This window comes from Amblyomma americanum, chromosome 1, assembly GCF_052857255.1.
Source record: "Amblyomma americanum isolate KBUSLIRL-KWMA chromosome 1, ASM5285725v1, whole genome shotgun sequence".
Classification (NCBI taxonomy): domain Eukaryota; kingdom Metazoa; phylum Arthropoda; class Arachnida; order Ixodida; family Ixodidae; genus Amblyomma; species Amblyomma americanum.
The window spans coordinates 325,204,410-325,270,859 of NC_135497.1; the positions used below are offsets into that span (position 1 = coordinate 325,204,410).

Consider the following 66,450-nt stretch of genomic DNA (forward strand, 5'->3'; position numbering starts at 1 on the left):
AGCCAGCTCATACCGAACCGACCAAGTAGCGAAGTATAAAAGAATGCTCAAAGTTCCTGCACCAAAAATGATAACAGTGGTAACTTTGAAAGGAAGAACATTTTGGACAGAACAGCTTGACTGCATATAAAAAGTCGCAAAATTTTACTACGCATCTTATTACGCGCTAATGGACTACGAGCAAAGGACTGAGCATATTTTACAAAAGGGTCATATTTTACAAAGTTTGGTTGGGTTATGGGGGTTTAACGTCCCAAAGCGACTCAGGCTATGAGAGACACCGTAGTGAAGGGCTCCGGAAATTTCGACCACCTGGGGTTCCTTAACGTGCACAGACATCGCACAGTACACGGGCCTCTAGAATTTCGCCTCCATCGAAATTCGACCGCCGCGGGCGCGATCGAACCCGCGTCTTTCGGGCCGGCAGCCGAGCGCCATAACCACTCAGCCACCGCGGCGGCTATATTTTGCAAAGTCATTCGTACATAGATTTCTTCTGCACTTTCTCAGCGACCGGGTGTTGGCCAACTGCGGTAAGATAAAACACAATAGGTGCGGTAAGGAACACTCATGAGTCGAATGTTAAGGAAAAGAAATTGTCGACATTCCGTTTCTTATATTAAAAGTCCTAACGCGGGGAAGCCACCGTTTCACATGGTACGTGGCAATGAATTATCGATCCGAGACCTAGAGTATCTATAAGTTATCTCGAAGACTATCAGCAATTAGAGAGAGGTTTTTATTTAATGTCCGTGCCTAAATGAGCTGTTTGTCTGAGGCTGTCGTTGAACGAAGTGTTAGTAAGCAACACCAGAAAAAGTAGAGCAACGAACAAGTAAAACGTGTTTGCTTTATTCCTATGTTACTTACTCGAATATGATTGTAGTGGGTATGAAATTGTCAACAATAATTCCTGCCTATTGGTGCAAAAAACGTCATTAAGGAGCTCTAAATTCCTAAACGTTCGTAGATATTGGCGAGCATTGTGTTCAGTTTTCATTGAAAACGTGTGCTCGCATGTGCCCATTACATTATTTCTTTTATAAATTTCTTAACTACATTTCTTCACCCTGTTCAGGAAAGCACCGAAACACGGTGGAGGTGAGATCTTAGGGACCTCACTTATTGTTAATGTAAAATACAGGCGGCATAGTGTCGCTTATGTAGATATCTGGTCAGTACAGTCGTCACTCGGCATTTAAAGAGTAGCGACTATGGTCGGTAAGAACGATACCTTGCACGGAGCGATAAAGAAAACAGATCTGTAGAAATACAGTTATCAGAATACTTTTGCATGCGGGCCCAACGCAGAAGGAGTCATGTCCTTGGCCCGTGCTGTGGGCAGCCACAACAATGATTTGAACAGGAATGAACGAGCTATCGAGACACGAAACCTTTTTCTTTACTTTCGAAAGAAATCGCTGTAATAAATATTTTAACCATACACAGCTAATTTTAGTTGCATATTTTCTTCTTTCAGGTGATGCGTTAGGCATTAGAATACATGGTTCACCACGTGGTATTCGCCTGCGACCACTAAATAATTTGTAATTGAATTTCTCCTCTCATGCTGTTTCAATTTCGATTTCATCAACCAAGTGACGGCTGTGACGTGTAGTTGGTGTTTAGGTCACACAAGACACTAAAGAAACTCGAATTTAATCCTGATACGTAGCCTTAATTAACTAAAGAACTTAATCCAGCCTGGTTCAAGATTTCCAATGACAAAAAACGGCGTATCAGCAATTATAAATAACTGTTTTTTCATAGCTCACGTGCCCTAAACACCAATTACACATCATAACCATGGTTTGGCTGGTGAAACCGGAACCAAAATAGCATCAATAAGACATTTCATTATAAATTATTTGGGAACTGTAGGCGGCTGCCACAGGGTTAGCTGTGTATTCCAACGTTTAACGTATCATTTGAGAGAAGAAGAAAATACGAAAGCAAAAATTTGGTGTCTATACTCCTTTGAGCTTTGCTTGGTGCTCCATACGAAGTGTGCGCTTACACGTCCATGCGGGACGCAGCGTATGGCTTGCGCCTTAGTTGTAATTGCATTTCCGTCTTGGAAGTCAATGAGAAAGTATTTTAGGAGTCACAGTCATAAATGCCACTGAATTTGCCACTGTCTATCGTTAACTAAACAATATGCCGAATTTATACCACAAGCAACCTAACAAATAAGCCATCGTTTTACACAAAAGAAAACTTTTCGCACCACATGGATAAATTTTCTCCATTGATATTTATAAATACTCTTTTAGCAAGATTCCTACTTAAAGAACATATTTATTTATTTATTTTATCCACGATTTGAAAACATTCCCAATCTTACCGGGCTTTCTGAGGCGACAACTCTCATTTCTTATATGAGCTTATTCATCTTCTACCTTATCCACTGTAAACAGCGACGAACCTCAGAGAGTGGCCCCAGCTGACGATCATGCCGCTCAGGCCTAACAGATATGAGTTTGCCACGTGAAGCTCTGTAAGGAAATACGCTTATCCGCACGACATTAATCGTGACTAGATATTTTAAACACGGGCTACAGAAATCTCTGCATTGCGAAGGTCACATCAAGGGTTTGCGATTCTTAAGTCCAGATGACCACGCGACCGAAAAAAAAAGTAAGCACTTCGTCCTTTATATTTAGCCGCCACGTAAGCGTTAGCTCTGTCTCGGTTTATTCTTCTCCAACTTGCATTTTGCGTGGCGTTGAACCTGTAACTCGTGTGCTCGAGCAGGAAGAGGTGGAAAGGCTTCCAGTCTGTGAATCAGAAAAAAGGAAACACCATGCAGGCAAAGAAGACAAAAGAAGAATAAAATGAATGTTATTATGCGTGGTATAGCATCGGTTTTTACTTTTCAGTCGGCAGTTTTTGTGTGTGTGTGTGGGGGGGGGGGGGGGGGAGTTATCACTATTTGCTTGCTGCGTGACAAATAGCCATTGTGATAAATCAACATCTGTAGTTAAATGAAAATGATGCATCAAGCGCACACACTATATAGTCTGTGTTTTATCGAAGTGTTTTGCATTTTCTTCAAAATTACAATATTAAGCACAGAAATTCGTTTTATAGATTTTAGTCTTCCGCTCATTTTATTAGAGCGGAGAGCTTGGCGAGTCGGTACATAATTAACAATAACAATAAGTGAGTTTTTTTTTGCATCAGACTCATTTTAATGGAGGAGGTGAGAAAAAATGCGGCAATCAGCTTGACGAGGTCCTCACCTCCGGTTCAGATGGCTGTTCGGACGCTTTTGGCAGAATAAAACCAGCGGAAAGGACGCAAACAGCCCAGCATCGTCTTGTTCACCACTCCTGTTCCTGCGGCCTTTCCGCTGGCTTTATTCTTCGGAAAATAATTTCAACATTTTCGTAATCGTTTCTCAGGCTCAAGATTAGGTATTGAAAGTTTTTCACTTTCCATGGCCACTGCTATATTCCGCTAAAATTTTTCGCTAAGCGCTAGTGGAAAGGCATGAAGCCGAGTCGCCATATTCCTCCGACCTTCAGTAAAAAAGGTAGAAGGCACATTCCGCTTGGAACAACATGCTAGACCATGAAAGTTATAGATATATCCGCGCAATCGTTGCAGTAAAACGGTCGTGAAACAGAACTGGGCCAGACGTCTAGCGCAAAAGCTTCGCCCCTCGTCGCGTGCATCTCACCGCCACCCACGACTCCCTGTAAAGAGCCTGCAGCATTTGTGCGGTGCGACCATTATGGAAGTGAACAAAATGACGTTCATGTGTGCATGCGAGCTTGAGCTTATACTTAACGCTGCGTCGTAGCCTTCCTCGTGGCTCTGAGGGCTGCGATGGAGTGCAACGCCACGGCTTCTTACGGCAAAGTGGAACAACGTATATGCTTTTTTGTTTTTCATTAAGCCCGCCTCCAAGTGTTTTGTCTCTTTTCTTCCTTTAATTCAGGGCCTGCGGTATCTTGTTCTCGATCTAGTCAGAGTAATTTTGAAAAGCCAGTTACGTATACCCAGGACGTGCAAAAACGACAATCGCCGCCGACTACGAAAGTGCGAGGGTGAGGGAGCGCGAGGGAATCTTGACGCCATTGAACCCCACAGAATGCCGTGAAAGCATGTGTCCCTCAACAGCTGTCGTTGTAAAAACTCTGCAGGCTTTCAAACTTTTAGCCCTTGTCGGCTGAAGGCCCCATCAAATGGTGAAAAAAGAAATGGCGCTCATTACAGTTCTAGTAATCCTTCAAAGGGAGAGAGAGGGTCCCGCTCATAATATGTTTCACAATCTCTCACGGCTGTCTGCTGCCGTTCAGGCACATCTGCTCAATATGCATTGAAAATCCTTATCGACTAATAATATGATCTCTCATTGTTCATCGGAAATTTAAAATATATGTGAATTACTCGGTGGTGAAAAGAAGTGTAAATATTCAGATTCTTTCGGTATACCGTTGCCAAGACATAGATTTTATGCGCGGAAAGGCGAGATCTGAGAAACTGATTGCAGTTAGGACTGCTTGGCTGCGAGCGCAATTTGAGGAAGTTTGGAGAGCTGCCCAAGTTGGACTTGTAGATTATCTGGCTGATTAGCAACAAACACAAGTTTTCATGCTCATCAGCACAACAGTCCTATAATGCGTGCTGTGCGAATGAGCACAATACAAACAGTTTTTGACACCATCACGCACAAAACCTGTCAGAAACGTTGATCTACTCTTTTTATGTGCTTTTTTCTCATAAAGTTGAGTCTGTTTTCTCTTTAAATATTTGTGCTAATTTGCTTGCCTTCCAAGATGTAATGAATCCTTTCTATTTTCATGTATGTCTGCCATACGGAAGAATAAGTCACTTTTTTCTCGTAGCATTTTCTTCATTTTGCTCATTCTACTGGCAATCTTGCTGTGTGTAATTATTTAAGACAAAAAAGCCCTAGAAAATTTTTATTCAAATACGATGTCACAAGCTGAGAGCACACGACAGAACTCTGCCTGCCTATAGTCTCACTGGTAACCTCGTAATTTCCAAACAGATTCTGTCTAAATCTCAGTAAGCCTTCTGCCTACTCCGTTCGCGTTTCGCTTTGGCTGAACACCGTCTGTCGCTTGCATGGATGACGCAAGTGACTTTGACTTCTAGCCTTGATCCGTTAATTTAGTCGACGGGCAGGAAAATGTCATGCTCAATACATGCCCCTTTTAATGTGGTCGCTTTGAGTATGGGTGCACTAGTATGCTTTGAGTATGGTGCGTAAAAAATGCCATTTATGACAAAAGCGAAGAGTTAATTATCACCTGATTAAATAAACTTGCTGTTACTTTCCCTTCGAAGCCGCTCACTGAAGCCGCTCACTTGGTTACTACAATGCACTCATCAGAAGTAAATGTATTGAACACAATATAAAAATGGTTGAGCATATCTTTATTGTGGTGGAAATGTGCTCAGAGTATCGCTCTCTTCAAGCGGACGAATATGTCGTGAAATCAAAAATGTTAAAATTCTTAGAAATAATACGGCCGCTTTATCAGGGGCAATCCAGATCAATTTTCTGCAGGCGGAAGACTTCCAACTGCAAGCAGCTTCGAAGTATATGGCACAGGCTAGATGACAGTGATTTGTCAGGTAACCGAAAAGCTGCGTTGGCGACCAGCACACAAACCTGAAAACAAAAAAAAAAACGTATTCATCAAACATCTTTCCACTGCAGAGCTTAAATCGTAGACGGTTGAGCTTCGTTTGTACTTGTGATTTTTATGTGCTAATTGTTGTTTGCAGATATATTCATCATATAACAGCCGTATGTAATTATTAGTGTCACTATTTTGGGATCTTCGGAAATTCTAGCGCTGAAAGCTCGAAGTACTCTTATCACTGGGTCCTGTTTATTTGGTATTGCAAGGGGCTAGTTTTTAATTTTTTTTCATAACCTACTTCAAAATTTTGAAATAAAATTCGTTTCAAGCTGCAGTTCCCCGACAAAGCCGTAAAGTGACAGTAATTGCAAATTTCGGGCAAAAATATAGTTTTATAACTTGAATATATATTTTGACTTTTCTTCCACAATAATCGCATCTTAAACCTTTCAAACTTGTTCATGCTTGCCATAGGCCGATTTGAATAACTTTCGCGGTATTTAATAATAAATATAGGCATTCCGCTCTGCGTGACTGAACCGACAAAGTTCATTCTCCGTTACGAAGTACTTACAGCCATCCACGGAAACTATCAGCCGACGACGACCTCTTTCCCAGAGCTGTGGGTTTCGGCACCTGACCCAGCGGCTTCCTTGTTGAAGCTGCTGCCATGGCTTCCCTGACCCTGGGCTCGGTTGAAGCCTTCACTTTCGCTCTGGCCGAAGCTCTTGGAGTCTCCGTACGAGGTGCTGTGCCCGTAAACTTTTTTGTCGGAGCCTCCGACGTTGTAGTCGAAGCTGCCCTGGCCTGCTTGCTGTCCAGCGGCCTTGTTAGCAAAACCACCAGCGCTCTCATAGCCAGAACTGGCAGCTGCTCCACCAAAGCCTCCTCCGTAGCCTCCTCCATATCCAGGTCCTACTCCAACACCTGGTACAACGCCACCAACTCCTGGTCCGACACCGACGGCGCCTCCAACGGGCACGACGGGTCCACCGACGACACCCTTGCCAATACCAGGACCAACACCAACGCCTCCGCCTCCGATAGGTCCTACAGGTCCTCCGACAACGTCCTTGCCGACGCCGGGGCCAACGCCACCAATTCCAGGTCCAACGCCACCGATTCCAGGGCCAACACCGCCACCGATTCCAGGGCCAACACCACCTCCGAGGCCGGGACCAACTCCACCTCCAAGACCGGGACCAACTCCACCACCGGCGACATAGCTGGCTCCTCCGAGACCCACTCCTGGACGGACTCCTCCGCCGTAGCCACCACCGTAGCCACCACCGTAGCCACCGCGGTAACCTCCGCCGTAGCCGCCACCGTAGGCACCGCCAGCGCCGTAGCTACCGCCGAACCCAGAGCCGTAGCCTGCTCCACCGATTCCGCCCCCGACACCCGGTCCGTAAGCGCAAGGGCAAGGAGGGCAGCCACCGAGGCCTCCGCCGCTCAGAAAGAGTCCACGCCCTTCTATCTTCTCGTCGCCTTCTTTCTTGTCATCGCCTCCAGCCGCTGCAGCTGTTGGCACTGTCGTTGCCTCAGCTGCTTTGTCATCAGCTGGCTTGTCTTCTGCCAGCACAACGAGGCACAGGGCAAGGATACTCGATAGAATAAGCTGCAAAAACGAAAGCAGCGCTAATTAAGGCACATATAAATCAACGGCGATCCCCAGTTGAGCGTGTGGTATGGACGGCCATTATGCCCTCCTGTCTAGTTTTAGTCACGCATAGCATGAATCCGCAATTTAAGTACAGTTTCCCCCAAAAGTTTTCGGAACACGAAAATTTCAACAACGCCTAATTACTGGGCAGCCTAAGCCGTGATCAGAAGGGTGGGCTTTGTAATTCCGAGCGCCACCTGCACAATGCACCCCTCAGTGCCTCGATGCGCTTCTAGTGAGCGAGGAAATTGACGATTTTCGCAATTTTGGTGTTTCAAAAACTTTTGTGGGCACGTGTATCTTTGAAACACCGATGTTTCGAAGTGAAACAGTTGTGGTTATCTCTCCTGTGCATGCTGCAGCGATTCCTCCCAGAAAATATACTTGAGTTGATGCTGAAGGCGTGTACCTTTCTCTTCTAATATGTAATAACAATTAGACGAAAGCTTAGTCAAGCTACTGGTCGATTCACTGGCTAAAACATGGTAACTAGCGCTAAAACACAACGGACAAGGAAAAAATCAGGCTGCTTGTAGAGGAACCACCTGATGCCAAAAAGCCGGCTCTCCTAAGAGCAGGCTTCTTTGCAATCATTGTAGTTCACTGCACTTGAAACGCATGACAGGATACTAAATTTGCACCTCTGTGGATGTTAAAAATTTTCGAAACAAAAGTCATGCACGCCAAGGAGGGAAAGTTCTCATGGAAAATGGGAAGCGCTTAATACATGGGTTCCCGCAGTCAAAAGCATGCGAAAAACTTTGAGTGGAGTCGGTATGCTTACAAGGGTCCTCATGGCGCCGATGCCTTTTGCGGACTGGACACAGGAGCTGCCATGGTGCGCGCTGTTTTATATTCACGCGTCTCCCCTCTGGTCTCAAGGACCCGTAGGTGTTGGCCAGGCCAACGCGCGCTTCCTTCTCGGAAGGCATTTCTGCAGCTACGCGTCTAGTTCCTCGTGCTTGACAATGAAGCGGCGCCGGCAATCGCCTTCGACGAGACACCGGTTTACTCTCTCCGGTCAGAGGTTTCCTAGCCATCTTTCTCAATCAACAGGGCCGCCTGGACCCCCCCCCCCCCCCCCCCCCCAACGAAGGCCCAGCGCACACACCTGTAGATCCTATTGCGCAACAAACGTGTGCCAAGCGCGTTGCCGTCGACGCTGGCCACAGACTTGCTCCCATGCCAGCGCTTGTAGCGTTCGTGCGTAGGCGATTATGGTCACAGATTTTGTGCCCAGTTTGTGTATAGGTGCGTTCACGCAAGCTGGTGACGCCACACTAGCCTTGTAGACATGCGTGTCACGTTGCCATCGCCAGAAATTAACGACTTGTCCCGAGCAATTATTAATGGGGCATTTCGCCTTTTCCTACATTGTCTCATATGCTTTAGGCCCGACAAAGTAGAATAAGCGTATATCCGAGTGTTGAATATATTTCTTTTTTTTTCTTTCAGCAAAGAGAGTAGCATGCGCAGAAAATGGGAAGCCCGGTTTGAAAGCAAGTCATTTCCGAAGTGTTGCTGCTACCGTGCCTTGAATTAAGATCTCGCGGGCAACATGTTAAAATTCGGCTTTAAGAAGAATTATTACGTCATACATTCCGTTACTCATTTGCTAACCTCTTACTCTTGATAGCGTAATACTTTAGTCCTTTGGAAATTCGCTTTCATAAATTAGATTCAGTTACGCCGCGCATTTGGTGAAACTCAGAGTTCCCAGTGGGCTGCATTATTCTTGGTTTACGAACATCTGGTCCAAGCGATCGCATTGTGTCTACGAGCGGCTAAGCTAGTCAGGGGCGTTTATGAAGATGTAGTTAAAAATATTTAGCAAGGTACATTGGTAAAGAATAGTTCATGAGCAGTAACGTTGTGCCAGGTGCTTCGTGTTTATGAGGGCTACCATTTTCTAACGCAATGATTAATTCTCTGCTTTCTACTGACAAATTTTTGTACAAACCTGTTGTTTAGAAAAGGTGTAAAATATATTTATAACATATTCTGAGTGCAGTACACAAGCATGGGTAACGTAGGCTATACTTTATTAGCCGGTTTAGTTAATATCTCACATATAAGCATAACTTCGGGTTCATCAAGTTGCTCTCGAACTAACTAGAAACAGGGAAATAGTTCCCAAGCGAAGCCTTGACTTCTCAACACACCATCTTGGAAACACTATCGCAGATGCAGTCTTCGTTCTCCCAGGTTTTTAAAGCCGTCATCATAGTGATGACTTACACTGTCTGTAATGGTACACTCTCAAGGTTCGTAATCTTCTACGGTTCAGACAACTATGCTTGCCAAAAACCATGGTACTACCGCAAAAGCCAAAAGAGTGGGGCACTGATGCATGCACGACATTGTCACTTCGGCGCGCATAGTTTTTCGAGTTCTGCGTCGCAATGAGAACTCCAACACATTCCTTGGCCTGTGAGCGTTTTCACAGTTTGCTATGTTAATTCTATTCTGCGGTGTTTCTAGTTTCATGTTTCACAATGATGACTGACTCGCTAACTTTCATCCCAGTGAATGCGGGGAACTCTCAGATCACCTCAACACTAGACTATATTCAACATTTACTATGTACGAAGTCTTTTTTTTGTAAGGATTTAACTGTTGCTTATGATATATTAATAAGCGGGCCTCGTGCGCATCAAATGCATGACTGCCATTGCTGCCTCTGAGACGTGTAGTAGAAAAGCTGATGCCTAGAAAAACAACTTTGACTTGTAGGTTTGTCGCTTGTGACCTTGAACAATCGCTAAACGTCCGAGCCCGATACCAGAGATGAGCCCTCACACCTGATTGCAAGAGTTCTGGTAAAGCGATCAAAGAAAACACACGACAAACGTCATGGACGACGCGTGACAAGAAATGAGCTGGACTGCCGGCTTACACGTCGTTGAACGACGCGTATTTTCACCCCGTGATTTCCTGAAAAGAAGCAACGGCTTTTTCACGTATATACAAGAGCCGTGCCATCTATCTACTGAGTGTTTAGTTTTTGATTAGAATAATTTTAATCGTTAGCGAATATATTTTAAAGACCCAAGCTTTCACATATACAACGAGGATGCATGAAAAGGACGCCACGTGCGTGCATTTTGCGAGCTCAATCCTTGTGATCTTTGCCATGCATATCTGGTGACACCGTTTCAATAATGACCTAAAATAATAATAATAATAATAATAATAATAATAATAATAATAATAATAATAATAATAATAATAATAATAATAATAATAATAATAATAATAATAATAATAATAATAATAATAATTGGTTTTTGGGAAAAGGAAATGGCACAGTATCTGTCTCTTGTTAAACATTCGGTGCCCTAAGCGTAAAGATATTTAGTGTAGCAGCCACTAAGTAATGCACTATTTTGTGACTTGGCTAGTAATGTACAAATATTTAATGAGCTATGGTATTAGCACCGGTCAGATCGCATTTTGAAACATAATTAATAATAACACAAGCTGTAGCTGTTCCAGCCGCGTGCAAACCAGGAGTAATATAAATGATATTTTTGTTGATGCCGCCGCTTATTCGAACATTCTTTCCCTACGAAATGTACTGTGGCCAAGCCGAAAACAAACCTTTGGTACGATGCAGAATGACAGATAGAACGGCGTGACTAAGCCGTTACTGCAACTAAAGAAATCATATCATGAATGAGTATCAACAAACTGAGCTCAGATCAGTTTCGCATATAAAAGCTGATGAGGGCGCCTACATGACCATGATGATTCGTTAAAAATTGCTGCCTTATTAGTGATATATTGCGTTCAGTATCATAGTTGCGATATTCCCAATGATTTTTATGTAATGCGACCAAATTTCGGTCACTGACAGATAACTAGGTGTCAGACGATTATATGTGAAAAAAACATGAATGTATAATCATACAAAAATGGCAAAAAAGCCATGATGCTCCAAAATGCTCCAAATGCTTAATAGATTCGAGCAAAAGGCGGGTCAGTGGCTCAGTACAGCAATTCTTACCTTAAAGAACACTGACACTGCTGTTTTCGCAAAGCTAATATCGAGATGAAAAGAATTTAGGAAGCCATTCGCTCATAAATTTTCGCCCTGCACTTATGTCAAGGACATTCTTTCATGAGGCTGCAGAGAGGACAAACCGGGGCGAAGTTTTGTCTGAAGCTGAAGGACATTAAGTCTGCCTGCCATGTGGTCACATGAATGAAAATTCTGCCTCCCTTACGATCAATCGATTTCTGACGAATTATAGCCGCTGAGTACACAACCACTCGGCCGTGCTCGCTCACACGAGGAAGTAATTTGCTCTGTACGGAAAACCTCGGGTATGAGACCCTAACAGGACTGTCCATCTACAGATATCAGTTTTTTTCTTAAGCTCTGGGCTCAATGTAGAAGAAAGAAAAGAGCAGCGTTTCTATTTGATTCAAGCCTAGGCGCCCTGTGCATCTAGATGCAACATGTGGTGCTCCCTGATATCTTTTTGGCAGCTTTTATTTTATTTAGTACTCTGATTAATGCAGCCATCCAACAGGAAGATCCTTTTCGCAGGAGCGGCTCACATACGAGTGTGAGCAGCTTCCGTGTCTCCATTTAGCAATCTTTTTCAAGAATAATGCCTGCTGGTGGTGCTCTCTCAGCGATAATTACACCTTGCACACAGCATTGGCGGGGAGCTCGCCATGGTGCACAACGAATTTCTCGGTAGACGCCTAAGGCATACGTTCATGGAAATAGTATAAAGTGAGAGGTAGTCCCATTCTCTCATAGCAGACAACTGAAGTCAATTTTTCGCGGTTATAAAGCTGTGGCTTTATAACAAGGCCTCTCCTCAGTCCGTATATAGCGCCGCTTTGCATTGTTAAAGATGGAAACCGAACTAGATCTTATTCTTCTTGTCAGCAAACTATAAGCGCTATGCACTTTGTCATTCAGCCTATCGAAATTCTTTCCCAATAGCCGTCTAGTATGCGCGGCATTACAAGTTTTTTACTCATCAGAGCTAACTAAATTATAGCCTTTTTTCATCCCTGCGGGCATGAAAGCTAAAAATTTGGACATTAATAATTCTGGTTTTTTGTTCTCAAGCGCCAAGAAGCCCACATTTAATGTCTCATGATATGACCCCCCCCCCCCCCCAAAAAAAAAAGAACTTTTTGTTGTTTCCATAATTTTTTAATAATTCACTCAGATTTTGCATTCTCAGTGTGTCTTGGTTTATCGTTGTTCTTATATGTATTAACTATGGCTGAACAAAGAAAGACGCCTTCCAAAAGAAAGGTTTTTCCGCTGTGCAGTCTCTCGTTTATGCTTCGGTTGGGAGCGCTACTTTATTTGTTTACTGTGCAGTGAAATGACTGACTTTTAGTTCCAATGCCCCGAAAGGGGCAGCGGACACGGGCACAAATACGTGAAACGGAGAGAGCTATGCTAATTCAGCTAGCTGCATAATAAAGAGGCCTTAATGGGTGCATATGGTCACACATTACGGAGAGAGGTGATTTCAGAGTAAAGGAGAAGGCGTCAACAGAATGCGAGAATCTTATGAATAGAAAATGATAAAGACAACTGGGTTATTTTTTGTAACGTATGTGAGTTTATTATAGCAACAAATGTTTCATTGCATAAAAGAGAGTCTCTATGAAAAAAAACTACGTTAGGTATGACAATGGAGTGCACCCTGTCGCTTCTCCTATATGGAAACTTGATTTCGTCTAGCCGTTGTTGTCCAGCAGTTCAGCAACCATCTGAGTGTTGAGGGGTAGGCCTGTAAGAAAGAAAACATATTATGATCAGAGGACCAAAAAAATCAAGGTTGTAACATTTCACGTGAAAAGGTGGGTAGGCATTGCAATGGTAAAAAGCAAAAAGATGCTTTGCAGTTGGAGATATAAACAGCCGAAAGCTGTCAATATATATTCTTCAACAAATTCTACAAATGTTCACGCATTATATATGTTCTCAAATATCAACAAAGCCCCAATGGATTCACCAACCATCCTTGTAATTCTAGCTTCCCCAGATTCGAACATACCCCTCCCCCATTCTTTCTAATCGGGCACAGATGACACAACCTGCAAAGAAACTTGTGTTATAGAGTGACTTACACCGTAATCACAGACGTCGTGAAAAGTGCTTAACCGGAGACGACCTTGGAGCCAGAGCTGGAGCTCTGGGCTCCGGATCCTGCGGCGGCCTTGTTGAACGAGCTACCTTGGCTTCCTTGGCCTGAGGCACGGTTGAAGCCCTCGCTTGCGCTCGAGCCGAAGCTCTTGGAGTCTCCGTACGAGGAGCTGTGGCCGTACTTGTTGCTGTCTGATCCACCTACGTTGTAGGCGAAGCTTCCCTGGCCAGCCTTGTTTGCTCCCGCTTGCCTGTTGAATCCTGAGCCCTGCTTGAAGCCAGAGACGCCCGAGGCAGATCCGAAGCCACCGCCAAGGCCAGTGCCATAACCAACTCCGCCCACGCCAAGACCGGCACCGCCAACTCCCAAACCAGCTCCGGAAACGCCGACTCCGGGGCTAGCCAGAGGGACGCCTGCACCGACTCCGACACCTGAGGCGAGGCCGGCACCAGAGGCAAGACCGGCTCCAGAAGCGAGACCGGCTCCAGAAGCGAGACCGGCGCCAGAGGCAAGACCGGCTCCAGAGGCAAGACCAGCTCCGGAAGCAAGACCAGCTCCAGACGCAAGACCAGCGCCAGAGGCGAGACCAGCACCGGCAAGGCCGGCACCAGCACCAGAGCCGTAGCCGGAGCCAGAGCTGTAGCTACCGCTGCTGTAGCTGCTGCCTCCACCCAGCCCGGCGCCAAGACCGGCGCCTCCGAGTCCAACGCCGACTCCACCGGTGCAGGGGCAGCATCCGCCCACACCACCTCCAAGAAGTGCCCCACGGGCCTCTACCTTCTCCTTCTTGCCGGCAGAGGCGAGGGCGCAGAGCGCGAGGAGGGCAACAGCACACTGAAATGCGAAAACAAGGATTCATGTTTTTGAACTCGGTTCGTAAGAGTGGTTTACCGGAAGCCATGGCTTGCTGCTTCAACGCAAAGGAAGTCTGCCTCAAAACCAGAAACCGCTCTTTACTTTTTGCCACTCCTCAAAATAAAAAAAAAAACGTAATGAGGGCTGCCAGCTGCTTTTCGCGCATCGCTCCGCGAAGCGTGCTTTGTATGACCATAATTTTCTGCCGTATCTATACTTCGACTAGAAGAGCATGTATTGCGAAAAATTTCAACGTATTCTGAAGTTCTTCGCTGACTGAAGTTTCTTGCATAGAGGCAAACAGACCAATTTTCAGAAGAAGCGGTAACTAACCTCTTATTTTGACGCCCAGTAGTTTACTACAGAAATCATTCAAATTTCAACCGCGCAATGCTCGAGACATGCGCTTAGTCGGGCTGGTGATTCACTGTATTGATAAAAAGAAAATGACGCGTAAACTGGAGAGAGAATAATTTGTTCTCTTGCCAATGTTGTTTCTTTATACATGATTTCATCTTTTTCTCCACACCACGTAAAATTCACGTTCTTCATACGCATCTACGTCAAAGCGGTGGTAAATCTTTAACTATAGGACAGGACGCTGATGGGAAACATCGGCTTCAGAGTCGTCATGCTACGTGCTGCATCTTGTAACTTAAAAACACTAATATTTAGAACAAATTTTGAGTACGTGGGGTGTTGTTGTTCTACTAATGCGCAATTTAGCAGTCAGAATCATGCAGTCCAGGAAAGCCAAAATGTTCACGCTTGCATAAGATTCCTGTACCGCCAAAGCAGCCTCGTTAAGAAAGCCTAAATTTCCGTTCGAAAACATATTTTAAAATGATATTAAGCTGGCAGAGCACTGCATCAGTGAGCAGACAGTACTGAGCAGTACCTGTATGTATTAAATATCACACTACGAATAATGTCCCTTTCACACAGTAGCTTTTTAGGTAACTAATCTAATACAAGGATGAAAGCTTGCATGAGCAATGAAGGGTGTTTTCTTGCCCACTAGAAAACTTCGCTGCAACAGGGCTTAACCACGTGCGGTGAAGGAACTCCTACTCCACAGATGAATGTAAAATGGGATTAAAGCCCAGAAGAAACTTTATCGCTGCAAGTAGCGAAAAAAGAAGCGTTCAGAATTTGGCTCAATCTACTCTATGTTCTTTTCTTGTTAAAAAAAAGATTCTTTTATTTTATGAAACCTGCACCTTGAGTAACCATTAATATATTCTTTTCTTCTTGTTGCACCTTAGCATTCCATCGCTGTTGCGATAATCAGGTTCTGGAAGCGACAACTTACTTTTTTTCACATTCACTGAAACGTGAAGTCTGCACAAAGTAAACCACGCAAAATTTTGCCGTTTGCCGAGTTCGTTTCTTTTTTCTCTATACTGGGTCTTTCTTTTCTACTGGCTCGTACCAAGCCTGGTCTCTAACACCAGCGCTAGAAACCAAGCTTAGTGAGAGTTTACTAAGAGCTGGTTTGAAGCCTGAATGCAATCAATGCTTCTTCGATGTGGTCCACAAAGGCTGCACTTCTTAGTTCGCTAAATGAAGGCTAGCTGTTCAACACAACCGCGAAAAAGAATGAGACCATGTGCTTACCAGGGGCTTCATGGCGCTGACGGGTCTAGGACGACTGGTGACTGGAGAGCATGCCCCCGCCGATTTTATATGCATCGCCTCCCTAGTCGCCTCCCACGGTAGGAGCTGCGCACGACCGCACTGAAACCACATGTACCCTTTCCCTTCCTAGGAAGCAGGCATTTTTTATTTTGCCCTGGGCTGCAAGTCCTCTTTCCACCATCTTCGCTATCACTGCAGCATTGTGCAAACGAAAAGTAGACGCAAAGGTGGGCATCGAAGATTTCGACAGGAGAAACAGACGTCCTGACGGACGGCTTCGTCTGGAGTGAGAGCAAAATTTGTGAAAAAAAAAAACAAAGAAAAAGGAGGGAAACGGACGCCGCAATCCTGCTGCTCAGCGGCGCCGGTAAGAGAGCCCGTGGTGTGGCATCTGCAGACAAGGGCGCCTGGCCGTGGTCGACGGTGATAACTGCGCTCGTGGCTTCCTCCACCGGTAGCCGGGAAGCGCGGGAAGAGGAAGGCAGCCGCTATCGACCCACCGAAGTCCGTCCGGCGTGCACCCGCGCCGCGCTGGCTTACGCTAACTCTTGTGAAAAGTACTAGAAACTCAGTTAACATGCGTACTTTATGAAGTAAGGTAACAGTAATGATTGATTTTCTGAGAACGCTTGAAAGCACAAAATTTTGCACTGGCTCAAAATTGTAAGAGACGTTGTGCTACAAAATTGCCGATGTTCTGATGCCAGCCTTGACAGTGATACCATTGGTACTTCGTCTGGACGGTAGAATACACGGAAGCCATCGAGAGTTTTATTTTTAATTCAAGCAGCAAAAATGAGTTTGCTTCCTCGAGCAAAAATGCTCTCTTGTAATGAGACATAATGCATGTCTAGTTTATGACAGATAATTGCTCGCGCACACATTTCAATACTTTGCGCTTTCTAAATGGGAAACTTCGTGAATTATTTAAATGCATCATTTATCTTCATACATTTCAAAATGTATTCTAGAGATTTTTACGCTTGTATTAACCATGATTGTGGTTAATTTTATGTGTCTATAAAATATCACCTTTCTCTCGGCATATCGACGTAATCTGACGAAGTTGCAACTAGCACTGAATGTGTGCAAGTTGCGGAGGCCCTTTGTTGATTGTCACTTCGGGATAAAATAATTTTCTATAGACACAACCGCGAAGAAACTAATGTAATATTTCATGCTGTATTTGCTGTAATGTACTTTTTCTTCTTTCCTATTGCCTTTTCAAGTGCACGCGAGTCAAACCTTTGCGAGTACAAGGAGGTAATTGTCAGCTTGGGAACAAGTTAGCCCTCAGATGGTAAACGAAAAATTAACGTATTAACATTTTCTGCGATGACTTGCTTATGCTCGTCAACATTTGGCCGCTGTGACAAAAAAATGCTTCATCCAATCATATTGTGACAGTGATGCTCTGCACAGTCAACTCTCGCGTTGGACAATGCAGCTGTCATGTAGTACAAACTCCGGCTGAGTATTCATATTTCAGACTTTCTTGTATCTGCTCTGCTTCGAAGTGAAAAACCTGCGTTCGGCGCTGCCGTTGTCTAATATATTGCACTGAATTTTTCTGTCACTATGCTAGCCCCTCATCCTTTCCTTTGTTGTGTTCCTTCAAATCCGTTTTAACATGATGTTCACTACAATCTTGCTAGCTAACCGTTTCGTCAACCTCATTTATTTATTTTCCATTAGAATCATTGTACTATGTTGTATCATGAGTTATGTAGCCGCAATCAGACCCAAAGGTTCTTCTTGGGCGCCTGAAATAAAAATTATTTCAATTACTAACGTTATTAGTGCTTTCATTATTTAGTGCATGCAATGCATTTCCTTCAAATACTCAAGCCGAAAAAAATGCATAAAGTATGTTCCTCTTATGCAGTTTCTTGCAAGCAGTGCAGATTGCAGCTATTTACCAGTGCTCCGATCCCTTGAGGACTGACGTATCATGCACAGGTTCTTTCAAGCAGTGAGTCAGACAATAGTTTACTCTTGTTTCGCGTTACGCGTCAGACGTCACTAGGGTGCAATCTGGCAAGACCAGGACACAAAACGCATTTAGGCAGCCAGGGCAAGGTAGTCAAGAACTCGCACTAACAAATCAAAGCCGCGTTCTCGCTGCGTCCTTGATGAGATCAATTTCCATTGCCATCGGCAAGCTCGTAACTGGGCGCAGCGCCAAGTCATGTAGTCGAGCGAGCTTGAATGGGCTTCACCTGTCCATTACGCACTGTCCAAAGCGGCATTTGGCATGGGCGCCCCAAGAAGATGCTGATCCGTTTTTGTAAGTGCATTTGTGAATTTTGAAAAAGACTTTTCATAGAGGTTATGCCACTGTGTAGTTTTGTTCTGTCCGCGTGAAAAATAAACTCTTTGTTTCAAGACAATTAGCTCAGGAATTTTACCCTTTTCTTTTAAATGCCCATAGCCTGTTCTGAAATGAAACGATTCGGATTGGCACAAGTGCTTAATCTGCAGTTATTGCACATTAAATTTTGAAATTTGCTTTTTAGCCCGCACAGAAGCACATTAGTGCAATGTTTTTTGTTTTTTTTTTTTGCTACCGTATCAACCACGAAGGATGGCCTGAAGGTTCACGTCAATTGAATTAAATTCGATTTTTTTAACTTCGTTGTTTTACTGTCAACTTTGATGCTGCCTGTCTTTGAAGCCTTTGCTTGTGCGTAGCGTCTCCATTTCGAGATTACTTGTGCTTATCCGAGCAATGTACTAAGAGTTGCTGCGGTACGAAAAATATCATAGACATTCTGTGAACTCTGCCACGCCTTTAATTTTGCCTTTCCACTGGCTTCTACTTCATTCCTTATACTTGAAATAGAAAAAATTGCTGTTTGATATCCCAGAGTGAATCCTTGTAAATGCAGTTGTGTGGCCTACGAGATTTCAACTTTAGTGCCGCTGCAAAAAGAGCTAGTGAGCTGTCATTCGAACCATAGAACCCGAATATTTTGCCCACTTTCTATATTATTGGTGACGCTTTTTTTCTACAAAGGGAGTCTTAGGCTTCCTCAATCATTTTTCGTCCCAGATGGCAGCAAGACAACTAATGGTTTTCGGTCGCCGCTGTTGAAAAAAATGTTTTTATTGAAAGTGACGTCACTTGGAACCAACTTTTGCATCCCACTGAACGTCTAATATTACTGTGGTTTCCTCGAGCGCATTAATGTCAGTAAAGGTTATGTTTCACTACCATATTAGTTCACGGCTGGGATGGAATTGCATAAACGAATGAAGGAAATTAATGGAATAAGCAACTATATATAGAATCAAAAGACACGATTCATGCGTGTGTGAGCAAAGATGGCGTCGGGCTGTGTAGTTTTCAGTTGTAGCCTTTTATCGCTCCAAAGCTTTCTGCACGCAAGAAGAAAGGTCCACTAACTCTTCCCACCTTCGGAATGCCAGAGTGCAGTAACAGACGCATAACTCGGCTTCACAGGACACAGTGGATATTTTAGTTTTCACCATAGTACTTTTCGTTCCTCAGTTTTTTGCAGTGCCTTGGGCAAAGGGAATGTGTAGAGCTGTGCAACTCATGCTCCGTTTCAGAGTGCCTTAGAAAGCCTTCGACCAGGTTGAAAAATGGTTCTCGCGCGCTGGAAGTGCAGGCAGAAAATGCGTGGGAAGTTGTGTGCTAAATAACGCACATACCATTCTCCTCAACCTTAAAGTTGATTGCAATCGCAAGCTCAGGTCTTCTCACCACATTTGCAGTCGATTCAAATTAGAAGGAAGCATATTATCTACGTGCTTGCGAGCATCAATTAAAGCAGATCAGCACGTTGTTGAATAAATTTATCGGTCGAAACATTTGCTTTGATTTCATACACGTGGTAGATTTTAAATGTACTCGTTCCATCTTGCTGTCGTGGTATCCCCCCATTTTTGCAGTTTTTAAGGCAAGTTGATAATTACTCGACACGAATTCGTAGATTTTCATTTTTGCGTGAAGCATGTTTATCTCTCTAGCCGTGCTACTCAGCCCGATATGCACCAGCGCGTATCCTCACACCCAAACATAGCACTAATATGTTGCCAATGCTTAGAGTTCTTCATTTATTATATTATTTTTAGTCTCAGTATCCGCAAAGACCCTCACTGCAAATGTATTACAAAGCAGATTCTCGAACCGATCTCTGCGTAAAAAAGTGTATCATATCCAGAAACTGTTTGACCACCCCTCCTTCATCGTATTTGCCTGAGGCCAGATCCAACAGTTCAAGCATATTTAGTTTTCTATAGGCGCCAGTCCCAATGCCAAAAATCTATTTCTTTAGCTTGTTGAAATCAACCTACATGTTGTATTTTGTCTGTGTGTTGTAGTGACCAATAATCAAACTGAAAGATTTGATTAATTTTAACGCGACATTTTTGCCTAGTTCAGAATATCCTTATCAATTCAAAGAAACACAGCTCTTGCGAAACGCAAAGCCGCCCGTGTGATGCGCGATGTCATTGCACGATAAAGATCCCCAGGTGGTCTAAATTATTCCGGAACCCTTCACTACGGCGTCTCTCATAGCCTGAGTCGCTTTGGGACGTTAAACCCCCTTAAACAGTGTTGTAGACATGTAAAATGCATGAGGTCGAATCGTTGACTGCGTACGCAGTCCAAACAGCGCAAGACTTTTAAACCTCATTTTGACGCGACAACACAGTGCGAATGAGGAAGGACGACGAAGAGTACTCGCTACAAGCGCTGTCTTTCTTCCACTCTCCCCGCTCAAGCTGTGTTGTCCCTTCGAAACGAACGTCACCCCACAAGACCAACTTGCCATCCTACATATCAAATCGTCTTGGCACACATTTGCTGGTAAATGAAAAAAAGCTAGGCGTCGCGTTGGCTCAGAGTCAGGGATCATATCGTGCTCGGCTACTGACCCGAAAGACGCGGGTCGATGCCGGCCGCGGAGGCCGCATTTTGATGGAAGCGAAATGCTAAGGGCCTGTGTATACTGTCTGATGTTAGTGGACGTTAAAGAACCCCAGGTGGTCGAAATTATCCGGAGCCTTCCACTACCGCGTCCCTCATAGCCTGAGTAGCTTTGGGACGTTAAGCCGTACAGACAAACCAAATGGGAGGAAGCTGCAGTAGCGACAGCTTCGTCTGATAAAATACGGGGGTAACAAAACGCGATGTCGTTCTCGCCACGCGATCGTAACTAAACTTCTGCAACACATCCTGCAGGTAAAAGGCAGCGAATACATGTGAGCAATGATTACAACAGGCATCGTGTGCATGCCCACCGTTATTTACTAGTGGACTTGTTACAGACGAAAGAACACAAACAACTGCAACAGCCCCACCATAAAGTGAGATAAAACCGTCGGGAACACTTGATTCTCATAACTGCGGTGACCCACGCTTGTCGCTGTTCTTTTACGCACAACCTGGCCGGGAATCGGTAGAGTTGCACAAGTGAATATCGTTCTTTAGTGTCTCGTGCACTGTTGTGGCAGCCCACGACGCAGCACGTCGTACTTACGCTTTGTCCCGCCGGGACAGCTTCTGTCATCGCGAAAATACCGCCTCGCATTTCTTCTTTTTCGCACGGCACACGAAGCTAGCAGAGCGTCGGCTCCGGCGGCGCCCCAGCACATGGTTCGTCGCCAAGGAAGAAATGTGCGCTGCCGTTTCGAGACCAGACTTGAGCTGCTGTTCTTCCATGTTGGGTTTCCTATGTCGTACACTTACAGGAAGGAGGTAACGAGAATTTGTGAAGCGGGTTTAATTAAGTAGCACTTTGTAGATGTCCTTCAAGGTGAAGTTCGAATTCGATAGGCCGTGTGACATTCCTGTACCTTTACTAAAGATTTTAGCCAGTAGCGTTAGTGAGCTCGGGCCGCAGAAAATCTGGTGTCGCCGTTGGCAGCGTCGGCTTCATTGACCATGTGTGAAAAATCCACGAAAGATCCCCAAAAAACAACCTACGAGTCAGGTGGGACATATAGGTCGCGTAACCTTGTGGCGTCACACAACCTGTCCACCGGATTGTGAGCGATCGAATTGTGTGCCGTGGCAGATGGCAGTTAAATTAATGATTTGGTGCTAGAGGCTGCACGGCAAAAGCAACCTGGGTCACACAAGACCCGCCGTTGGCAGCGTCTGCCATAGTATGGAAGTGGCACATCGCTTATACCCCTGCACCACTGCACCAGGAGGGGTATGAGGACTCCCACGGATGTTTGAATGTTAAGTAGAGATTGACCAATTCGACATATATGGAAATAACCCATTACGCTATTGCGGCATACTCTTAAGGCGGAGCTTAAGTGCCCCGCTAATTTTTCAGTGAGTTAACCTGAGCGCTCAATATCGCCAATAATTCGATATATCCGGGCTAGACATATCCCGTTTCGAGTGTAGAAGACTGCTTCTATTTAAATCCTCTGTATGACGTTTATTAGATGACCGAAGTTTCCGCAGTAAAAGCATAAATTTATTTATTTTATTTATTTATTCAGAATACCTACATCGCCAGAAGCAGAGGTGGGCAAATGCCTTCAATTTTACTTTTCCTCCCTCACCCTCATTTTTGAATCCATGGCCCTCCCGCATCCTCGCTCTCGTTTTAAAAAGTTATCCCGCCCTGCATCACCCTCACCCTCACTTCGAAAGATTTTCTGGCCCTCCCTCGCCCTCACTAGCACACGTTTTAAAACTCGAGTTATTTTTTGCAGTCGGCAACTTCTGGCGATATTGCTGGGTAATAAACGTATAAGACAAGCCCTCATGATACTGTTAGACGAGAGGCTAGATGCTTATACTGTTGTGTTTGTGTGTTGTTTGAGCTAATACGTTAGACAAAACCAAGACGGTCGCGAGTTGAGCCCCTAATATCTCTGCATGCGTACATGTGCCCTGGACTTATAGCATTTCATTGTTATCTATACGCACTGCTAAAATGAGTGAGCGCGTTATTGTGTCTGTGTACAAAAACTTATGTAGGACAAGAATTTTTAAATCAATGCCGCAGAGTTTACCACGACAATTACAATAAGTGCTAAACACAGAATAGACTCAGAACAAGGAAAGTTTGTAGGTCGCTTAATTAGCATCACCCGATGACACTGCGATAGCACTGGGTTTTCTGAATTTCACTGCTTCTAATCTCCCACCATTTCGTGCGGTTGGCTGCAGGCTCGTCTGATAGCCCTTCTACGCGCACGGATAAAAGATGATGAAGACAATGGTTTCAAACTACAGCATGAGTTCATGAGTTCACGCAGTTTAACACGCGTGAACGCGGGTACATGACGAATATGACAACATTGCAAGCACAGCTCGAGAGTTTGGCAGTTCGGACAGGCAGGATGTTAAGATATATCCCAACTGACTGTTCATCTGAGGGAAGTGTATGAACCGACCGAATTTCAACCGGAGTGACACTCAGCCTCACCTCCCGTCTAGGGCTCCGTTGCTCAGTCTTTTTGCGATGTGTTAATATTTAGTTAATATCTATTTTGAATGTAATAAACACCATGCTTAAAAAAATCTGTAGTGATGGCATAGTGGTTTGAAGCAGTGGCCAGCAGAACTGATTTTTTAGCGCCGCCGTGGGTTCGGATCCCGCTCCCCCAGCTATGAAGTTTTTGCTTTCTTTAGTGTTTCCCCCAGTCCGATGCCGGCTTTCCACAGCAGTGAGGCTCTTGTGATGTTGCTTAAAGTAAAGCATTATTCAGGCCACTTGAAAATAAAACGGGTTGCTAAAATGCAGCATTTGGGCTGAATAATGGCAATCACAAGCCCACGAGTCTGGAGGCAAAGATTCCTGTGGTTGCCATTTTAGTGCTCTAGCGCTTCCACTCCGCCGAAAACCGGTTGCCTGTCTGCCCGAAGCCTGCTTCTAGCATGTGTCACGTGTAGCATGTAGCACCTCTGTCACATGACGTTGTGACGTCGTCACAAGCTTCCCATCGGATTGGGAGCAAATTTACCATCGTGGTAGTTAAATTATTGATTAGTTGCGAGAGACTCCTCAGACAAAGATGGATACCGTTCAAGTGCCTGAAGTTAAAGACCGATATCTGTCTTGAGTGTGATTATTAAAGTTTTTGAAAGATACTCTCAGAGCAAATTACGTCATGCGCATCCAAACATATCATTATTTGTCCACATGGTTTCTGGTCACACAGATCCACATCTACTGCAGTTCTGGTATTAGCCCAACAAATTATCAAGACCCCGCACAACATTAAGATTGCTCTTGTTGTTTTTTTAGACATAAAGAAAGCCTACGATTCCGTTAATCACGTATTCTGTTAACTAAGCTTTAGGACTACGGTTTCAGGGGCAGAATTCACCAGCTTTAAAACTACCTTTCGGAGCTGCAGCAACGAGTTGTGATGGAATCTAGCACAATGTATTTTCGTAAGAACGCCGCAAGGAATTAATTCATGAGCTTAGCTAGTCGAAGGATACCTCTGTCCCGCATTTTTAAGCTTGTTGCGGACCAAGTGACCGTGACGCCAGGAAAAAAATCCTGGTCCGTTTCAGCCGGACCGGCTAGACTATACACGGGAAAAAAATGTACCGTGTCCGTCAGACGTACCATCTGCAAGGAATAAAACGCAAACAAAAAAAGTGAGGTGGCAATACAAACACACTAACATATTAACCACTGGAGAGGTTGAATAACACTTCTGAAGAAGAGTCTTTGCGCGTTCGAATTTAAAATAACTTCAGCTAGCATAGCGCTTCCCCTGGCTTAGAGCTACGTATTTTGCTGTTTTTGGTTCAGTTGTCTTGTTTGCGTTTCATTTCCTGCTGATAGTACCTAAAGTGAAAATACAACGATCGTATCCGTCTGACTTTCCCGAAGAAAAAAATAGAAGCAATGAGGAACCGCAGCGGTGGCCAAGTGGTTGAGCATCCGCCTCGCATGCGGGAGGTGCGGGGTTCGATCCCCAGTGCCGCCGGGTACCCACCGGTGATACAATGGGTACAAGCTTTCCCCTGGTCTGGTGCTCGGCTTATTTAGGGTGAACTGCTTGGGAAATGGGTCCTCGACCCCACCTTGAGAATTTGAAAATACCTTGTGCCATGGCGCTCTTTGGCCATAGATGCCCTTGCGCCATAAAAATCTATCATCATCATCATCAAGCAATGAGGATGTTCCTACTGTAATAACGTAACACAAACAGACAACTGGTTTTGAACTACTCAGACTTTATGATGCATATTTGCGTCACGAGAAATGATTAGTGCGAACTGTTACTTAAAGCAAAACCTCGCGCCCGCGCCTCGCGTATTTCCCAGCGCCGTTCAAATTCAGCGCGCAGGCTTCATGGTCACGTGGGAGGTCGAAGCTCCACCCATGAGTTATTTTTTCGGTGGATGGAGTGAGTGAACGTCGAGGGACGGAACACATGTGCCGATGTTTTGACCACCCTGGTTTTGACGCGTTGAGAACGTCAGAACCACAGCTGAACGACACATTAGTTCTGTATGAGTACAGTTGCGGTGACTTAAAGAAAATTGACTTAGGAGCGTTTGTGGCGGCACTTTATGCTCTCCCTGGTTGCTATTTTTTTCCTGTTACTCCCATTCTGCCTCATCTCTCCACTCACGGCGGCATCCAGTCAGGTTCTGCTGTCCAGTACAATGTCCAGTAACTGAACTGAACGACAGTGCAGTTATTCATGTCGGAGCGCACGTGCAGCCCTGCGAGCACACAAGTACTCCGGCCCATCCGTGTTTCACTTGACTTAGCTCTTGTAACCTGCCTCGGGATAAGATTTCTTGGCACGTTTCCGTCAGACCCGCGACAGGGCTTGCGCTATCTGAAGGACGCAAGCCTGTTCGGGACGTTGTTGACGGGTTCTTCGTCTCTGTGTGCCTGCCGTGTCACACAGGTGAGTATACTGAGTCTTTAGCATGCTTCCGTGCTTTTCGACGGAAGTCAGCTCATGGCACGTTTATTACCGCGGTGCAGAGTTTAGGTTTGCATAATATACAAGAAATACACTTATTTAGCCGTGCAAAAACGCAAAGAGTTGTCTGGAATTCTGGCATCCATTGGTCAGCTAAAAAGACTGTGCTGTCGCAATTTGCATAAGTGCGAACTGGCGCGAAAAAAACGAGAACAACACATACAGAACAGGACTAGCGCCAACACCCAACTGAGTTTATTTTGCGGTGTTTATTATGTCTGGTTAAAAAGTGGCTTTTCGCCCCCCCCCCCCCACCCAAAAAAAAAATAAGATGGAAGTTGGCGCTAGTCCTGTTTTGCATGTTTTCTCTCGTTTTTCTCGCGCCATTTCGCATATATGCAGATATGTCTCGATCGAACCAACTAGCTCAAAAAAAAAAAAGTCTTGCTGTCGCAAAAGTGTCAAGAGTAGACTCAAGTCTACACATTAGTATTTATTTATACTGTATGTGTGAGTGTGCCGCAGGTCAAGAAATAAAATCAGCTGTAACATACACTGCCTCCTTAATGTGGCGTCAAGTAATTAACAGCGAAGTTAATTTGATGTAGTTGTAGTCACAGGCGTGAAAAATGAGCTTGAAGAGAAATGTTATCGCCGCCTACTTCCCCTAGAAATATGTGGCTAATAAGCAGTTTAGTCTACCATCAACAACATGCACTGAACAGGTCCATCACGATAAACAAGTACTAAAGGACATCACGATAAACAGGTACTAAAGGATGTAGCTGATACTTTATTCTCGTGTGATACATAGTGGGTGAGTGTGTATTTTTTTGTGCACAAGCTGAGCTTAAGAGACAGTCTGTGCAATGGGGCAATACAAATTTAAGTATAGTTTGGGTGTGAAGAATGCATAGCAAAATAGATGCCTGTTTTCCCTCTCTGGCTAGTACATAACATGACGCAAAACACGAAGTGGGTTTGGTTTGGTTCATGGGGGTTTAACGTCCCAAAGCGACTCGGCTATGAGGGACGCCGTAGTGAAGGGCTCCGAAAATTTTTACCACCTGGTGTTATTTAATGTGCACTGACTTGGCACAAAATCTTGCTTTTCCTCCTCCATCGAAAAGGTCAAGATCAGTGTAGTTGTGCTTGGGCACATGTTAGTATTCCAGTGCAGCTGTAATTATTCCACAGCCATTTTGTATCAGTCATAGTATGCTCAGCATTGCAGTAGCTTCTAAACTGGAACAAAGCCATTAAACATGTGACTGCAGGGGTGCATGTAGGCTGCCAATGCAGCCTACATGCAAAATTTCTCCACTGCGTCGCCAGCTTCGGTCTGTTAACTTGAGGTACATTCTTTCGTATGTGCAGGGCCTGCTGTTGAAAGCTCGGCCATGGTGTCGTCATCCTCTGGAATGGATCCCCAGAGCAGCATAGCTCTGATAACAGTTCTGGGTGGAGTAGTAGGTGCAGCAGTATTCTTTTGGCTCAAGCGTATGGCTGCAGGCAACAAATTTGTGCGTGTCGGGCGCGTGGCCAACATTGTGATTCATCCAATCAAGTCCTTGGCTGGAGTAGAGGTGCCCTATGCAGACTGCACAGTAGCGGGGGCAGTGTACAAAGGACTCAAAGACAGGTGAGGTCATGTTGTCTATATCTGTATGCGAATCTTTGTCGAAGATTACTTAGCTTTCTGTTGAGCAAGCTAGTGTAAATATTGGTCAAATAAATGACTGTGCAAAAAATACATAGGACAGTAAGACTGCTTAGCTTTAACAGTGACTTAAAAGGCTTGTCTGCGGAACCCACGGAAACAAGGGAATATTTTAATGTAAAGTGTGTGGAAATTTTTACACAGTCACTGCAAGTGCTTTACTGAGTCAAGAAAGTGGCCTATTATTCAGAGGTTATCGTGGTGCTCTTCGTGCTACTGAAGCTTGCCAGCTTTGCTTATGCCTAATGGCCGCCACGGAAGCGGCTATGGCAGAAAGCGGTTAAAGGTGTGTATATGGTAGGCTACCAGAATTAGTTTTGAAATGCCAGTGATGTCTGAATCAGCAAGACAAAACGTTGAAAAAGCATATATGTCAGAAAAGTTCTTATTACCTAGTTTATACTGTTGTTGAAATGGTAAATGGTAGCTTGTTTTTGCTCCCATACATGAATATAACAGTTACACAGCCTGTTACATTGAATCCTGTGAAACAATAAAACATGGCCGATACAGATTACATAAATATGGCATGCTTAACAGTGGCAAATGAATGCCACTGGTTCCATATGAAGTCGAAATAAAGGAACAACTTCAAGCCTTTTTTGGTGTATTTTATTTCAACTCTTGTATGAAAATTCATTAGCAATACCTTAATTTCATTGAAGCTGTGTTAAGATTATATCTTGTAATATTATTGGAAATTTCAGATGTAAATTTATGGATATGTCTCTGCTCAAGAAGTTCATTGCCAAATAAGAAATTTTTGGAGTAACTCCTTGAAGAGAGGTACGATGAGCCTGTGTGTTGTTATCACAAGTCGCATTATCTCTTGCTAAACAGGCGGTGGCAGTGTGGCTGTGGACATTTTGTCATTGTCGACATATTTTCAAGAAGATATTCCTCTTCACTGCTTTGAAGAAGTTAACATAATATATGTGTATGACAGAATGTCGAGCAGCCTGACTTCATTTCTAGGTGTGCAGATAAAGTCACATACTGGTATAAAGGTGACTTTTCTCTGCCACACTGTCGAAATAATTTCTTTTTTGAACTTTATTTGCTAGTGGCGGGCTATCAATCATAAGGACTGTGAAATGTGAAATTGCATTACCAATAACTCACTTTTTTGAGCCCTGCCCCCTTTTCCCTTCCATTTGCAGACACATGCTCATTGTCAGAGATGACTACTTTGTCTCGATGCGTGAAGAACCACGGCTTGGCATGGTCAGGGTTGCGTTTGACGAAGACATGTTGACATTGACACTAACAGTTGATGGATACCCACCGCTCACAGTGAAGGCCTGCAGTGCTGAAGAGCAAGGAAAACCTTCATTTACCATCAGGCACGTGGGATTATCTCTTGCTTCTGATTTGTAATGTGTAAGCCCTGACAGAGAAAATATTTAATGACAGGAAAGACAAAGAGGCGCTCCAGTGGAAATGTGGTTCTAGCCTGCGACTCCACACTCGGGGACAGGGGAACGGAAGGCATGAGGTAGGGTGTAGACAGAGGGTGATGATGTGTTAATACATTGAGCTGCATCAAATGTCCTGGATGGTGCACATGTCCAGCCATGAAATACACGAAAGGAGGACTGCATACTGCAGCTATATAATTCACTCTTGGTCTTGAACGCATTGAAAAGGTTAGTGATTGACAATTTACGCAGCTTATATTTTAATTTGTCCTCATATTTTATTAACCGTTGTTAGTTTCCATCCTAGTTTGGTCTGATTGCAGCGTACTAATATTCACGTAATGTGATCTCGTGTTAACAATTCAACATGTGTTGTGGCCTATTTTCTTGTTGGCACTGACAACATTTGGCAGAGTTCAGTGTTGTGAACACCAGAAGTCAACTATAGTTCACTGGAGACAGGAGAACTTTAACTTTAAAAGGTTTGTTCTATGGGTGCTTAACGTCCCAAAGCGACATAGGCTATGAGGGACGCCGTAGTGAAGGACTCCGGAAATTTCGACCACCTGGGGCCCTTTAACGTGCACTCACATCACACAGTACATGGGCCTCTAGAATTTTGCCTCCATCAAAATTTAACCGCCGCGGTCGGGATCAAACCCGCGTCTTTCGGGCCAGCAGCCGAGCGCCATAGCCAGACTTTAAACTTTAAAAGGGTGGAGTTAATTAATGTAACCGATGAAACTGTAAACCTTGGCAGAAATTAGGGGGTAATTGTGTTTACTGGTTAATCTGAACAATCTACTGTCCATGTGCTGAGCAAAATGCGCATTGCTCATATGTACAGTCGGTGACAAAAGTCTGCAGACCATATTTTCCTCAAACGAAGCCGATAGCTCTATTATTATCATGTGGCTGGAGATCACATTTGTGGAGATGAAAGAACATAATTTTGGCTTTCACCTCCACAAGTGTAGTCTCCAGGCGCCGTCTAATAGCAGCGCTATCGGCTTCGTTTGAGGAATACGTGGTCCACAGACTTTTGACCCCGACTTTACATTGCGTATGCATGCAGAAGTTGGTAACAGCCTTGCCTTAACCCCTAAAGGACACATTTGTTTTTAGAAAGTGGTACCAAAGAGGTCATATAGTGCCTGTGCTGCCATCTGTTGGTAAACAAAAAGAAATGCTTTTTACAAGCCCTACTTGCGTTAAATCGGACACAGCGTGTCTGAAAACACGATGAACGGGTCTCGTCATGAACCAGAATTCACAGTTGGCCTATGGCGAGCCTAGCTCGTCGAAGGCTGCTAAGGAGCTAGAGGGACACTTAGGATAACACCAATTATTGTCCTTAGTAAAAAGTGGTTTTCTGGCTCTTTCTGAGTATGTTAACAATTTTCCAGCAGCAGACCCATTTATGGCAGAAAAATTTTTAAAAATTTTCCCGCCACTCGACTCAAAATTTGGATGTTCACACCCATAGTCGGATACAACTCAATGACACAGAGGCGAATGCCTCTCAAAGGAGGCCCTCTAGCTATTGGGTTATCATGACGTCGCTGTTATTTCCCTAGGTGAAATCGCTGGTCGCTATCAGAAGCCTCCATGAAATCAGTAACGCCATTGGCTGGAGGGCCCCTTTTGAGGAGCATTCGCTTTTGTGTTCCTGAGTTGTTTTGGAGGGAATGGTGTGGCGTAACACAGCCTCTGGAATCGACGCCCAAAATTCGATGTTGATGCAAGCAGTTTACTTGCGGAGTTCGCCAATGATGGAGGCATCTGTATTGCATTTTTTTATCTTTTCTAGCTTACAAGAGCTCTGTTTTCATTTAGAGTGGTCTCTTTATCATCAGTGTGCCATAGTTCATTGATACAGGCCACCTCCAATCTTTCCTCAGTCTCCCTTTAATAATCATCTGGGTGACTTAGGGGTCTAAAATGTGGTCTCTATATCATTACGTCTATGTATGTGTCACCTTGAAACATGCTACTTGCGCCCGAACACTTCTGTGAATCAATGTTATATGTGGAAGTCAGCAGTATAGGGTGGCAAACCAGCTCCCCTACCGGTAGTGAGGTCATTTTTTTGGAAAGGATATTTTTATAAATGCTTTATTAAGATGCAGTGCCACGCTCAGAAGATACGAAAGATGGAGTTTGGCTTCATGGCCGCGCCGCTACTGCTTTTCAGTTCACAAGGGGTACTGTGAGCTATTTTCCCCTAATCTCAATAGTCCCAATTTTCTCAGAAAGGCTAAAACACTAAGTTCCCCTGTATATAGAATTCAAGAGCTGCCCCAGCCCAAGCCCATGTTTGGTCAGTGATTTGTGGGACTGTTAGGTGCCAGGCCAGCATGCCTAGTAATTGTTAATTTTGTGCCACCAGAAGTAGGCCGATTCAAATTGTTTTGGTTCGTACTTCATGTTCTTGCATAATCAACAGCGAACCACGGTTTGCTCAGTAAACTAGTCTTACTTTGTATGTTTGCTCAGTAAACTAGTCTTACTTTGTATTTAAATTTCACTGCCTGTTTGGCAGCAGTTACGTGCGATATGAGCATATTGGAAGGTAACTGGCTGACTTGACAAGTATTTAGCGCTTGAATTCCAACTTTTTCATGCAAAGGTTCCCCTATTTAGTTAAATTCTTTACTAACTAGCCCCATATCACGTAGGAGTTTTACTTGCACTTTCAAAGAACGAAACAATCTTTTGATATTTCATCCATTACCAATTACATTTTACATTTTTTTAAAACCTTGGCAAACATTGCATGAATAGGAACAATTTTATGTGCGATAAACTTTCGCATTCAATTTTCTTTTCTGACCCAGTCTGAATTATGTGTTACATTGAAAGTAAAAATAAGTTATAAAAAACCAGCTGATTGGCATTGATTGTGTAGCTGTACACTCAGGCTAGAGGAGCAGTGGCTGTATGAAAGGATAAATTCACTAAACTCGTATTAGCTCCTATGCTGCCTGAGAATGGCAGGAATCATCCTGGTGAGCTGCATGGTTGATAACTTATTGGTGCTGAAAGTCTATGGGTAATGTTCTGGAGGTTTTTCATTATAACAGATCATGCGACAGGATTTCTTGTTTAAAACCATAATCACAGCTGAGTCTGCTTGGCGCGCAGGGTCCGGAAGGTCAGCTACAAAGCTGTGGAAGTCTCACAGGAAGCCTCAGAATGGTTCAGGAACTACCTTAAGCATGGTGATGTGCGCCTCGTGATGGTTCTTCTCGACCAGGAGACCATAGCCAGGGGGAAGAATGGCATTGCTCCGGTGATGAGTCTTTCTTGTTACACTTCAATGGAGTAAAAACAGGAGTGATGGTGCAATTGTAAAAAGTACTCTACTGCTCTAGTGCTTAGCAAACACCAGTAGCTCTTAGTTCGTTTACTGTTACGAAAGGAAACAAATCAAAGCAATTTGTTTTCTTGGGCTCTTCAGGTGAAAGTTTGTAAAACAGCTTTTATCACCTTGCAAATGACTAACATGATTACCATCGTGATAAATTTTAGCATGCGTTTGCTGTTACTTTACTCTGGTGGTGCACAAGGTCTCCCATCTTCGGTGTTTTGTTTTCCTTTTTGGTGCCTTTGTTCGCACTTGGAGTGATTGAAGTGTATTGGTGCTTGCCCACTACTTCTGGCTCAGGTGGCATGCCAAGATGAGTCATCGTTTCAAGTCCTTTCAAAGGAATCCCTTGAGAAGCTGCTGTCGAGGCTGCCTCCAGGTAGTGGCATCCAGCGCCGCAATTTTCGGCCTACCCTCTTTATTGAGGGTTGTGAACCCCATGCAGAGGTATACGCGCAAGTAGTAAGGAAATGCTGTTGTGAGATGTCTGTCATTTGTGCATGCAGGACCATTGGAAGCGTTTCAGGATTTCAGATGCAGAGATGGCCTTCTTGAATCGCACAACCAGGTAACAATGCTTAGCATGCGCTGATTTTCCTGAAGCATGTAGGAGTTGGAAATTTGAGTTGTAGGCAGAAAACTTTTCAGAGATGCCTACCAGTTTTCTTGGAGCTTAGTTTAGCACTTAGGCCATATGCATTTTTGAAAACCGTGTGGCTTATTCACTCGCATAATGAACCTTCTTTTTTTCAGTAAAGTTGACACCAATTTGAAGGGAGGGTTCATTGCGCGGGGGAAAAAAAGTTGAGAGTTTTGTAAGATACAAAATTATGTCATACATTTGTCTGTCTGTCTGTCTGTCTGTCTGTCTGTCTGTCTGTCTGTCTGTCTGTCTGTCTGTCTGTCTGTCTGTCTGTCTGTCTGTCTGTCTGTCTGTCTGTCTGTCTGTCTGTCTGTCCGTCCGTCCGTCCGTCCGTCCGTCCGTCCGTCCGTCCGTCCGTCCGTCCGTCCGTCCGTCCGTCCGTCCGCCCGCTTTTCCGCGCGTCTGTCATCGTTGCGTCCTCACGTTCACGTGTCACCGGTGTTTAGCACCGTTCACTTCAAAAGGTGTTTGCGGTATCATGGTGCGATCACACAATTTTGTGATAGTCAAAGGTGGCGACCAATCAGAGCGAAATATATCGAACAGGCTGAACACCGGCCCAGAAGGTCAGGTGTGCACTTATTTGCGAAGTAAAAAGAAAGGAGTAAATTCTCAACAACAATAGTAGGTGGTGGGTTCATTACTAGAATAAATACGGTAACTTTTATTTCAAACTTGCCGGTGAATGAAGATACATAATTAGTTGCGCACGCAGTGTGCCAATCATTACTGCATGTCAGTGCTTAGTGAACCATTGTTACTGCAGGCACACGCATACCATGAGATTGTGTGTGCGACAGGAACAAAGTAAATTGAGATTGGTGTCCTACAGCGATCAGATTTATTTCTGCTCCCTGCTTTTTATTTCCAGTTGTCTTTTTTTTACATTGCTCCAAGTTCTGTTTATTAACAGGTGTATCTTGACCACAGTCAATCAGGACACTGGCGACAGGACTGACAAAGAGCCTCTTTTGACATTGCGAAAGTAAGTGCAAAGTGGCTGAGTGCCTAACTCAGAGAAAAGCATATTTATATTTAACATCCAGCTGAGCACAGCCATAAGCCTGGAAAGAAATTATATACATCCCCTTCAGGTACTTACTGTTAGAGAAAAATTCATACTAGAAGCGTCCTTTAGCTGCAAGGCTTGAGAAAACTGTATACCTCTGTAGCTGCATGACTTAACTCGGTTGCTTTTAATTGCAGAATTATTCTTTTCAAAATCCAAGCTCTTTTGAGGAATGATTCCCAAATAATTTGGCATAGCTCATAGTTTTGGCATTGTCATAACACTAGCTTTGTCTTACAGGTACCGAATTGACAGGTCTGAACAAGGCCGGCAAAAATATCAGTCACTGCCACTTTTTGGTATAGGCTCTATACACGTCAGAGATGGCAGAATTGCAGTTGGAGATGAGGTCTACGCTCTTCAGTCCCCTGAGCCTCTACTGTGAGAAGAGCGATGCTTCTTGGGTTTACGGTGAAAATTTAGTGAGTGTTGGCATACTGCTTGTGAATGCCAAAATTTTTTGCTCTCTTCCTGAATTTGACAGAACAAGCCTTGGCTGATAGATGGCTTCCTGTTATGAGGAATCTGTGCTTAATTGTGTTCAGTTTATTTTCTGTGTACAGTTTGAAACAAAACAGGGTGTCAGTTTTTTGGCAAAAGATTAAGCACCTGCGTAATTGTAGATGTTTGTCCTGCTAGTACAGTACTTAAACTTGTCAGTACCTGTATCTGCATTTGCCTCATGCTTATCGAGCACTATATATTTATGCATCAGCGTAGCTGCTAGCTTTGGCAACTGTATTTTCAGCACCTAAGCATTTGTTAGATGCCAAACCATTGTTGTATGAACATTTCACTTTATTGGGACCCTAGATAGCAGCAAGGACCACCTTAGATGATTACCATATGAAAGTGTCCAGTGTTTCTGCAACAATGTTTATGGCTTTTTAGTACTTAGGTTGTGTGGCTACCATGATTATATGCGATGATCATGTGACATCTTATCCTATAAATTTATTGTCACCCGTGGCATCCAGACATTTTTACAGTGGATGCTTGATTTTGCTGTTGCGTATAAAGGGGTGCAGGGAATGCAATAAAGGACAGAGAGGTGGAAAAGAAGCCATTACAATTTTAGGTGGCTTCCTTACGCCTACAGATCCGATTGACTGCAGCCTTTGCTGCTGCATGCAGGTTATTCTGCCAAGTCTGCTAGTGCTCATTATTATGCACCATGTGGCATGCCACAGACCGCTGGCAGTTTGCAGGTTCGGGTATTGTCTAAGCCATGTTGAGCATCCTGTAACATGCAGTTATGATCATTCATCTGTTCACACAAAAATGATCAACACAGAGAGCATTTTCAGCATAAATGAATTTATATAGTAATATGCAAAACATATCGTAGACTGCATAGAGCATGGCATAGCGAGGTATTAATGTTGGGACACTAGCCGAGTTGTGTTGGATGCGTAGTGTCCAGTCCGACAGACTGATTTGTGCTGGTGCCAGTGAATGCTGCTTTCAGCCATGGTGGGGCATCCTTCCATTCGAAGATGTAGTATCCCACTGTGCTGACTGTGAGCAGTACGATGAATATGGTGGATGCCTTGGTCACCAGTCCAGTCGCCATCTGCAACATGCACCTCACAGTGTTATATGTTAAATAATAATTATTATAACTCACTTGCACCACATATGAGCAGACAGGAGTCACACATTTGTTCCGTTCAGGTCCCAAAATAAAATAAATATTCAAATATGAAGTTCTGCAAGATTTTGAATACGAAGAGCATTTCTTTTTTCTAGCATTGTGAACGTGCAATATTGAAATGATTCAAGCGGTGAGTTTCTGGTTTAGGCACACTTGTCAGTGGCTCATATCGTCAGCCTTCATTATTAGTACAAAGCATTGAGATTAGTGTTCAATACCTTCTATTTGCACATGCACTGCAAGCTGGAGTAACTCAGATGTGCAAGTGCATTGAAGCAGCTGGTCACAGTGCAGAGAGGTCCAAGCCACTAGTTATCTTGGAAAACACTGCAAAAGCTTTGAATGCAGTTTGTCTAGTCATAAGAGTGATGTAGTCAATCCACTGCAGTGCACGTAGTGTCTCCTTCGAGGATTGGTTGCAAACCTTTGCATTCACTGAGCTTTCCTGCCAGCACGGGTGATTGGAAAGACGAAGTGTTACAAGGAAGCGTATAACTCTCTTACTGTTCTTCGGCTGACGGCATGTCGGTGCCAAGGTCAAGGCTGTGGCAGCTACATTAATGTACATGATACACTCACGATCGCATGCTAACACCAGTGAAAACCTTTATGTGTAAAGCTTGATAACTCTTAAGCCGGATGTGGTGGGAGGTCCGAGGCACTAGTTATCCTGGAAAACACTAAAACATCGCTTCCTTCGATGTGTGCTTTGACAACTTTCTTGTGACGCGCTTTATCACTGTCCCTGACTGAAGTACATAGACTTGTTGGCATTGTGGGGACTGAAATTATGCATTGTTAGGTGCCCCGGTCTGTGTGACTATTTAAAAATCTGACTGAGACCTTGTGTATGAGAGCAGGTCACATTTGGAGAGATTGCTTCCTCATTGATTTTGTCAGGAATGCAGCGTGGATTATTATTTTTGTTTTTGCTTTTAATGAAAGCCGGGCCTGAAAGTTGACTTTTTTTTTTCTCTGTAACAAAACTGAGGTTTCCGGTTCAAGTTGACTACCTTCTTCTGCATTCTAGCCATGCATTCGCCGGATGTAGTGTTCAAATTGTTGACTTATCAGTGGCGAGGAATATTGTTATTTCATAACCTGTAGGTGATGGCTGCACTCTTATTGTTTTATGTGAAATATATTTTGTCATGTGTTTTAAATGCCACGTATTTATGGGGTCAAGCTTACCACTTTTCTGATGTCTGGTGTTGCCTTGACAGAATACATTGTTACCCAGATAGGCCCGAGCAAAAAAGATAGAATGTACAGTCATGGACAAAATTTTCTGGGATGGGGATTCACAGAGAAAAATCTATTTTTGTGTGGCCTTACTAGTCTTTCACCTAGTATTTTTCCAGGGGATGGGGTACGCGTGTTTCCTTGTGCTGAAGTGCTTTTTATTCACCTCCTTTAATCGACCGCCGAGTAATAATTTTTTTTTCCGTTAAACATCCTCCAACTGATGCATCCTTAAACAAGAGCCAAGCCGCCAGTAGGTGTCACTTGCAAACAAACTCATTCTCGAACCCGGTGTTGTGCAGCCTCTACCATCTGGGCCAGTACTCTAGCCAGTGTTAGCTATGCAAAGTCAGAGTTCATCTCAGTCAAATCGTCTGGGAATGCCCTCAGGCTCCCTCTGAGGCAAGAAGGATAAAGCCTTTAGGCCAAGGGGAGACATTAGTCCTCAGCTCAGGCCCCGAGATTCAACTGAAGAACGAAGGCGCCGCAGGGTTCAAGGACTCCTTGCTGTCGTCTAGGTGGGAAGGCTACAACCTTCCCTTTATCTGTTGGACAAATAAAGTTTTACAGTCCAATCCATTCCGTGAACTCACATTCCACAATATTTTGTCCATGACTGTAGGGTGTAATGCAGGTGATCCTGGAAGAAAAAGCAAATGGATTAAACAAAAAGATGATAGTCTAGATAAAATATGCATGCTTTCATGCGAGTTCTCATTAGAGTTCTCCACTTCAGCCATGTTGTAGACCACTAAATGTTAGAAGTGGAGTATTACATACACTGTTCATTTGAATAATTAAAGTAATCAAAAACATAGCTTTCCAGACATTGCGTCTGTACACAGAATAGTGCCAAATTGAAAAGCATCCCAGAAAATGTTGCATTCATCAATTTATTTTAATGCAGGCTAGAGAACAGTTTTTCTGCAGTAAAAAAAAACCTGCGAAATATGAGAAACTGATGTGACCACGCATTCGCGCACTGCGGCAGCAATGCTTTCAAACATGGAATTTGTGAATGCAGCCACGCTGCATGGTGCTGCGAATATGACAAGGCAAAAACAATGAACTTGCTTATGAGCGGGCGCTTTTTGGCAAAATTGAAACAGCTGTGATCTGGCCGCATTCAGTGTGGAAAATAATGGGTGCGCTGGTTTCCGGCAGCGATACGCAGGTCGAAACACCAAACATCGTTCCTCATCACCGAATGGCGTCTTGCATTTAGCGTCACGCATCTGGCATCTTTGCATACCGACGCATTGCTTTGCCTCTAAAATTGAGTTTTCTTCAGTGCGTCACACCAAACATCCAATCAACGGCTAGGAACACTCCTTAGTGTTTCGGCCTGCTTATCGTTATCGGGAACCTGCTCACCCGCTATATTCTGCACTGAACGCGACCAGGTGACAGGTGTTACTTCCAATTTTGCCGCCAACGTCCACTTCATTTTTTTTTATTCCCATCACATTTGCGGCGCCATCAAATGCAGCTTGTTTCATGAATTCCGCTTTATGAGAACACTGCAGCGGCATGCAAGCGCATGGTCATGCAGGATTTTTATATTTTTCGGGCTCGGTTCTTTTCGGAAAACATATTGTACAGCCATGATCAAAACATAAATTGATGAATTCGACATTTGGGGTGCTCTGCAATTTGGCAGTGGAATTTCGGCCGCAGTGCTATAGCTGGAAAGTCCATTTTTCAATTTATTTAATTAGTCAATTGAACAACATCTAGAAATACTCTGACTTGCTACATAAAGTCGTCAGCAACATGGTTGACATTGTCTCCACCTGTCATGCATTGGTTTATTTTTAATCTCTTGTTAAAGTTAGCTGGGACACCTGGTATATGTACGCTGCCAATACTTGAATTGAAGCATTTCCTCTTCACCAAAAGCATTCTGGTTTGGTAGATTGCATGTCAGTGTAGCAGGCTCCATGGGGCCAGCGAAGGGTTGTGCAGTGCGCGAACAAATTTTCTGGTGCTAATCCCGGTCACTTTCTCTTGGGCCATTGTGCAACCATGCATGCATCAAAGGCACAGTTGGGGCAGCCCTCTTTCCTGGTTATCTGTGGTCGTCCTTAATACAGCACAACATTTTGTGATACGCCAGTGTGAAGAATATATAGCACCTGTTCAGCACACAAATGGGAAAGTGCAGTGCACATTATTCTATAATAACTAAATGACTATTGTCTTCGCCTCAAATCCACATTTCTGACAATCACTTTTAGTGCTAATCTTGGTCAGACCATCATTCCAGAAGTATATCGTCAATGAAGCAGCGCTATTTGATGCGCAAGAAAATGTCACGAGCAGTGTCACGTGCATGCTTCCGCAATTATACTTTCTCCGGGGAAGTTTCATTGAGGGAAACTTGCCTTGTTCCTCGACCTGTACCTGCACCTCAACCTGTTCCTCGACCTGTACCTTTAACTGCACTGTATGCTGAAACCTAAATTGAGAGCCTTTTACGTTTGGAATGGAACGAAGTTGAAGCGTCTCAAATACTGATGTTTGTTTTCTTGTCATGCGGAAATCAGTGCAGGTGGTGATGTTTTGTCAACATTGTTCCCAACAATGTTTGGTACTTGCTCTAGAAGCCCTCTAAGCACACACCTCTGTGCCAAAGTCAGTGCAATGTTCTGATATCCTTTAGTTAAATATGGTTTTCTTGCCTTGCTAGAAAATGACACAGTGGAGCGCTGCAAATCTGTAAGATTGTTCAGGAAAGTGTGTGTTTTGCTTAGGCAACTTTCGTGCTGCTGTAGTGCGTTGCAACCTGCCGAAGAGCAATTTGGAACACAATTTTAGAGGCTGCATTTATTCACTACCCTGCTTCTGCGTTGTCAAGCTATGCATTTATATATCTATGGGACCAATAAACTTGCTTGCTTAGTTTCCTATCACCTTCCACATAGGTTGAAATCACTGTCAAGGCAAACGTGCTTTGGTGGAGGTGAAATGCAAAATCGCCTGTGTACTAATTTTGGTGCACATAAAAGAACACCAGCTTGCCATAGTGAACCTGAGGCTCTCCACTACTGCATGCATCATGGTCGCCCTTGGTTTGGTACTTGACACCGAACCGAGGGTACCAAACAGCAGAACATTTTAAAATATAATTTTTTTTACATAGAAACATTCCTTTCTGTTCGGTACTTTGTGTCTGCAAACTGTAATATTAGAGATATGACAATGCCCTGTACCAAGACGATGGGGTGATGAGATACATAACTTGTTGTCAAAATAATTTAAAGCACTAATTAAGGGGGCATACACTGCAATATAATTGTTGCTACGTCATTTCAGTTCACTACAACTCTTACACAAGCTTGCCCCAATAGACAGAATGACAACAAATAAAAAAGCAGCTTTATTCTTGCTTCCTTCTTGACATGCCTCCTGTAGTCTGAACTTAACTTTTATGTCTGACTGATCAGCAGTTGAAATTTAACACAAAGGAGGAAATTAAGTTATCAATTATTTGCTGGACACAGGTGAATTCCATATGGTGATTTATGTTTATTGATGTCTTACCAGTCATTAGCATGAAAGAACAAACCAAGATTTGGTTTCGTAATCTTTAAAGAGATCATAAAAACGGCAGAGTTAAACTAGAATTACTTTATATGCTTGCTACGGGAGCGGAGTCGCACGAAGGCTCACAATCTTGTTCACCAAAGCATCCAAATCCTCTTGCTCTCCGAAGCATCCCATAGTAGCTGCGGCTACAGTTGTTTGTTGTATCTGAGAGAAATTGCCATTGCCTGAATGCATATTTTTTACAGTAGTACCCCGCTTCGCAATAAGCCAGTGTTCGTTACAAGTGGGCTAGATTGTATAGAAGTTTGTTAACAATGATTTAAGAAATCATGTACGCGTCAGGTAGAGCGCAGCATCAAGAAGCAAGCTTAAAGTTCGCAATTGGACGCGGTGATAGCGTCTATGGGAGAGAAGAACCTACAGAAGCAGCTGAAAGATAAGAGCTTAGGGCATGCAACTCGACCGGTCGTCATGACTTATGCGCACCCGGATGATTTTTTTTTTAAACTTGGCTAATTCTTTAACATTATATCACAACAGTGTAGAACGAACGGTCGTACAACGGCCTGTGACTAAGCGAGGCGGTAAAATGGTAGAGAATGCGCACATGCGCATGAAGGGCTTGCTGTTTTCATCCTGTTTTTCCGCTGCAGTTTCCCACGGAACACTCTTCACAGGCATTTGTTTGACACTGTTGTGGTACTGCTAAAGAATTGGCCGGGTGTGCATAAAGTATATCTCATGCCTTAAAAAAGTAGCAAGCAGGTTTGAAGCTTTCCTGGTTTTTACGCCCCCCCCCCCCCCCCCCCCCAGAAAATGATGAGCATCTGCCACAAGATTAACAATGATACGAAAAAAAGGAGAACTAACAAATGTGAAATAGGGCAAGAAATATTAGTGGATTGCGATTCGGGTATCGTTCATAATAGTCTTAATTGTCATGCGACAAGTGTCCCATAGGCCAGTCTGGCTCGTGTCTCAATACCAGGTTCAGGGAGTATGACAGTAACCTTAATCAAACCATAGAGCCTGACCACCCCCGACCCTTTGCATTCGTCACCGCGTAGTCAAGATCCACGCCATAAGGCCGGTACAGTGAGCAGTGTCAATTCACGTCTCGGACCTCCAGGTGGTCGAAATTAATCCGGAGCCCTGTACTGCGTACTGAGTATCGCGCAACCCGCACGCAGATAGAGAACGTATGTGAAGATCCACATGCCAAGGTGCAGTTTCAAAGCCAAGACTGTTGTGCACAACTAAACATAACGCTGGTAATATATTTCCGATCCACTGAGCTGCGTCATCTTCGCTCTAGAGGCTGCCACACAATGGGTACACACACAGACTGTCCATTTCTTGACAGCTGTCTGAGGCTGCCTCGAAAAGAGAGGTGGTGCCTAAAGTGGTATGCATGGAGGCCGGTATACACGCGAATCAGTTTCTGCAATGTTTCGCTCGATGACCTTCGTAGTCTTTAGAAAACGAATTTCTCGTTCGCTCTCGCTACTGTGTCATGATAGACTTAGCTGCCTGACACCACAACACCATATTGCACGCGAAACCGGCCACTTTGATAACGCTGATGTGGTGAATGCAGACTATTCATACCGTCTGCCAAGCCCATAATGTGGCCGCCAACTCTTGTTGAGTGTGCAGCACGCAAGGACTCCGAAACGCAAGGGGGAAGGGGGGGGGGGGCGGCCTTCCCCTCTCATCATTTTTCCAGAGGAGGAAATCCCCCTCCCTCCATAGTCTCCAACTGTTTGCGCCCAGATCAGACTTCTGACAAAATCTTCAATTCTGGGATGTTATCTTATGTAAAGCACGGTGTGGCTGACATATAGTTGGGTCTGTAGCCAGTATTCCAGCTTTTTGTTTGAGTAACCTAAACCGATCACATCGCAACCCATCAAATAACAATTGACTTTTAATGGGAAATTTTCAGTTGGTAGCAATTGCAATTTACAATCATAAACTAATACACAATTGGACTAGTTGGACCAATTGAGCCAACTGGAATGTAACAATGGCCCCCGTTAGGTCCCATGCAGACAGTTACTGCATACAGGAAACTTTCACAAAATATGCCACCTAACTAATTAAACTGCACAAAGTACAAAATGTGCGAGAAACTAAGGTGCAAAAGAGAAACTGGTTTGTGCGGACTTCATGCTGAGAGACGGTCTGCCTAATACGAAGTTTTTAAAAGAATTGAAATTATGACAACTATACACGCTTTTTTCGGAAATCAAACGAATCATACATTACATTTGAGGAACAGTACAGTCGCAAACATGAGCCCAACACATATCCATGTGTACAAAACACACTTTTGCTCCTGCTTATATATCCCATATGTGGGACTCCCATAATGGGGCTAGTGCGCTTACCAGTCAAGGGCAGTAATTTAATCCATTTTCGACTGCAGAGGTAGCACAAATAATGTATACAATTTAGGATATTAAGCTGCAGATCTTTCTTGTTTTTACCTAATTAGTTTTGCTGTGTTTCTCATATATGCTAGCGTTCACATGAATATATTGGGTGCAGTTGGTCAGACCAATTGGATGCATTTGGTGAGACCAATTGGGCTCACCAGTTGGCAAAGACTGATTCAACTGAGTATCCAATGACAACATGAACTACCACTTATACTACAGCTGTGTCCAACTGGCACTCTATTTAGACTGTCCGATTGGAGCAACAATTCTAGTTGGAACCAGTTGGAAACTCGATTGGTCCAGTTGAGAGTCCATTTCGACTGTCCAATTGGGACACCTGCCGCCGCGGTGGCTCAGTGGTTATTACGGCGCTTGGCTACTGAACCGAAACACGCATATCGATGACTACAGCTGTGTCCAACTGGCACTCTATTTAGACTGTCCGATTGGAGCAACAATTCTAGTTGGAACCAGTTGGAAACTCGATTGGTCCAGTTGGGAGTCCATTTCAACTGTCCAATTGGGACACCTGCCGCCGCGGTGGCTCAGTGGTTATTACGGCGCTTGCCTACTGAACCGAAACACGCATATCGATTGAGGAGAAATGCTAGAGGCCCGTACGATGTCAGTGCACGTTGAAGAACCCCAGGTGATCAAAATTTCCGGAGTCCTTCACTACGGCATCCCATATAGCCTGAGTCGCTTTGAGATGTTAAATCTCCCATAAACCAAACCAATAGATTCCAATTGTTTTTTTTTTTTTTTTGCTGGGAACAATTCATTTGACTGACTGACCCCTGTTCATGGGGGTGATAAGCAGAATTGAAACAGTCTGTACGGAAGCTTGTTAATGCACTCACTCGCTCCTCACGTGTATGTGCATGCAATCAAAGTCAAATCAAATGCAAACATGACAGTGAACATGGAAACAGTAAAAGGGGAAGATTTTAGCAGAATGAAATGAATACTTGTGCACTTAATTTTCACTAGGATGATGCGAAAAGTTTAGCGTGAAAGTTCCAATTAATCCAGCCTGTATTCCTTCTGCAGAACCTGTGATCTTGTGTTCACGTTTTAGTTAGCCTGTTCACGTTTATCCTGTTCGTGTTTCATCTGGCGCTGACGGCACATCTTTATAAAGCTGCACATTTCATTACAAGTTTAAACAAAACAAATGCCCATTAAAAATACACCTTTAAACACTGCAGACTAAAACGATACAAACAAAAGAACAACTGAATAAATATTTCAAAAAAAAATCATTCAATAAATAAATATAAAACAAAACAAACTTGAAGTATTTCCCCTGCGCTCAAAGAAAGGTTCCAGATTCCCTGTATGCGGCAGACGCTGTTACGAGTGAAGGGCATCCTACCAGTGGCATTGCACATGTTGTCTGGGAAGTAGTCTTCTCCTCTCATCATTCAGCGGAGGAAACAGGAAACCGGTCAAGGGCTTGCAGTGTTATTTTTGGCTGATGATGCATAGGCCTTGACAGGCCACCCGTGCTCACAGGCGGTGGGACCGGCGGAAACGCGGACTCTTCCCGTTATCATCATCTACCTCTCGCCAGCCGATTTTTACTGCGTAAAGTTTTCTCTTTATTTTTCTTCCTCAGAATGCGAGACCTGCTCGAAATATAATTTTTGTTGAGCATATCACTTACACGCAAGTGGTAAAAAATTACGGGCATTTCGAGGAGGTCGGAGGTTTGTTGGCGGAAAAGCAGCACGTCTGAAATCACACGGCCTCCACTGCAAAGGAAGCTACACGAGTCACCTTTCAATGTCGTGTTAAGGTTGGTTCACAGTGCGAAAAGGACAGCACCAACACAAAAAACAGCGCGGTGTGTGTTCGTTTGTTGTGTTCGTGCTGTTGTCGCACTGTTCACCTTAACATGAAAAACCAACACGCCCGCACCTCCACCGTTGTAAATTTAAACATCAGTATGCTCAACTGCAGGACCCTGGGCGCTCAAGAAAATGTCTTGCCCCTTGCCCAAAATACCCAACCACAGGAATATAGCCCAAGGAGTAGATCAGAATGTGCTGCCTTTATAGAACAGTGCATCGTTAAGCATAACGAATGTGCTTTGGGTAGCTATTTTCATGTCTCTGACACAGGTACGCATGAAATAGTATATTACTTTATCCAAAGCAAGCCGGTTAATTAGTGAAACTTGGCATGCCAGTCTAATGTCTGCAGCTTGCAGAAGTGGCTTTTATTGATAAAAATGGCTGTAGCCAAAGATGCGGAGAAACGGTTAAGCGCTTTTGAGACGCCACACAAATGCAACGAAACTGGTATTATGCCACTAATGTGTAATTATGTTTGGCCATAAATAAAACCAATCCTTGAAACAATGCCTAATATCGTTAGTACAGTACATTCCAGTGTTCCACATATTATGCTAAAAAAATTTCGCCCGCAGCTTTACTCTGAATTAAAAGTTTACGATGGCAAGCAATCCAACACAAAATTCAAGAACAGTCATTTAAAGCCTTTGGTATCTGTGTTTAAGATGGCGCCATAGTTCCTGCGGTGAGGTCACAGCTTGTCGGTAGAGGATTTCAGCTTAGTTCAGGCCAGTTATAAGCGACAGTTAAGCGCTGCTTTGTTAAACGCAGCGGCAGTTAAGCGCAACCTGCGAACACTTGCTGTGAAAGTAAAAAAGGTCGATGGCTGCATGCCGTTACATAATGCTTTTAATTTAAAATATTAACAGCCGAGGAAATCAAAGGTGAGTTGGATGGAGTTCATGGGAACAGCACACCAGCACTGAAGACGGTTTATTTCTTACTGAAGGTGCTTGGTGACGTATGGTCTCCCCGAAGGTGTTAGTTTGGTTATGAGGGACTCCATATTGGAAGCTCAGAACTGAGCTTAACCACTTTGGCTATTTTACGTTCACTAACATCGCACAGTACATGGACGTTTTCTTTTTATTTACTTTCTCCACTTCGCATCTATCTAGATACGGTGCCGCGGCCATGATTCGGCACAGAGGACCGTGTATTGAAAGAGCTTAATATACCTCTTTACATAAATAGTATACAGACTCCTGCACAAAGAATTAAAGGCTTTGTGCCTTGATTCGGGATCGTGACAATATCTAGTAGTGGTATGGTCGAGATATGGTCTGCATTCGGCACTTAAATTTCATAGTTCAAAAATACTGTAACACCTGATTGTTAGCCTAGAATTACCAGGTACTAGAAGTATTTTAAAGAAATTTTAAAGTAAATGCGGTGATTTAGCTATTTTATATCTGAATCAGCTTTTTTAGAATTTTTTTTAATTCCACGAGATTGTAACGCTTAACGAAAAATACTTTCCTGTCTAGAAGTACCAATTTTCCTTAATGTATTAAGAAAAACCGATTAATACTGAGGAAAAAATTCAACCTCGATTTCTCAATCCTTCATGCCCCATCACAGCACTGAAAAGTGCCCTTGTGGGGAAGTAACGATTTTGAGCTATGTTTACTTTTTTTTTGTTGCCAAATTATGTGAGAAAACTTTCACGCATTGCCTCTAGCTGAAGAGTTTGCCTAAATTTATTGGAAAAATATTCTGAGTCAGATTTCAAAAATCCGGTCGTTCGGATGATCGTCGTGATCGATGGAGAACAATGGTAGCGCGATGACCGGGGATCGAGTCGGAGTGGCACGATGCGCGTCCTCTGTCTTCTTCCGCTCGTTCGGCGACGCGTTGCTGGTTAGAGCGGTAGACTTCCAGCTTCTTAACGGAACGGGTTTATTATGGACGGAAAGCAAGATACACGGCTGTTAAGAAAAAGGCATTTTAGAAGCGCCGAGATTTGGTGGGAATTATTAGTGTGCGGCTTCTTTTATAACCTCCGGTGTTAGGGCGGAGCTCTAACTGTTTCGTGCTGTCCCCTAACTACATCTAATCACAGCACAAATTGGAAGGCACATGCAAGTGGGTGAGGCCTAAGGCTCGCCAAAGCTAGGCACGATAGGCCCCGTACCTCCGGGACCGCACAGGGCCCACGGATCCGCTTACATTGCCTCCTAATTGCCAAACCCATTGAGGCGTCCTGCGTCGGCTTTACTTTTCCTCCCCAAAGTCGAAGAAAGCAGCCACTAGCTAGGCAGCTGGGGCATCTTAGAGGCCGCAAACTTTAATGGCGAGTCCACTTACACACTCGTCTCTCTTCTCGGCAAAAAGTTTTTGGCTCTTTGCAACCGTGGGAACTCCGAAAGCCGCCTGAAGTCTTTGTAGATGTCGCAAACCATTTGACGGCATAGTTCCAAGAATCATAACGCATTCGGCCCCAAAGCCTCGGACAGCGCATGAAGCACTGGACGCGCCGGCTTTGCCCACACAGCTCACGACACACCGCGCTGAGTTTACAATTTAAAACGGCGGCTCGCGGCGGAAAGAAGGGACGGGCCGTTGGCGCCATAGGCTCCTAACCTAACATTCAGGTTTAAAAAAAAATTTTGCTTTTATTTCTGCGGGGATTCAAACTTGTAAAGCAACGTTTTCCACCTCTGGTGATATACAATTTTTTCTCAAGACATCTGCACCATTGCTAGCAAAGCTAAGTGCCTTTCTATTTAAAAACCTAATCGAACACAAAAAATACACCTCAGGCCTCGATTAACGTCCTTACCTCAACACATCCATATGCATGTTAAGACGAGCGTCTCATTTTTCTATCCTCCTCCACTGCAGCCATAGGTCTGACTTCTTGGCACTGACGGACGGCAAAAAGCGTGGGAGCTTTACGCCTATCGATTTATAGGAGACCTGCTGTTGAGCGAGCGGCGTCGAAATCGACTGTCAGCTCATTACGTCTTAAGCAAAAGCCAACCGAAGCCACTTACTAGATATCAAGAGGAGCGCTGTGGCCGTCGTTGTTAACGCGCATTGTTTCCATAGCACTGTGCACCCCTAGCTGCGCCTCACATAGCCCAAGCTGATATCCTATTAATAACAGTGGCGGTAAACTCCTTGAGTGAGCCTGCGAACAGGGCATAAACGCATTCTTGTTCTTGTAACTTCTTTCTGATGCTCAAGAACACGCGATTTCCGGGTCACTGTTGGCGCACACAGATCTAATACCTCATATATATCCATTTCCTCAATTACGACCCATCATGATCGCTTATTTCCTTCTGAGGCTGTTTAACGTTGCTCTACTTTTGATCGTAATAATTTGTATCCTAGCGTCGCCCCTTGTTTGTGCCCTTACTCATGTTTGCATTTCATCTCCTCCCTTAGCAGCCCAGCTAATTCCGTCAGCAAGTCGAAGGTTGCTTAGGCGTTCCTGACGATGTCTTTTAGCTAGGTCTTTCCAGTTGAAAAGAAAGGACACCTTTTCGAATTGTGCAGTGAATGACAACGAAGAAGATGGCTCGCTAGTTCACTTATTTCTTATCGGTGTTCTCTTTCTTCCTTTGGAGGTCTACGGCTCGCATGACTTGCTATTTCAGCTTAATAAAATGCTTATCGGCAATCTATGAAGAATGTATGGTAACAGCGACGGCTTATTTTCTGTACATTCTTCGATAACCTAGTTGATGGCATGATGATGGCATGTTGTCAGTGCCCTTTCTCGTAACCAGACTGTGGCCTCTATTGAATACGTGTAACGTTGGTCTCATTCTACAAGCTGCTATCTTAGTAAATACCCTATAGCCAACAAGTCGTAAGCTAATCAGTTTTTAACTGTTAAGTATGGGTGATAACCATGCTTCTGGATTAGTATACCGGTTGTGTCACCTAAGTTGTTCTGCAATTTTTTTTAAATAGGCTTTTCAGTTAGAAAGCGCTTTTTTTCGGTATAGCATTGACAGCATTGTAGATCAGAATACAGCTAAGGCGTACTAAACAGTAGGCTGGTTTTACCACTTTACTTTTTATCTATTACTGTTAGTTTCTTTATTTTATGAGATTTACGTAGCCCACCGTAATATCCATGTCAATTCTTATAATTTCAAAAATGCAGTTACCCTCGGTGTTGCGGCCTAATTAATATTGGCTCTTCCGACGAGTCACGGGCACTTAGGGAGCTGCTTTGCCTGCAAGCTTTCCGAAAGCGCATGCAGGCATTTTGGTGCGATGCAGACAAAATTTGTTAGGCTACAGCGTCTAGGGTAACTGCGTTTTTGAAATTCTAAAAATTGGTACGGATGTTACCTACAGTGGGTTACACGCCTCTGAATAAATAAGGAGACTAGCAGTAACAGTTATAAAGCTAACTATTCAATATTATTGTCCGTTGCAACTTAAGAACGCAGCGGCTTTTCCCCGTCAAAGGACCCTCTTCCAGTCAATAGCGTCGGCCGATTCTATTAACCATGCTAGTGTGACAAAGCAGGGAGTGGGAGATGAAGGGAAATAGTCCCCTCCCTCTGTGGTCGGGGATAGACACCCCTGTCCATTGTGGCGCCGCTCCCTGCATTGCCATGCCAGCAGGTTCATGAGAATCGGCCGACGCCATTGGCAGGAAGGGGGTCCTCTGAGGGGGAAATGCCGCTGCGTTCTTAAGTTGCAACCGACTATAGTTAACAATCCTACTCGTTACCGAGTGTCAGCTGCATTCTGATGCACTACACCGCTGAGAATGGTGTGCCGAACAAAGCTCTCTTCTAACTCAAAAAACCTATCTTTCAGAAATTGCAGAACGTCTTAGCTGAAACACTCGGTATAATAACATCAATCGATGCTAATGGGGCAGATGACATAGCGAAATAGATCTACTGTTAGAGAAAAAATTAAGGCCTTTCGATTAGGCTTTGTCCAGCAGGGCTTGTTGTTATGCCAGCGAGAAAGCAGTGAGCCAGACACTCCAGGATGGTCTAGATTAAGTCATCAGGTGTTGTGTTGTAAGAACTTTGCCTTGTTCTGAAAAAAATAAAAAGTAATGGCGAGCTTGCACTATACTTCATTCCAATATTTCCTGGCAGCACTACCAAAGCTGCTATGAGTACACGGGCAACGTTCTGACGCTGCGGAATATAGTGCGAGTATAAAATCGGCATACGGGCATATGTGATAGCGTGCTTAAAAGTGTGCTTGCGCCAAACGCTATCTCTTATCAAATCTTAACATACTCTCGTGGTACGTGCGCTATTTCCTGAGCTTATCGTGCACGACTCTTGGGTGCTCTAAAACATCTGTAGCCGACCGCGTGGCTCTACCCTATGTCGCTGCCAATTAAAGGCGCCGGGCTGTTGGTGGTCTTTTGTCCGCTCTCTTTTGGGCGCCGCCTTTCGGCTGTCTCCAAGGGCGCCCAGGTTTCTGTTGCCGTCTGTTTCTGCTTTGTAGCTCTTTACCACAGCTTGGCGCTTCTTTCCGGGGAACTGCTGTTTCTGCTTCTTCGTTTCCTTGTTTCTTTACATCCTCCCTTCCCCCCCCCCCCCCACCCCCCCCCCCCAAAAAAAATGAGTATAAACTCATTTTACGCTCGTTTCTAATGGATAGAGGAGCTGTACCGGTCGTCTTATGATGACCCCGGACGGCATCTTGACGGTGCACGATCGGGCATGTCCATCTCGCCCCTTAAAGACCTCCACAACGCGAACAGTCTGCAACATATGCCTCGGCGCATTTTCTTTGTGCACGATCACCGAGTCGTCCACGGCTATGACACTCGCAGGGCTTGAAGAGGCGAAGTGCAGTGACCGTAACTGAAGGATGTACTCCTTCAACCATCGCTTCCAAAATGAATTCATGATAGTTTGCCGGTATTTCCATCTTCGACCTATGTCTGTTGCAGTGGCCGAAGGAATGGACGCTGTCCTTGCTTTGGGCAAAGCGATCAGCCGTTTGCCCGTGATGAGATGGGAAGGCGTCAGGATCGATGGTTCCGTAGTATCTGCGGAGGCGTATGCCAGTGGCCGGGAATTAATCGTTGCCTCTACGTCTGCCAGCACTGTGGCTAGCTCCTCGAATGAGAGGCTTTGATGTCCAAGGATTTTCAGCAGCGTTTCTTTGACTGTCTTCACCATTCGTTCCCACCAGCCTCCCCACCATGCTGCTTTTTCTACGATGAACTTCCAAGATAGCTGCTGAGAAGTGGTGTAATCCTGCGTTTCGCGGCTGCGAAGAATATTCCACAGCATCTGCAGGTCTTTGGGAGCCTTCTTAAACGTCAGAGCGGTGTCGCTGTATATAGTCGAAGGCAGTCCCCGGCGCGCGACAAAGCGTCGTAGAGCCAGCAAAAAACATTCAGTAGTTAAATTAGAGACCAGCTCCAGGTGAATTGATCTTGTTGTTGCGCAGGTGAATAGGGCAATGCAACTTTTGGAGCTGCCATCCTTCCTTCTTGTGTACAACATCTTTTCTAAAATGGCGGAGCCCTCGAAGCAGGACGTCTCGTCTCGGACTGAATTCGTCGTTGTTACTGCTGTTTTAAGTACGTTCACTGGCTATAAAGGTGGCTCCGGGCTTTCGCTTGGTTTTATCTCGCCTATAACGAAACGTACGAGCGATAAATTTGCTTTACTTTTATTTATTCATTCATTCATTCATTCATTCATTCATTCATTCATTTTTATTTGTTCTTCACAACATGACGTACACATTGTGAAAGGGGCCAAGAAGAAAAGCCGTTCCTTTACGGCTTGACAAAAAATCTTGGTCCCCCCTGGCATTGACGGCAACGAAGCAACACAATCCAGAAACAAATGTACAGAAAAAAATATACAGAAATATACAGAGACAAACAAAATTATAACTTGGCATTTTTATGAAAGGTATGGCGACAAGCTCATGGAACGGTCGGGAAATAGACATGCAGTCATAATGAAACAGTGGCTAAATATCTGTACAAGGTGTTTTGTTTATGAAATGTGTGGTGTGTATTAGGGACATGCAAATTAATAAAACAACGCCTTCAGGTTCCGGAAATTTAGTCCTAAAATATCTGTTCCCGCTGTAATATGTTCATTTAGTAATCGAGGCAGGTTATTCCTAAGACTCTGAAACCCATAGTTCGTACGGCATTTTGGCACTTTCCAACGGTCTGTTGTCCTCGTATTGTAGGCCGCGTTGCCTATTAATTCTAAGTTCGATATGTCCAAAAACAGCCTTTGATTTTCCTTGATGCTGAGTTTATATTCGCGTAGGAGTTTATAATGATACATTTTAGTTATTGGAATGACCTTAAGATTTCTGAAGATAAATTTACTTGAGTAAAACTTAGGCAAATTATTAATGATCGGTAGAACCTTTTTTTGCATCCTTAAAAGACTACTAAGGTTTTTGTCGGTCGTTGTGCCCCAGACTAAATGAGAATAGTTCATGTGACAATTCTGCCGCTTCTAGTCCTAAAGAAGAACATCGGTTTGTTGACAAGAATGCTTCCCTTTCCATCAACCAGACGGTGCCACTAAGCCGAGCTTATCGTTTTGTTTCCGTTTGCGTATACGCTTAAATAAGAGTGGGAATTTGACAAATGGCGTAACACTTTGCAAAATGCTTGCGTTTAGCATGCGTAAGCGTGCATACGCTCATGATAAGGAGACAACATCAATTTATGCTCTTTTTGACCATATCAGTGTAAGCCGCGAGCAGAGGACACACAGACGACTGAGCGCGGATGAACACATTTAACGTGCTCTTTTGATTGGGTAAGGAGGTTCTGCCTCAGGTAGTGCTGCAAGTCATAGATGTAGTATACGCATATGTTACATATCCTCACGTAGCGGTTGCGAGAAGCAGGCAGCCAATAAATAACATGAACGCTTACGAAAGAAACTTTTAACGGGGCGAACTTCTGCCATAAAAGAAACTTGTTCACGATGTTAGACAGATGCGCACTCTCATTCGTCAGAATCAAAATGGCCGGGTATGTCGGCCATGGTCTAGCTATTCAAAAATTGTTTTATAATCTTTAGATAGCAGGCTTATAGCTTCGCAAACAGTACTGTGCACGCGACCATTTTTTCACAAACTATCTGGCAACGTAGCGCAGGCATTTCCAGAACCGCACAACTCACGCGACGAACCGGAAATGCTATGGCTTTGCGCTCGTGGCCAGAACAAAGGACACTGGTGCGATGAGAAGCGTATGAGAGTTTCACGGCAGCGAATCCCCTGGGAGAGACGATGAGAATGCAGTTCTGGCGAACTTCAACTAGGATCTTTTGGAAGAAGCGTTATGTATACGCGACGCCTATTGATGTCGCCGTTGCATAACCGCAAACGAGGTTTAATGGAAGACTGGCGGAACCTATCTCACAGTTAGGAAACAAAGAGTATCTGACTCAAAGAACCTTCTAAATTGCGAAGTAGTGGAAAGGCCTTTAGAAGCATCTGCATTCTACTTCACTAGAAATGCCCAGCGCTTTAAGAGCTGACGGTCGCTTCAGCTTACCGATGGAAAGATCACGAAACTTCGTGTTTAAGGCGCTCTTATAATGCGTCTGAGCCCTAGCTATCACACTGACTGTTATTGTTTCTTGCATATCTGCGTCAACCTGTCAAAACGTATGCTCACGCGGATATTTTGTGATTAAGCCCATTGACGAGCAGACGCCAACTCAAGGTTCCATCAAGCCACCGAGTGGTAGAGTACAGGCAGCCAATGGCAGGTGGAAAAGACGCAGGTTTTAGCCACCAAGGCGCTATTTGACATGTACCGCCCAAAGTGAAACTTCGAAAAGTATTTCAGGCGTCTTGCAGACGTCGTTACCTTCGCATTGCGAGCCTATACATGAAAACGCGTATTTCCTGGTAGATGTCCAGTAAATTTTGAAAAGGAATCACAGCACGCTCTTCGAGAAAAAAAAATGGTCGGCGGGTATTTCTACGCACTTCAGAAAGGCAAACGCACCAAGTCGTGCCTCTTTCATAGCTGAAACTACGCAGCGGTGTTCATCAGGTTGGGACGTATGTTAGACTTCTGGCGAGAACGTGCGCAGTCGTAAGTAACCCACCGACCTCACCATTTCGCTTTCCCAGAAGGACTGATTGCAGCGGTTGTCATTTTCTGCGCCCTTTGTAAAAGAGCAACCGGAGAGGAAATTGGCTGTTTTCAGGAACTCCTCCAATACATTCTTTTTCCATGTCACTCCCTGATTGATCTTACTCCGGCGGCTCACCATTATTGCAGCCCACTTTCGCAAGGCCTGCGATTACACCAGAGCAGCATTCTCTGTCACACGCACAAAGAAAAGGTCTGCCTTTCAGGTTATCGTTCCAAAGGAAATTGTGAAGCGCCAATTATATTTGAGGTATGAAAGAAAGCATGAGTCACCATTTTGCAACAAAAAAGTAGAAAGCAGCCATGTGGCCATTCCGGTACCTTAAATGCAGCTCATATTACGAGCGTGCCACTCCTTTGCAGATGAGTTTCTTCCACGAACTGATTGCGACACAGAAGAGCAGTCGAAAGGCTATTGTCAGGCTTTTACAAAGTTTCCGATGCTCCAAGTCGAAGCCACACTATCATATTGCGGTCAACATCGCGTGCGCAGAGGTAACAAAATCAGCAGTATAAAAAACTTAACGAGTCAAGCATATCAGAACGTTTCTCTATGTTTAAGCAGGCAAGTTTAATAGAGTTAATGAGTAGCTCGGTTTTCTTTCGTTTAGAGGATGGGGAAGGGGGTTGGGGGCCGAGGCAACTTTCTGACTTTCAACCTGCCCAGTTCCTGGGAACACATCTGAAATCTTTCGCGGCTGGTTTTGGAGAGGGTAAATCCTGGCTCGGGAGAAGTGTTGACTTTCCGCGAAAGAATGCAGCTTCCATTCCTTCCTTTCATAGTGTTTCACGCCGTTTAAAGAAGTTTTAATGTGTTTCGGAGTTCAATGTCTTCGTCGTTTTCATCGCTGTGAACAAGAGTGACAGCCTATGCCTGGCCTCCGGGAACAGCTTGATAAATCCCGTAGTGCCTAGTCACGATTTGCAGTGGTTCATGTGGTGACGTACACACCTTGTCGAAAGGCTGTCTTAAATCATATGGTTCAACATTGCGGCAAGTGCTACAAGATAGGCTGGTGTCTGAAGTCATCACCACAGTTTAATTAGGTTCATCTAATGCGCCACAATGGTATTTGTTTGCCTGCTTTAGATGAGGAGTCTGTCGTGTTTTAACGCATTAACAACATAGCGGAGAGATTGTGGAAGCGTATTTCATCTCCAAAACACAACACGTCTCTGCCAAAGGCGTCCATAACTTTCCAGAAAAAGAGATTGATTTTCCAGGTGATGGCCCTGGTGCCATGTAATCTTGGAAATTTCTGGCATAAGTTCCAAAAATTGCCCCAATTCTGTTCTTTCGCAACTCTCCTTTAATATATGTTCCGCATATTCATGAAAAGCTTATTTCTCACGCAAAACTAAATTCTTGATTTTAAAATAAAATAACCGCTAAATTGTCGAAGTTAAAGACGTTATCGAGCTAAAGTTTTATGCCGCGCAAGTACTTACTCGAATTTATCCGAGCGCACTAACAACGCGCATGAAAGTAACGTATTTACATTGTGGATATTCATTACCCATGCCGTATTCCATCATTACCCATTACCATGTTCATTACCCATACAAGCACGCGTCTCCTTGTCAGGACTGCTTGCAATGTTACTGCCTTTTTCAGTGCTCTTTTTTTTTTTGGTGGAAGCAAATAAACAAATTAAAAAGTATAAGTATCTTTGTTCCTTCAATCACGCAGACATGCCAAAACAGGGCGGCCAACTTATTGGCTGCAGGCCCTTCTTGAAACGAAAAATCAGAAATAAATTTCTCTAGCAGCCCTACCGCCTCAGGTAAGCCAAAAAGTCTTTAATATCAGGAAACTAATTTTTTCTCCACTATAATCTCTTGAAAGTGTTATGGCGTACAGTTCGCTTCTGCTTTGGGAATTAATTCGTTTACCGCTCCTGTAGCCCCCAGTACGCCGAAGGAATCTGTATTTTGGCAACTATTGATTGTAAGTTATATTAACGGTCCCTTCGCACGATTTAGCCTCAGCCTAAAACTGCCTGCGATTGTGCATCTTACCATGCTATGTCTAATCTAACCGCTGCGCATAAATGCGCTTGAATCTCATGTGAACGCTGTTTCTATTTGGTGCACAAATTGCTTGATGAAGCTTGGCATATGCAATGTGAAATTACAGGTGTATCGAAAGTATCGAAAAATCCAGACTCTCTCGCTTATGTCCCGAATGACTTAGAACTGCAGGATGTTGTTTCTTACAAATATGCTCGGGCGTGACGAATAAAATTCAATCGAAAATATGCATGGTGTAATTAAAGCGGACACCTCCAAAAGACAATCATGTGCGGAAAATAAATAGTCCTTTATTGAATCAATGTATGTGGCATCATTGCACGCGCGTACAAGATTGAGTGGTCCCTCTCAAAGCGCCAGAAGGCGCTACGTTAATGCCCATCGATGGTTTTCGTTTGCCGACATGATGCATGATATACGAAGTCTCCTATGGTTTATGGGAAATCGCTGTGTCTTTCTTTGCCAATCGTGTCCTTTTTCTTATCGTGTTGCTTCCACGCATGTGTAAGCGAGCAAGGCCAAAGTGATGAAAGCAGGAAGTGGTCTTTTCAGTTCTGCAAAAAAAGAACAAACATAGAATGGTTAAAATTATTCTGTGAAAAAAAAAACGGCGAAGTAATAGAGTAATTAATTATATATACACGAAATTTGACTAGTTTGAAGTTCTAATCAGGGAACTAGGAGCCATTTCCTTGTGGCAACACATGCGAGTAAAAAGAAAAGTGAGGACATGTACTGCATTCCTCGCGTTCACTGTAAAAACATCTATAGCTCCCATACTTCTGTGTGTGTAACTCAAGGTTGTTGGTGGGCTATGCGACTCTGCCCTAAGGCGTCCATGACGCACCGGAAGTCTACGCAGTAAATATAGCTTTCTCTATGACCGTCGAACATATTTAGAGCAATAGTGTAGAGCTGCAGCGGGCAGCTTAAACGTTGCAGAGACATTCGTTCCACGGCATTCATTTCACCTTTCGTTTTTCCTCACTCCATTTAACAACGCGCTTCCGCAGTCGTGTACGGAGAACGAGAGCGCCTCATCTACAAGTACTGCGACGCCTTGATGATTCTCATTTGGTAAAGGAATAGATGCCCTAAAAATGGGAAACTGCACGACTATTTGTACTTCTCGTGTCCGTTGATGCCCATCTCCAAACAACGTACACAAGGTGATCCTCAAATCCACATTCCAATTCATACCTACCTGCTGCAGTGAAACAGCAGACTCAGTTCGTACCTTTGGTAAATTAGCCGAGGTAGCCGCCTTGGTATCCCGCGCCATAGCTGTTGGCTCCGGCTCCGTGGGCTTGGTTGTTGTATGCGTTTCCGAAGCTGCCTTGTCCATAGCGGCGGTTGGCGCCGGCGCTCTGAGAAACACCGAAGGCCTCGCGGTCGCCGTAGGTCTGCACGTTGCCGTAGTCACGACGGTTGGTGCCACCATAGTTGTAACCGAAGCCCCCCTGTCCGTAGTTGTTTCCGTAGCTGCCCAGGCCGAAGCTTCCACCGCGGTTGAAGCCAGCACCGTAGGCGCCTCCGCCGTAGACCGGGAAGTAGCCAGTGCGTCCCTCAACGGCCTTGTCGTCGGCCGATGCGGGCTTGGCGTCGGCAGCGGGAAGAGGCTCGGCGGCGGCTTCGGGGGCAGGAGCCATCTCTTCAGCTGGAGCAGCCAGGGCTAGACCGAGCAGGGCCAAGAAGGCAGCGAAGGGCAGCTGTAGGAGAGGAGTCTCAGTCAGTCAGCACTCTTTACGGTACACGCTGGTTGTGTTGAATGTCTGTAGAGAGCCTTAGCTTAGCGCAGACGTGTTAACGTGTACCAGTTTAACGCATGGCCCGTGCGCACGCGCAGTGGCAGGCTCGTGCTTCACCTTGCTCCACCTCCTGCAACTGCGCGTGCGCCGCCGGCATCCGGTGATTTGGTAAACGTCTACGTGAGTACGTCTCTGTTATGCTAAAACATTTACATCGAACTCGAAAGAGCTGCTCCGGCCATATGAGCCTCTCCTTCAGGTTCACAGATGTGGCAGTTTGTGAGTCGCTGGCAAAAAGCAGAGATCTTCACTATTAACCTTTTTATCAGGATATCGATGATAAAGTTTGATGTGCAATTTTTTCCTCGCAATAACAAGTAAAAAAAAAAGAAAACCCGCATAGGTGCACTTGCGGTACAAAGGACAGCCAACTGCGACCCACTATTGGCGCAGCTAGACGTGGTTGGGTTTTTCTATTAACTGAAAGCAGGGTTTACCAAAAATTCCACTTTCCTGTTTGGTTTATTTGCTACACTCGCCAAATCCCCATGGTTAATCGCTAAATACTACGTGTCCCCTTACCATCATGACGACTTTTTTTTTTTTAGTCATGACGACAAAAGGTACAGTTCAAGTACAAAATAGTAATGAATGCTCTATATTGTGAGGAAAGATTTTTTGACCTTTATAAGCACCTAATCCCAGACGAAGTTTATGCTGTTTGTTTGCGGAGCTTCCATTTTCCAAATTTCACTAATGGATCGGACTTAAAGCACTTGCAAAGATAGAACAGCCATCGAAAAATAAATTCCTTCGGCCATAGCCCACGTCCAAACAAAAACTGCGAAGGGCTGAATCAGAAGCAGTTGTTCAGAGTTGTCATTTAGATAAAACTCTTTAACATTTTTTTTTTCAGCGAATGTTAATCACCAAGAAGGCTTTTCGTCGTTCTCATTTATAAAACTTTCTGACGTTGATTTCTTGAACATATAGGCCCACTTTGGAGCAAACCAAAATCATAAACACGATGTATCTGACAATTCCAACACCCAACAACGCACCCGAATATATTAAATTGCCTCAAAAGATATCAAATCTTCAGAAGAATATTCGATATCCTCGTAACCGACAAAGAGGGTTCCAATGTGACAAGTGGTGACCATTTTTATGTTTTAAAATGCGCTGCAGGTGATCTGCTCTCCAAGAGTCAGATTGAAGTTGCCCGCTCCCCTTTTAAAGCTAGACCTATCCCATGCTGCACATTCTCCCATCGACAGGGCAAAAAAGAAAGCATTGACGAACGCGCACTCGTCTTATCGGTCGCATGCTAAACAGTCTGTCAACCTCCGAATCGCTTTCCCACACACATCAATCGCCCACTAGAGGATACAGGTCCTCTCACTGCTTACCAGGCGGCACATGTCGGCGGCGGTGGTGTCAGCTGGCTGGGGAGCTGTGGAGTGGATTGTAGCCAGGCAGACTTCGAAAGCCGCTTTTTATAATGAGACCCGGGGAGCGGGCGGTCGGCCGGTGGGGGCCGGCGATACGCTTGCCGGCGGGCCGTGTTTCCCAGGCCGGAGAGACGACCGCGCACGCGGCGAGTCAAAGTGCCCGCGTCCGGTGCAACAACCCTCTCGGAAGCGAAATCGCCCCGGGAAGGGGGGGGGGGGGGGGGGGCGCTTTGGGCGAGGGCGGCCAGCAGCGCGTAGGTATGTCAGGCTTGCTCTTAAGGGAGAAGGAGGGAGTGGTGGTGGAGGAGCTAGTCGGCAGACCATGCAACGGAGTCGTCAGCCGATTTCGCAGAACCCCCCCCCCCCCCCCCCCCCGGCCAGCCCGCGTCCCCCGCAGTGCGACAGCGGGCAACCTGCGTGCAGTCACTGAGGGCGAACGGAAGAAGCTGCACAAGCGGACCAGCAAAACAAGACAGAGCCAAAAGAAAGCGGGCGTCCACGCGGCGAAGATGGCGCCAGTTGATATGAGGGTGCCCCCACGTGTTGCACCTGACTCAGACAACTCCGGTAGAGGAGGATGAGAGGGGAACGAGAGAAATAAACAAACAGACCCAGGGGATATAGCCGGGAGAGCCGCGTGCACGAACTGGCAACAAAGCGAGAGGGAGAAGAAAAGAAATTTTAGGGGAGAGCTTAGGACACTAGACTTGGGAAGGCCGAGGACGCAGGGTGAGCGAGAAGCGGGCAGGTGACCTTCGATGCGTTTGTTGCTCGTCTTTTTCGGCTGGCCAAGCGCTCTCGTGCGGGCGACCCCCTCAGCTGGATCTCGGGCATGCGGTGCCGTTGTAGTGCTCGCTCATTTCGCCCATGCGGGTTCGCTCAACTCGTAGTTCAAAGCGAGCCCGAAGCTCTTCGTCGTACCCCGTGGGGTCGTGCCGAGCCCAGGAGTTAATAGCTGGGGGTCGCGCCGCATGCATTGCGCACGGAGCGTCTCAGCTAAGCTGGCCGTTTTCAAGGTGAACGGTGCAAGCTCCGAACAAGCCTCAACGGAGAAATTTGGCAGCTGCGGCGAACGGTCCAAACAGACCAATTAAATACAGCGTTTTCGGCTTCGTGGGTCATTCATACCCACAATTTAGTAGAAATCGTATTAGTGGCGCAGCGATATCTGAGGAAAATCCGAGAAGTGATTCTTTAGAGGGGCTTCGCAAGTGTGATCGCTCCAAATAATATAGGAAAATGAAAAAAAAAATAAAATGTAATAGGGTTGTAACGTAGCTAAACCGAGTAGACGAGCAAAAGCATGTTTAGTTATGGTTGGATCATTGCTTTGGTTTGCTGGGTAGTCGGCACATCTGGGGACGATATTTGTTTGATAGAAGTATGGGTTAATAAAAACGACGACGTGCAATGCACAGCGCGAGAGTGTGTTGCAGTTCAATACGAAGCGTGATCGGCTGCTGCGACAGCATCATGCTCTCTTGCACAGACCAGGGATCTGATTCATTCGCCCCGCCGAGATTTCGAAACCCATTCGGGGCAATTTTTTTAATATATTTATTTATTCAATGTCAGACTTCAGCAATGAAACGGCTTTCGCAACTTTGGTCGTGAAGTAGAGCTTTTGCGCTATAAAGTAAGCGTAACACTGGACTCAAATAAAAATGATGTCTCAAATCATGCCCATATATAATACAACTGCTTTTTTTCTGTTTTTGTTTGATTTTCTTGCTTGTGCTGGCGTTAGCCTCAAGGACGTTAAAATTCGTGGAAAATGTTATGACGAGTTGTTCTTGCGAACTCCGCAAGAAAAGGTGTGTATCATCAAGAAGCTTGCAACTCCCACCTCTTCCTTCGTGGCATCGCCGAACTGACATCTGTAAGCGTGCTAGTCGGAAGTCGGACACGGTTCCCAAGAGCGGCGGAAGTTAGTGAGTCTTCTCCTCGGGACATTCAGTTCATCGGAAACAGCAATATACTGTTGTTGAGCTGCTTGCGCTATGTGCGCAAGGTGTGCGTTCTGCGGAAAAGACTTCGGCAAGTTGGCGGTGAAACATAGTAAGGGCGACATCGCCCTCTCTTGTCCCTATCGTTTGTCTTGCTTCACCCGCGCTGTATAATCTTTACTGTCATATGTGTCCTCAGGAGGCCCTAAATTTCATGTTTCCTCTGCTAATTGTCTTATTGTGTGTGTAGTTGAAAATGATAGTACTCAGGAAATAATATACAGGATATATCATGCGAGCATGCAGGTAGCCGAAATCACCAAAGCAGCTAATTAATCAAGAACCAGCGCTGCACAGAAAGTTCAAATTCCCGTACTTCAAGAGTAACGCGAAGATATGCGTTGAGCATAAGTTTTTGAAGGCTAGAGAGTCCGTTTACAGATTTTGAACATCTATATACGCGCAGGGCTTGTGTTCCGAAGCTATTTCGTGTCAGGTGCAGGGCTATAAGTGCATTTAATTTGAGTTCACCGAAGAGTTATGTTGAAGAGGTGCCGAAAAGGAGGATGAGAATGAGGCTTTGATAAGGAAACTGGAATATCATACCGAACCATTCAGATTATTTTAGTTTCTTTGTCACCGTGCGATGGCAGTTTTGGAACATAGATGCCTTTGACAATTATTCTCATCCCACGTTATGGCAGCACTGCAGCTTAGGGTGGAACGTGAGTTTTCTGCTGCTTCAGCCACTACAATTGAAACTGATGCAATTAATCCAGACTGCCTTCATGAGCGAAATTATATCTAAAGTGAATGTTAAGAACCATAGCGCAGAGCATCATCACGGCTACCTTCAGTCTACTGCGCGGCGGCCTCTTCAATCAGAGTACCACTGTCTTTTTTTCAGTGGATTCAAGGGTGGAGGAGTAGGAGGGGACAAACAGCCCCCCCCCCCCCCCCCCCCCACACTCATACACACACCGGTGACGTCCATTTCATTTTTCTCCCCCCGTTTGCTGGCAGTAGTGGGGAAGAGACATTTATTGCCGCGGTGGAAGGTGCTAGAGGGCGAAGCGACTTGACCGAAGGGGAAGATTCAGCGAAAGCGTGGGAAACCACCTTTTTTTCCCTCCCATCCCCTCTGCGTCAGTTTGCGTGCGGGTGGAGTAATGAACCGCCAAGCTAGGCTAGCTGGCTAACCACCCTAGCCAAGTGCTCTGTTGCGCTCTTTGCAGAGGCTCCTTGGAAGGAAGGGGTCCCATGTCGCGCGTCTTTCCCGGCTCGAGTCCCGATTACGCAGTGTGTTCGCACTCTTGATGCTAAGACGAAGAGGGCCCGCTAATGCCGAGCGCTGCTGTTGGCGCTGAGGCTGTTAGTTGCGCGGGCTTGTGTATATATATCAACAGGTGCCAGCTGAGCGGCTTCGGTGCAATATGGTCCTGGAATGGCGTGTGATCGGGCTTTAAGTGTTCATAATAAGTTTGCATCGAAAACGGTAAACTGTGTGTGTTTATGTGCTCAATAAACGCATGTGTTGGCAGCACACAGTTTGGGTTCGTGGCAAAACGAGAGCGTTTTGTGAAGTCCAATGGTGTCTCTGCGCGGAGAGGGAAAGGAGCCATGTTTGAAAAGCGGTCAGAGCTAGAAATAGTGCATTATATACCGTCGGCTATGAAGGGAAACGTTTGCTTTTCCATGATCCTTTGTAGGCTGTGCTGAGATCATTTGTTTTCCCTTAATTCAGAGTACGCTCACATCATCCAATGGAATAAGCTCCTTACAAGGCCAAATTATTTTTTAATCGCGATCAGGGGTTGATGTCGTCAAGTTTCTCTACGAGTCAGCTACTTTTAAATAGCTTTGTCCATGCTCGCTTCATTCTGAGCTGTTAATAAACAGTGAACCGGTTGAAAGTGGCATTCGAGTAATGTGATTTAGCAACTACGAGCCTCCATGTCTTCATCACATCCTACATTGAATCGACTATTCCTAAAACACCATCAAAAAGAAACTCAACCTCACTCCAAGCGACGAATTTTGCATAGCAAAACCTTGTGGAACAGGGGCCTCATTTATTATTTTTTCGCAGTAGAAAGTCCCATAAATGCATTGCGCGAAAATGACCACATTTTCTAAAAAAAGTTTAAGAAATGCACCGCTGAAATAGGTTCCCTCATCCTAAACCTCTCCCTCCCTCTCGTCAAGAGAGGCTTCAGGGCAATGGGAGAGGGATGAAGAAATTTTAAAGCAGCGGGGACTCAAAGGTAGGGGATATATCGCCTAGGCAATGCTGCATGAGAATCGAGAGCTTGGTTCCGACATTTTTTTGTTTTGCGCACATCCCGATTTTAGACCACCTGGGGTTCTTTAACGTGCCCTGACATCGCACAGCACACGGGCGCCCTTTGCGCTTCGCCTCCAACGAAGCGCGGCTGCCGCCACTGGGATTGAAACCAGATCGAACGCTCGAATAAGAGAGATAGAATTCATGTAGACTTAGCAGCTCACTGTACGTATATTTCTCCTTAGCGGCTGTGTGAAATATACTATATGCATAAGTGTAGTGAATCAGCGGGTGCCGCTTCTGTGCTAGAATGAGGCCCCTGTTTCAGGAAAACGCCTAGTTTACGTTTCAGCACTAGCACAGGTTAGTTCCAAACGTAGAAACATAAACTGACCTTATCCTTCGTACGTTAAATTCATAAGTGTTTCAGAGGACAACGTTGTGATCACCTTGAATATTGAGGCACATTTTGTGCATGCTTGGATTAAGAAATGAGTCAAGGACTTGAAAAAGGCATCTCGTGCACGCATCTTATAGCGTCGTAAAGAGCCGTGTTCGAGCAAAATTGTTTTGAGGCATGTAGAAACTTAGACGGCCAAGACTTAACATAAACTTATACTATACTGCTAAGAAATTATGCATGACCAAGAATATCCCCCTCCGCTTGCTCGAAAAAGTTTCGTTTATATCATACAAGTTTTACTATTTCTTCAGCAGTAAGACCTGAAACTGACAGTAAAAAAACTTTACCAGGAGTGCTAGAGGAAACAGGCATGTTGCACGATGGTTTTTTCTTACCAATCCGCTCGCAAGCAGGCTTACTTTCACTTTTCATTTATTTTTAATCGCAAGTTGCTTGCAATGTCCGTTGCGCTTTCCTGAGTAAACCGCCCCGCTTTCCTCATCGACGCCAGCCTGTGCCCAAGAAAGTAAGCCCCTGCGTCTGGAGTTTCCTACAGGAAAATACATTGAAGCGTACAGCGAGTTGCTAAACATGTGCCGAAATTCATACCTGAGACAGATTTCACTGGCAATCGCTACAGTTTCATAAAACTATGATCATAAAGTGTCGAGAAAATAAATATGGTGACTTAGCCATGCAGCAGAGTTTCTACCGCAAGTCACTCGCATCAAGAGTAAACGAGCATGGCTCCGGGATTTAAATGTTAGCACACAAGTGCCGCAGGACAACTTTCATTTGCTCGCCCTCTATCCACGCTACAGTGAGGTTTGGTCTCAGAACCAGATTGTGTTTGCCTCTGATACCACTTGAACCCGGAGATGGTGTTCTATTTCTATCTTTTTTTTTTCATTTTAGATGACTGTTCCTTAGGCCTGCCCCATTTTTGATACGGTTGGAAATATATAGGACTGCATTTATATCTCCTGAATCACCCGGCTACATTCTATGGTTATTGCGACAGCGCTACTTCCACAGAATATTTGGAAGAGCAGGACGAACTGCTGAAGGTGAGAAAGACGACGATATATAATAGTAGGGTTACAGACTGCCAGGTAGAAGACACAGCGCGAGAGGTTCCAACACTGGCCAAGTTGCTAAGTACGCCGGCACCGGCTTGACTCAAAATTCGGGCTGAAGATTCTTTTCTGCTGGTTGTCATTCGGTCGGAATATTTTAGATTAATTCAGAAATCCTCGTCCTCAGGGTCGACTTCAATTTCGTCCTCGGATTCGGCATCGTATTCGGCCTCATGTACCGCCTCATGTCCGGCTCATGTTAGCCTCAATGTGCCGAGAATGGGAGGTAAAACTATGTCATGTTTCAAAAATCACGCGTAGGTGAGAGAGCTAGGAAGCAGGCATATGAGATGGCCTGCGCGTGGCGGCCTTTCATCGCAGAGCACATGCGGTCAGTCTGCTCTGCCGGCTGCCCAGCGTTCCCTCTCCTAGATGGGTTGATAGAGCCCGCGGTAAAAAAAAAAAATTTGATGCGCAGTGCGCGCCGCCGAAGCTCAGGCAAGACGGAATCTTAATCAAGAGCCCACAACTGAGTGCTACTCAAGCCTAATCAAAGAGGCGTCGGAAGCAAGCGGACCCAAGCAACCACGACGGATTTTCATAAGACTTCCTGGATAGACCACGTGGTGATAGTTGCTCTGTTTGTGAGCGTCAGTGCTTCCGCAATGACCTCACAACACTACAATCTGCTTGTTGCAGAAATCGTTTCTAATTACCGACTAAACTGAATTTCAGTTATTCAGAAGCTGTAGATGAATATTGCTTTTCTCTGCCAGAACTGGAGGGTAAATTTTATTTATTCGTCTAGAATAATGTACTCGCTCATAACGAGCGGTCCAACATCACCACAGCCAACCAGCAAAAGCCAACCAATCAACTACCTAAACAACCAACCAACCGACCGAACAACCTAAAACCAACCAACTAAAATTAACCAAACAGCCAATCCTAACCCAAACCAACCAACCAAAATCAAATAACGCAACCAGCCAACCAACCAAACCATAAACCAACGAACCAGCCAACCATACCAAACAACCCAATTAACCAGCCAAGAAACCTACCAACCAAAATTTTAACCAACGAACCAGCCAAAAAACCAACCAACGAAACAATAAACCAACGCATCAGCCAACCAAACCAAACAACCCAACGAACGAGCCAAGAAACCGACCGACCGGCCAGCCAGCCAGCCAGCCAGCCAGCCAGCCAGCCAGCCAGCCAGCCAGCCAGCCAGCCAGCCAGCCAGCCAGCCAGCCATCCAACCAACCAACCAACCAACCAACCAACCAACCAACCAACCAACCAACCAACCAACCAACCAACCAACCAACCAACAAAAACCCACCAACGAACCTAACCAACCAAAAAAATAAAACGACCAACCCAACCGATCAACCTTGTCATTACAATCTGCATGCTGCAGAGAACGTTTCTGATTACAGACTGCACTGAATTCCAGTTATGCGGCAGCGCCGTCGAAAAATGTCGCTGTGCATAGCCGGAACCAGGGGAAACTTATTGGGGTCGAAGGTGTTCTCTTTCTTTTTAAAGAGAACAACTTCGCATGATACACGTTGTCCGAAAATTTGGAACATTGAGAGGTGCAGAACACTCTACGGAAAGCAAATGATTAAACAAAAACTGCCA

At 44.7% G+C, this 66,450-nt stretch overlaps 5 protein-coding genes across 5 annotated transcripts; 1 reads left to right on the plus strand and 4 right to left on the minus strand.

The window, feature by feature from the left end:
• Positions 1–5,388: 5,388 nt before the first annotated feature.
• LOC144115441 (uncharacterized) lies at positions 5,389–8,186 on the minus strand. The gene is made up of 3 exons (XM_077649841.1): positions 8,069–8,186; positions 6,196–7,239; positions 5,389–5,647 (listed from the first exon to the last, which is right to left on the minus strand). The coding sequence occupies exons 1-2, from the start codon at positions 8,078–8,080 to the stop codon at positions 6,214–6,216; spliced, it is 1,038 nt and encodes a 345-aa protein (XP_077505967.1). The 5' UTR covers positions 8,081–8,186; the 3' UTR covers positions 5,389–5,647; positions 6,196–6,213.
• A 4,672-nt stretch (positions 8,187–12,858) lies between these two features.
• Positions 12,859–16,037, minus strand: LOC144115443 (uncharacterized). Its single transcript, XM_077649843.1, has 3 exons — positions 15,882–16,037; positions 13,393–14,243; positions 12,859–13,052 (listed from the first exon to the last, which is right to left on the minus strand). Exons 1-2 carry the CDS (start codon positions 16,011–16,013, stop codon positions 13,422–13,424), a joined length of 954 nt encoding a protein of 317 aa, XP_077505969.1. The 5' UTR covers positions 16,014–16,037; the 3' UTR covers positions 12,859–13,052; positions 13,393–13,421.
• A 9,276-nt stretch (positions 16,038–25,313) lies between these two features.
• Positions 25,314–39,821, plus strand: LOC144115442 (mitochondrial amidoxime-reducing component 1-like). The gene is made up of 8 exons (XM_077649842.1): positions 25,314–25,781; positions 27,177–27,441; positions 28,680–28,862; positions 32,082–32,229; positions 32,605–32,751; positions 32,811–32,872; positions 33,861–33,932; positions 34,257–39,821. Exons 2-8 carry the CDS (start codon positions 27,200–27,202, stop codon positions 34,399–34,401), a joined length of 999 nt encoding a protein of 332 aa, XP_077505968.1. The 5' UTR covers positions 25,314–25,781; positions 27,177–27,199; the 3' UTR covers positions 34,402–39,821.
• LOC144120648 (uncharacterized) lies at positions 35,407–51,213 on the minus strand. Its single transcript, XM_077653270.1, has 2 exons — positions 50,368–51,213; positions 35,407–35,589 (listed from the first exon to the last, which is right to left on the minus strand). The coding sequence occupies exons 1-2, from the start codon at positions 51,211–51,213 to the stop codon at positions 35,407–35,409; spliced, it is 1,029 nt and encodes a 342-aa protein (XP_077509396.1).
• A 4,933-nt stretch (positions 51,214–56,146) lies between these two features.
• LOC144115445 (uncharacterized) lies at positions 56,147–59,207 on the minus strand. The gene is made up of 3 exons (XM_077649845.1): positions 59,050–59,207; positions 57,130–57,601; positions 56,147–56,446 (listed from the first exon to the last, which is right to left on the minus strand). The coding sequence occupies exons 1-2, from the start codon at positions 59,059–59,061 to the stop codon at positions 57,140–57,142; spliced, it is 474 nt and encodes a 157-aa protein (XP_077505971.1). The 5' UTR covers positions 59,062–59,207; the 3' UTR covers positions 56,147–56,446; positions 57,130–57,139.
• Positions 59,208–66,450: the final 7,243 nt, after the last annotated feature.

What these genes read in the sequence shown, in the direction of transcription:
- LOC144115443 (XM_077649843.1), bottom strand. Translation starts at nt 16,013, where the DNA reads ATGTGGTTTCAGTGCGGTCGTGCGCAGCTCCTACCGTGGGAGGCGACT. An exon ending in TCAGCGCCATGAAGCCCCTG is followed by an intron (nt 14,244 to 15,881) that starts GTAAGCACATGG and finishes TTCGCATTTCAG; the next exon opens with TGTGCTGTTGCCCTCCTCGC.
- LOC144115442 (XM_077649842.1), top strand. Translation starts at nt 27,200, where the DNA reads ATGGTGTCGTCATCCTCTGGAATGGATCCCCAGAGCAGCATAGCTCTG. An exon ending in TACAAAGGACTCAAAGACAG is followed by an intron (nt 27,442 to 28,679) that starts GTGAGGTCATGT and finishes TTCCATTTGCAG; the next exon opens with ACACATGCTCATTGTCAGAG. An exon ending in GGAAGAATGGCATTGCTCCG is followed by an intron (nt 32,230 to 32,604) that starts GTGATGAGTCTT and finishes CTTCTGGCTCAG; the next exon opens with GTGGCATGCCAAGATGAGTC.
- LOC144120648 (XM_077653270.1), bottom strand. Translation starts at nt 51,213, where the DNA reads ATGTTGTACACAAGAAGGAAGGATGGCAGCTCCAAAAGTTGCATTGCC. An exon ending in GGGTCATCATAAGACGACCG is followed by an intron (nt 35,590 to 50,367) that starts GTACAGCTCCTC and finishes TGCATGTTGCAG; the next exon opens with ATGGCGACTGGACTGGTGAC.